Here is a 72,089-nt window from a genome sequence, read left to right as displayed (position 1 = left end):
TAGTAACAATGGAAATCTCCTGTGCTAAATGAATCTCACTGAAACCACTTGCTTCTGTTTGCTTGCCATACCCAGTAGAAAGAATCAATATGAAAAAACCTGGCATAACTGGCATGTATTATAAATAAAGCTGTCTTGGGGACTACATAATGATTTGTCAAAATAGACTTATAAGTGTTCACCATCATCAATCATTTCACTTAATCTTGGTTGAGCAAAAATATATTAACATATTAGCACACAGTATTATGGATGAAAAAGGAACTTCAATGCATCTTTGACTTGACTTAAACTTTGAAAAATGTAGAGGATCTCAGACTACAGAAAAATGATATGTGTAACTCAGAGCAATGCAGATTAATAATTTTGTAGCTTTATTTATAGCTGTTGTTCCTTTTGTTTTGGTGTTTAATTTGACCAAGTGAACTGCAGGTTTAGTTTTCTTTTTTGAGTTTTATTCAGTCTTAATATGCTGGTGGCATATTTATTTGACTATGTACTTAATATTTCATAGAATAGTTCAAGTTGGAAAAGACTTTTAAGATTGAGTCCAACTGCTGACCACACTACCAATCCAAACCCTAAGCATCCCATCTACACATCTTTTAAAAATCTCCAGGGATGGTGACTCAACCACTTCCTTGGACATCCTGTTCCTGTGCTTGATAGTGAAAGAATGTTTTCTAATATCCAGCCTGAACCTCCCCTGGCACAACTTGAGGATGTTTCTGCAGGTCCTATTGTCTGGGAGAAGAGCCTGACCCCCCCCCCCGGTTACAGCCTCCTTTCCAGGAGTTCTGGAGAGTGCTGCCATCCCCTTGAGCCTGTTTTAGTCCAGGATTTCCCCCAGCTGCTCCCCAGCAGGCTCAGCCCCAAGCTCTGTGTCCTGTCCAGGTCCATGCCCTGTGAACTGGGGGCTGCTGGGGGGCCCCGACCTCCTCTTGGGGTCCCCCTGCTTGGCAAAGCCCCCTGAGGGGTGTGCTTGAACTAGAAGGGAGACACTCTGCTAAATTAGACCCAGACTAGTGAAAAACAAAAGGATTGAAAAATAGCTGTAAGGACCCCTATGAACAGATGGTATGATTCTGTAAGGGTAATTATATCATGATCCTAATTAATCACAACAGGAATGACCTTTTACTGACTCACAAAATAATTTCATTTAGAGAATCTTCTGTCAAACTTTGATTTTTATTTTATTTTTGCCTCTTTTTTTTTTCCTTAGGTCAGATACCCATATGCTCTGTATGCAGTAGAGCAGATTTAAGAGATAAAATTGTAATCACGTGCTGCAAAGTTGACACCAGTTATTGCATCAGGTGAGATCACAGGACTTAGAGGTGAACTTTTGAACTGGTGAGTCCAACCCTTTGTCTTCTCAACATTTATCCAATATCTGTGTTGTATTATCCTCCTAATGTCAATGAGTTTTGTTTCCCAACAATATATTCTTTAATGCAGCAAGTTGGGGTTTTAGTAAGTTATTTATCTTCTGGTGTGCCATGAGGAAATTTGATCATTTTATCTGGAGTCTAGGTTAAGATATGTGCTTCTAATCATAAGTCCCAAATAATTTCTTTGACCATTTCTGCTAATAGTTTCTCTGGAGTTTTTCTGTTTAATACTTCTCAAGACTGTTTGTACCCTTGTGGTTAGGACTTTATTTCTTCAAATATCAATGCACAAATGCTATCTGGTTATTCACTTTAGTGCATTTTTTACTCTAATTATGCCTATTGGGAACTTCAACTGTTATATCTTAAATGTCAAAATACCACGTAAATTACTGCTTCCTATGGGAAAATGATTGTTTAGTACTCTGAAAAGTCATAAGATGTGATGATCAAACTATGAACAGAGAAAACACAACTAAAGCAAATATTTAATGTGCATTTTCATTTAAATAAAAAACACTTTATAGCTCTGAGGGGTTTTTGATTATTTTCCCCTGGTTTTTTTTCTGTTGTTTTTTTCCCTTTGTTCTTTTTACTTTGATCAAGTGTTCTCAAGGAAATGACATGAAGTGTATGTAGTTGTTGCTCTGACTATGTTTTTTTGTTATTTTTTTGTTGTCTATTGTCTGTTTTAGTCTGAAACTTCCCAAAACTTTTAAACAGTGCAGCATAATGACCTGGTCAAATGAAGTGCTTCAATTCTTGATCCCGTAACAACCAATAATGAGACATTAAATGCTTTAAAAAATCAAACCCCTTGGGGAGCCAAGCTGTTTTTGAAGAAAAGGGAGCACTGTGCCATTATGTGCTTCATAATGCCAATATAAAAGTGAAACAGAAGGAAATGTGCTGAAGTACATTTTGTGCATTCCAGGGTGTTTCACTGAGTGACAGAGGAAGGCATTCAGCTGTGTGTGTTCTTGCATTTTTACATGGGTAACATTAAAATATTCTGAGAATCACAGCAGCCTCCCAAACAATGGGAAAAGAAAGTGTTTTCTACATGAACCCATTATGCAGACACATAGCATAAATAATTTTATTTCTTTGATCTTCCTTTAATTTTGGCTCTAGTGCACATTCTCCTCTGTCAGAGCTGCAGAATTCTGCTTGCTACTCTTTATTATTTCTCTTGTCTCATGGTGGGGGTCATTAGGAAGCAAACTTGCCATTTCTGAATTAGAGAAAAGAGGCCACAACAGCTGCTCCTGTTTGCTAGCTTTTGTCTTTTAGGGAGGATTGAAATATTGTTCATTTTCTGTCACAGATTTCCCAAAACCTCTCCTTGGTTTGATCCTTCACTTGTCTAGCGTAGTAGAAATCTGATTTTTTTTATTTCTTTTTATTTGTAGGTGACATGACAATAGAATAAAGTTATTTGCTTTTGATTTCTCTTCCCTTTTTATTTTTTCACTTTTTTAAAAAAATAACTTTGTTTTTAATTCAGTGCTTTTTATTCTCTTTAGGGCTTTTATTGACTCAGAGCAGAATGCTTATACTTGAATAAATAGATGAAAAAAATTTAATTTTTGAACATTTCAAAAAGGGGGACTGATTTCCCATTTAAGGAAAAAAGAGCTTTTAAATTAGGTGTCAGTTTAAATAGCAGATTTTTTTTCAAAATTGAGAAACTTCTTTTTTGAGGAATGATAATTAACTATAGCTGGGAAATATAAAACTTGGGTCTTTGTATTGGTATTTATGCAAATTCCCTCCCTCAGATTAAGAACCTGGTAAAATCTCTTAAATGAAACTTGGAAATGTCCACGTATAATTTGTTAAAATCAAACAATGTTTCTATAATATGCATAGAAATTAAAGCTCTTTTTATCTTAGTGTTTTAAAATACTCTTGATTTTACTAAAGAGCTTGGTTAAAACTGTGGATTGATTTGAATAGCTTTCATCTCTCTGTAATCTTTCTTGCCTATTTCCCTGAAACTGAAGCAAAGTTTTGTTCTGAGATGCTGGAAGTATTTAAGGTTGCACAAGCCCTGTGAGTGGATGTAATGTGAGTGCACCTGCGCCTCATGGATGGTAATGGGGTTTGATTGTGCCTTTGCAGGATCAGTGGCTGCCCCCTGCAAATACTTATTTATTTGCTGCTTGTTTTTGCAGTGCAAGGTTGTTGCATCACTGCAGTGTCATATCATGTTCTCCGTGCTCTTTTCATACTCTCTGTCAAGGCAATAACATTAATTTGTGTCTATTTGAATAATACTCATTGTCACATGGAAAGAGATTTCGAGACAAGCAAGGGATTTGTTTAGCAAAAAACACTTTTAAGAAATGGCAATTTTGAGAGTCTTCATTTAACAGGAAGGGATCAGAGTGGCTAAGCAATTCAAATCCATGATTTTTTATCTCAGTGTGATCATTTGCTAACATGCTGGGCATAGGATAGATGAGATTCAGCTTCCATGGTGCAATCTAAATGCTCCATAAATACAAACTTTGTCTCAATTTCTGATTGCTGATTCCAGCTTTTTTATTTGTTGAGTGATCCCGAGTTCTTCAATGCCTCTTTGTGCTTGCTGCAGGAATGCTGTTTGTGCCTGGGGCTTTATCTTTGTGCTTGATGCCACTGGCACACAGAAATGAGCCTTTCAGTTACACCAAATACATCAACCCAAAGCTAGAGATTCCACTTGTGAAGCTATTGCTGCAGGAATGTGATTCACAGCAATGAGGAAGGTTGGAAGAGGAGGCAATGAGATTTGACTGCTATGACTGAGGCTGCAGCTGGAGCTGCCCAGGCTGGAATTAGTGATATAGAATTCAAAGCTATTCTTCTTAATTAGGCAAAAGATCAGAGTATGATGCAGGCAAAATTGGATCATTTTAAGAACTATTAGGGGAAAAAAACCCTTCTCTCCAAAATGAACCCCAGAAATCCATCACCAGACTAAAAAGCCTCGATGACCCTGCACTTAAAAATTCATGAATTAAGCTGAAGTGATTAGACAGGGGAAAAAAGAGATACTTTTAAATTATTCAAGATCAGCTACTTATGTACCCCTGAAAATGCAGATGCAGCACCAGGAGGTATCAGCCCTATAGGGTTTTTTTACGTAAGTGTTGTGACATAAGCACTGAGTAGCCATTTTAAGGGCACCCTTTAGAATGAAAAATGAGCATAAAGTAGAACTGAAAGGTGGGCAAGGAACATAACCAGTTTTATTTTACAGGGAGACCACTAGCTTTCCTTTCTAAAGTAGGAAAAACAAAGCATGAAAGTGGATTTGATTAGTTTTTATATGTATCCATATTTAAGTATGACATAAAAAATTCAGATCCTATTTATTTAACTAGGAACCAACACTGACACCAGTTTGTCATACAATATAAATATACTCAGAAGCTAACAGAAATTCTGCTAAATCAGAGTTCACAGTTAGGAGATCCATGCTACAGCTTGTTGGCAGTCTTCAAACTGTATTTATTTCAGAGTGGCAGTGAGGCCAAAGAGCCAAATATTAGCACATTATCAGGAAATATTACACGGATGTCAGTCTGGTACCTAAGTACCAAGGGATGTCAAGCAGGAGGAAACTGCATAGCCCTAAGCTCCATCCTTTTATATATAAAAGCAGTTCTAACTGGGAAGATGAAGAGTTTTGTGTACAGATTAAGGGCTATTCTGTTTTTTCTAAGCATATGAAAACATTTCTTGTGTTCTAGAACTGGAAGCCCCTGAGGAGAATTAGTCACTGTTGAATAAACCAGCCTGCAAAGTTTGATGAAAGTGTTTTGATCAAGACTATGACACTTCAGCTTTTCCTTTTCAATGGACAGTAATATGTTAGGAGTTGTCCTAGCATTTTTGCCATCTTATTTCTGCCAAGGTTTTGTAAATGTCAGCTACTCCAAACAGTGCACAAAACCCTGTCTTTTCATCACTGTCTTCAGTTCTGATGACAAACAGTTTCTGCTCCTTGCAAGGGGTCGTGCTAAAGGAATATTCAGTCTTGTATGTGGTGAGGTGACCTTTTAAAGGCTCAAGTGCTTCACATTTTCCTTGGTTGTTGTAGCTATCCTTCTTCAGAAATTTGAAGTCTTCAGTTTGAGGAGCTTTGATTTTTACAGAAACTACTCAGGAAGGCTTTAAAAGCATTCTGAGCTATCAGGATATATGATATTGTGTCTTTTTTGCTGTTGTTGTTCATTTAGGTCCACTGAAGACTTATGAGTGTCTTATAAATGGCTAAGGATAATCTGACTTTCCTGTAAAATAACTTTTATTATTTCTTACTGTAGTAAGCTTAGTAATTTGTCAGAGTGAGTTCTGTTTTTTAGCTGATGTTCTTTCTGTTCTGGCATCTTTATTGAGAATTTTTAGTTGACACTCAGAAGGATAAAAATGTTTATACATAGAATCAATTTCAGGATGCTTGAAGGAAATAGATGATGTATATTAATTAACTAGGGATGTCAGAAAATTTTGATAAGGATTTAGTGAATTCAGGCCTCCTTGATGAATTTAAATTTCAATGGAAGTTTGATCAAACCAGGAGTAATTATAAAGCAGCAATAATTCAGCTAATGTTGATAGCAATTCATTTGATTTTAAATCATTAGAGATCTCTGATTCTTTAAAACTGCAAAGATTTCACTGATAAATAGCAGTAATACAAAACAATTGCTATTTTAATTTGTTATTATATCTGGAGTAAGACAAACTTAGTGGCATATAAACTTGTAGGAATTGCCCTAGTGAAGAGGAGTTAGATTGGGATACATTTAATTTTTTATATGGTGGAAAGTGCGTCCAATGGCCAAATTCTCTCCTGCTTTATCTACTGTGAAAGAAAGAAATACTTGAGGTTTGGACAGTGAGTATTGACTCAGGATTCCAATTAGATTTGTGGATCAATTACAGACTTTCTGTACTGCTGCAGCAAGTAATTTAAGTGACACTTTCCTTCAGCTGCTCCTGTATATAATGCTTTGCTGAGGCATTGCAAAGATGAAATCCACTAATTTGTGAGCGGCATTGATTCTGCAGTGTGAGGGCATATTATCCCATAAAGGATTGTTAGAAATCAAATTATATAGAATTATTTAAATGTAATTATGTGTTATCTAATTATATTTTCCTGAAGAACTTCACAAAGACAAACTCTTAGTTTCAGAAATTAAACATGTGTGCTGGGTGAAGGAGAACTGAGACTGAGAGCCAGTAAGGTGTTGAGTTGGGATAAAGTAACTTTGAGTATTCCTTAGAGAAATGCAAGTTTCTTTTAATTCAAAAGAAATGTGAAACATAGCTTGCAAATTCAGTGTGTTTTATTCAGAAGTTCTTCTTTGAATATATGTTTTTATTTAAAAATTGAGAGATTAATATATGCTTTAATGAAATATGCTTTGAGATGTTCTCTTGGCTTTTATTTTCTCAGGCATGAGTATTGATGGGCTGTTCTCCACCATGGAAGGAAGTGCTCTGAGTTGTGTCTCAGCCACTGCATGTATAGAAATGGAGGAGAGAGCAGCCACATTTCTATAGATAAGGACAGGTGTTCAGGCCTTCCTAACACATTGCCAATATTAGTTTGTGCTTTCTGAGGGTGTAGCTCCATGAATTTCATGAACAAAAGGGTTGTAGTAAAACACAGAAAAATCTATAGCATTTTCCCTGTTATCATTTTTGTGTGAAAAATATTCTTTGCTCTTCTACTTTTTTCCTTCTTTTTCCATGTTGTGTTGTGTGGTCTTATGTTTTGGAGGCTTAGTATTTTCTCTGTTTTGCAGCTTGGTAGTTAAATGCTTAATCAAACTCTAAATCAAATTGTGATTTGTTTCTCAGTAAGAGTTACTGATAGTTTTAAGTTGCAAAGAAAATGTGGTGTAGGCTCATACGGAATGATTGTGATCAAATAATATCCTAATTAAGATGTTACAGAACATTTTGATAATTATCTGTTTATAGTCATAAAAAAATTTGAGTTGGACTGAGGAGCTGCCCTGAATTACTTTCAGCTCCAGTGTTATATTTTACCAGTGCAATCATGAATTCTGCCATAAGATGCATGGCTCTGTGCTGTAAATATTAAAAACAAAAATCTTCATTCATCCAGGGACACACTTAAAAAAGAATGGTTAGTTCTTGCCGTGCTTAGGAAGGGACTTGGGTATTACATTAGTTGGAGCTTTTTTCATTGCAAATAGCACCACTGGATGACATCTTTAAGCATAAGAATAATCTTTTGATTTGGGGACTCAGAGAAATATGTCCCATGTATGGAATACCCACTGCATTGAATAAATTCTGTAAAATCACCCTTTTTTTAACATGGTAAATGTTACAGAATGGCAGAGAACAGATTTTGAGGTCTGCTGTTTTCCTCTGCCATAAGGCAGAATAAATTGTCTTATTAATTTCTTCCTTTGTTATTTCTGATACATTTGTCAAAAGTTTCATTTTCTTATGCTCATATCAACAGTGTAGAATCCACGTTAATATTCTCCAGTACGTCACAGGTACTCTCTCTTTATAGGTGTTCAGTAGAGGTAGCATTAAACCCAAACCCCTCATTTAAGCATTTGCAGCCCAAAATGCCTAAAATGGCTTTAGAATAGAAGCACAACAAGATAATTTAAGAAGGATTGGGGCCAAGTAAAGGTGCAGAGCTCAGTGCACATCTCTGGTAACCCCTCCATGGCCGTTTTGCAGTGTTTCATTATAGGACATGTGGATGTGATAAGCTTGAATACAGATATTAAGCATAGAATCTGTATTCCTTATTTATGACTGCAATCTTGGCTTTAGGGGCAACAGCAGCTTCAGTGGCAAAGAAGGATAAAGAAAATTGGGAGGTGGTGTAATGAACATGATATTTCCCTATCAGGGTTGGAAGAACTGACTTAGAATGTGTAAAACTGTGCCCGTCCAGTCCAGAGCTGGGGGAATTGACAATTTCCAGGCAGAATCAGCTGAAGGTTGGTTTTTTAAATCCACCAGACTCTGTGCTAACCTCAAAACACTTCTATGGAAACCTGGTATGTGGTACCCTAATGGTGCTGACTCCAGTGAGATATTGATACCAGGGAGTCTTTTAGGGACAGACCTGTCAAAATATTTCATCTGTGCTTTACACATCTCTGCTTTCATCTTGAGCTGAGACTGACATCTGTCAGATTGTGTGCTATGAGAGAAATGTGATTTAAAGGTTGCAAGAGTGAATGGGATTCTAAATTTCAGATGTAAGTGAATGGGAAGGTCCTTAAACAAGTAAATGAATTAGGCTTTCTCTTCAGCCTTTTGAGAAATGTTTATGAGGATTAACAATTCTAAATGAAAAAGAAATAAATGGAGAAATATAGATTCATAATTTACAGCATCAAATGGCTGATTAAATTGATGAATGCCACAGTCAAGGTTGCTCTGTTCTACTGATTACACATATCTGCTTAGTACTTGGAACTTTATTATAATTTGGTATCAATAATATTAAGCATGGTTTCATAAAGGAGTAGTTGTACCAGTATCTAATGGGGCAGAGAAAAATCAGTATTAATATTGCAATCAGTAGTTTTCAATGTTGTAATTGGAAATTTAAAAAAAAAGTATTAGCTGGTATTATTTGTAAAATAAATATTATTTGTAAAAGAAACAGTTTCTGTGTGAGGTTTATCATATTTAGCACCAAACTGAATATCATCTTGCTTCACAAAACATAGGGATTGGATACTAAGACAGTAAATGCTTTTGGTTAAGTTAAAATTTAATTTGGTATTGTAGACATGAAAACCTTTGTTATAATACTAAGTTTACTGCTGATAATTGTTTATAGTAATGCATATTGAAAGATTGAAAATACAGTTACATTAGCAATGATGTATCTCTAAAATTAATGTCTCTGAACATTCATGGGCAAACCTGTATTACTCAGATTCAATGTAGGACCAGGTTATGATTATTATAGATCTGGGGAATAATCTTTCTTTTGCACTTTCTTATTGAAAATATGTGTGTATGCATACTATGTATATGTACCTCATATGCCTACAGTCCATATGTGCCTCCTGCAGATTAGGATTGCTCACATTCTTAAGATCCAAACTTTAAGAAACAAAAGCATTCACTACTTGTACACTTATACTTTATGGAAAACTTAGGATAAGTTCATTGTTGGGCAAGGCTTGAGCCTAACTGAGCATTGTATATGGGCTGCTGTGTTCAGCACTACATGAGCTGTCTGCCTGGCTGACCTGCCACTTGCTATCAGCTGTCTGTCCTCTTGTGCTCACAGAGGATGAGAATTTGAGTGGTGTGTGACAAGCAGAAATGTTCTTCTGGTGTGTCTGATTTTAAAAAAATATTTTTCTCCTAATGAGGTTAATGTTCTAAACTACTTCCACATGAAAACACACACACTGAGCCCAATAGTGTAGGAAAGTACAGAACAGTGAGACTGAGATTCTGAGAAGTTACCAATAAAGAGACAGAAAGTATGAGAATTTTTTGAGTGTTTGCAGTGTTTATTGAACTGCTAGAATTAAGGAAAGGTTGAGATGAAGAACTGTTACTGATATTAGTTCAGAAAGTTGCAGAGGAGTTGGTGGGGGAAGTGTGGCAGCATCTGAACTTTCTGAAATAGTGAGCAAAGTGCTGTTATAAAACCAATTCTGGATGGATTAACTGTGCTTATTGTATTGCAATCCATGAGCTCAGGTGGGAGTGCATTGCCACATATTTGGTTAAAACCACCTCTGCTGACATTTTGCAATGAAAAGAATCATCATAGCAATCTAAGCTGGCTCCTGTTCCCCAGCTCTGAACTTTGCAGCTGCCACCTCACTACTGTGGTTATTGAGCAGAAGACGTGTAACTTCAAGACTTTTCCAGGAGATTCTGTGGACTGGACACATTATTGCTTTCTTCTGTTGATGTTGTGTTGTGTTCCATGCTTGTAACCACATGCAGGCCTTGGGTATGGTCTGCTATATTGCTCTGGTTCTGCTTTTTGGGTTTTTTTCCTGTCTGCCTCTCTACTCTTTTTCTCTGAATTATTTTGTAATGTAAAGACAGACCAAAACTTCAACAAGAAACAGCAGAGCTGCCTAACCTGAAAACATAAGACCAAGTGTGGAACTACAGAAACTTCTCAAGCTATTTTTCAAGCAGTATAAAAGAAAATATGTTTGGTGACAGGGACTCTTTGTACACTTGGAAGAGGGTGTTTAATTTGGAAATACATAAAGAATGCCCGGTGAGGGATAAATCTATATCATGCAGATAATGAGTTCATGCAGATTCAGCAAAATCTGCCTTCCAAACAAAAACTGCAATATAAGCTTTTAGTTTTCCTTTTGCAGAGGTAGTTTTGCTGGAATCTCATTTCTAACAAATCTTATGTTGTTTACACCTACAGTTTTTGATCTTGTGTCCATATACCAGCTGTCAGGAAAGCACCAAGCCCACAAATTACTGATTAGACATGAGGCACAAAGAACACAAGCTGCTACTGTTTGGAAAGCTCAGCACTCTTTGCAAAGACTTTGCCCCATTTGAACTGTACCAGTTTTACTTTCACTAATGATATATTGTATAGCTTATTTGGCAGCGTGGGAGTTTATCATAAGTTTCTCTTTTGTTCAGTCCTGAAATCAGGCTAAAATATGTAATTACAGTTACTTGTCATCAGAGGTCGTGTTTTTCAATAGCGAAAGTGCTGCAATGCCTCTTAAATAGTTTCTTGATGATAATTTGTATCAGCTGCCCATAAGAAGCTACAGTGTGATCATGCTGCCTCAAAAAAGCTTTTTATCAAAGGTTAGAAATAATCTTTACCATTCAAGAGACAGTGAATTTTCAATGAAGATGATCAGATCTTTGCAGTCCGTTTGCCAGTTTGCTCAGGTGTTGGGTAGGATTTGGTGGCAGAGTTTTTTGCCATTACTAGCCTCAGCTTTCAGGCAGCAGCATCTGCTTCATGAAAGGGGAAACAGAGCCCTGTGTCAGGAAATCCTTTGTAAATATTGGAATATATGATGCATTTTTCATACCATGCGAGCTCAGTTTGGTCTCTGCCAGCCAAAGCCTCAAAATGGGGAGCCTGCAGCAGATGGCCTCCCAAACCTATCATTTGGCACCTGCATGTGTAAGAGATCCCTAAATTCATAAGTTTGCTCAAAACCTGGTACTCTTCCACCTTTTCTTAGAGCAGAAGGAAGTTTGGAAGGTTTTGTTCAGGTTAACAGTTGCAAGATTAGATCATGTTCGGTTAGATTTTTGTGAGTGACTGTTGTGTTTAATCATTTTATAGTTAAGTGAAAACCTGGGGAGGCAGGGGAGGACAATGCATTTATGCAATCCTGAATTTTTTCTTCACTTCTCTAAGTAAATAAAACAGTGATTAAACAGGAGAACACAGAGGGTTTGGGTATGTGGGTAAGCAGCAATTTCCATTACAAAAGTAATTAACTTCGTTATGGAATATGCTTTGTTAGAGACCTGAGAATTTCTAATAATTAATGCAACAATTTCGTTATGTAGGCAAAAATATAGACCCTTTCTAGGACAAGCATTTTTCTCTTTGTTAGCACGATTATTTTTTCCTATGGAACAAGAAATACTTTCCTATCTTGTTTCTGACAATAAAAATATGTTATTTGTATCTGAAATTTTTCCATAGACAGTAAACTTACTTTGAACCTATACTTACAATGTGTTGTTTTGTCCAATTTGCAGTACTCTTGAAATTTAAAAATCTATCCCTGCTCTTGAAGATTATTTATAGCAATTGATAAAACACTTAGTGCTGGCATTTAGATTAAAAGTACCTTGAGTTACATTTGTCTTAGCATTATTGTTTTGCAAAATTGCACTGGGAATGCAGGTGTTCAAGAGAAATTGTCTGGCTATATAGGGTCAGGAATTGAAAGGGAAAAATAGATGTTCTAGAATGATTTCTGCAGGTACCTGTCTGCAGTGGCAATGCATACAAACATAGTACAACAGCAGCACGGATACCAGTGGTGTGACTAATGAACCTTGATAGGTGTGAAGTAAATGAGGGATATACAAAAATCCTGCCTCTGTGGATTAAAAATTGGTTCTGATTTTGATTATATTTTTGCCAACGCTATTTTTTATCAAGATGTTTTATAAAAAAGGAAAACACCAAGGTTGTTGTTCTTTTTCCCTTCTGTTCTGTCAGTGCTTTAACATTAGGAGAAAGTAGCTGGTAATTGACTTTCCAAACAGGGAAGTTCAGCATGCTGAGAAGCACTTGCTTGAGAGCTGAAAGAGGGAAAATCAATAAGGAAATGAGGAAGTTGCCATTTCTAGTACTCCATTAGCTGCTGTGTAATAAGATCTCATCAAATAAATCTTATCAGTAGAATAAATGCATTTAAGAGCAGAAAATGTCACAAATTATGAGAGTTAAGACTGTGGTTTTCTGGTATCTCATGTACAAACAGTTTAACTACTGCTGAAGGAATTGGTCAATATGTGAAGCACCAGTGCATGTGACTGGACAGATTGCTATTGATTTTGGTAGGGTTTGGGTCAGGCTTTAGTAACCAAAAAGATCAGAATCACTCAGCTGAAAATGAATGATGATGTAGGCCATATTTTCTCATTCATTTTCCTATTGAATAGATGGAGAGAGAACAGAGAGAGAAGATTAAAAAAGTAGGCAGTGAAGCTTGGAATTTCTGGTATGCTGGTTTATTTTGATGTGACATCCAAATGAGGGTGATATTTTGTATTACTGTAGGATAAACAAAAGGATTGATTTATTTCACTCATTAATATAATCAATGTTTATTAGAAGAATGTATAGTAAAAACATCAACAAAGGAGTGAGTTTAGTGGGGAGAATCACAAATCTATATATTTGATATTAGTTCCATAGAGTTTATTGTAGGAGTGGCATTTAGATGATAGTTACCACCTCAATTCCTGCTGCTTTTCCCTACAGAGACACTTGTTTGTTGGTCAGCTGGAACTGGTGATTAAATAGTGGTTAAATGATGGTCAAATAGTGTTAATCTTTCCTAGATTGTAATTTTTATAAATTTTTTAATTCCTTCCTAGTGGTACAGAAGAATTCTTATGTTTTTGGCTGAGATTTTTTTAAATACTTGTTTATAAACCTTCATAACTAATGCAAGGTTGCTCTTATCTTCATCCTGCCTTTGTGATACTGGATGCACATTCCTTGCAGTAAAGATGATATAGTCAGCTGAGATTACTCTTGCTTCCACTGATCTCAGTGGGGTTTTTCTATAAATATGTGTGGAATTGCTTATGAATTACAAAACAATCTTCTTACACTGACAAATAATTTATTAGGTCAGTCTAAATCAAACTACTTGGGAGACTGACATTTGCCATGTTATGTCATTAACAAAATAATGGATATTAAATTGAGTACTGTTTTACTATAAGGATATTCCCACTGTTTTTCTGTGTTGTTTTCTTCAGTTCATGAAGTGCTTCATAATTGAGTTTCTACTAATTTTATATTCGTAAAATTTTAATTATATGGGCTTCCCTCCTGGCATGCATTAATGTGGTAGCACCTACAAAGCTAATGAAATATCTATTCTGATAATGAATTTCAGTCACTGTTGGAATAAAAGTATTCTAGATAACTCAGAATATCACTCAAACTCTCATGTTTTCTAGGCCATGGCAATCTCAGGCTTTAGATTTAGTGTAAAATTTAATGCAAATTGAGCTGGGAATCAGCTCTGGGAGTAGAAATGCTAACTTAAGACTTGTTCCTCCCAATTTTTTATGCCCAGTGTTCAGGCTTACAGAGCCTGCTGTTGGCTCCAGTGGGAAAGATGGGGAATAGTTGTTCCCAGTTTCTGTACAATTCATGGTTGGCACTGCCCTCAGTGGTACTGATGAAAGTTTGGAAAGTGCACATAAAGGAGATGCTGCAGGCAGGTCTGTCTATTCTTGTTGCCTTGGCAGGCTCCTTCCTGAGCCACTTGCAAGCACATTGTGGCTGAGCCTTTGCTTCCTTTGACAAGGGTGCTAAGTGTGAGTTTTTTTGCAGCCCTGTGAAGCACTCTGTCCCTGCCTCAGCCAGAGCTCTGTGTCTCAGAGATGTCCTTCCTGCTGAGGCCAGCTGCCTGAGGCCAGCCACAAACCCAGAGGGTGTGTGAACACCTTGGGGTGATGCAGGAGCTCAGTGTCAGCAAGGACAGGCCCCTGGGTCTGGCTGGGCCTCCTGGGAATGCACCAGCAGAGCTCAGGTTTGTCCTCTGAAAGGCTCCAGTTCTGAGGGAGGGCTGAGAACACACAATCTTAAACCCAGCTCAGTTTTTGGTGTGCTGGACCTGGTCATGTGGATGCTGTAGGCACCTGACTCTGAAGTGACCTTGTGTCCATCTCCTGCCTGGCCTGAACTCCCCTACCCCAGAAGCTTTCCAGGCAGGACCTGGCCCAGGGCTCTGCCACCCCTTTTGGGTGCCATGGGACTGAAATAGTAATTATTACAGAACTTAACTTCCAAGACCTTAAATTCTTTATTTGACCTAGCTTTTGCTTTCAATACAAGGAGGTGAAGAATATCAGGTACAATGGAGAAGGAAGAAAGGTGTTGGTGCAGGCAGAACCTGGATGTCTCCAGCCATTAGGCACTGTCAAGAAGCCTGTGAAGTATCTTGCTTCAGGCTGCCATAGTCAGAATTTCTTTCTCTTGTATTGACAATGTCTTTTTTTTAAACATATAATCAAATCTTGACATTTTATTTGAAGAAAGAATGTAGAGGAAAACTGGATCTATAAATTCACTTTGACTCTTTCTTGGTTTTGTCAGGGCATAACTTGCCATTCAGCTGAATGTTTAATGTGTCTTTCACTTGTAGGCTTATTGAACTGCTATTTCTGGATGACTGACAAAAATGTATTTTACTTGCATTCGATTTGAAAAGGACAATTCTTGTTTTCAAATTATATTGTCAGAATACTTTCACTCTCCATGCTCAGAGGAGAATGGGAAATGATTCTCCCACCCCCTCCCATTGTGGATGTAAATGTGTATATTTCTGTGTGTGTGCATATATATGCATACACAAAGAACGTAGAGAGCTGTTATGAGCCACTACTCTTCCAGCAGTATAGAGAAATGTCTTTTAGTACTCCTTTCATGGTGGTTGTTACCCAACACCAGCAGGTGAATATGTCCTTGAGGCTGAAGTCTGCCTTTTGCATCTCCTCTGCAGGAAACGTTTCTTTTATCTTCAGAAATGTAGATGGGTATATGACTGTAAGGGGACTTTGTACTGTGTTTGTGTGGTAAAATTTTGGCAGCAGGAGGCTGCAGGAGTGGTTTCCAGAGGCTTCCCCCATGTCTGACAGAGCCAATTGCACCTGGTTCCAGCACAGTGCCACTGGCCAAGGCTGAGCCCAGCAGTGATGCTGGGGGTGCCTCTGGGATTCTGTGTTCAGGAAGGGGCAAATTTACTGTGTACAAACACCTTCAGCCCAAGAGAGGAGTGAGAATTAGTGAGAGAAACACCCTGCAGACACTGGCCAGTGCAGAAAGAGGGGAAGGAGGTGCCTCAGGTGCCAGAGGAGAATCCCCTGGAGGGGAAACCATCTCTGCAGCCCATGGGGAACAGATAACAACCTGCAACCCCACCCTGGAGCACTCTGCTCCTGAGGGATTGTCTTCTGTGGGAGGGACCCACACTGGAGCAGGGGGAAGAGTTTGAGGAGTTCTCAGTGTGTGATGAACTGAGCACAGCTCCCATTCCCTGTCCTGCTGTGCCACTGCAGGGGAGGAGGTAGAGAAATTGGGAGTGAAGCTGAGCCAGGAAGAAGTGAGGAGGAGGGAGGGAACGTCTTTTTAGGATTTGATTGGCAAGAAATTAAACTAATTTCCCCAGAATGGGTCCATTTTATCTGTGATGGTAGTTGGTGATGGTTTCCCTGACTGCTTTTTGATCCACAAGCCTTTTCGTCTTTGTCTCCCCTGTGCAGCTGAGGGGAGGAGGGATAGAGCAGCTTTGGGTGGACATATGGAGTCCAGCCAGGATTCAACACACAACAATGTCAAAAGCTGTATGAAGAGTAATACATTTGTTTTGCATTCCAGAATTAATATGGTTTGACTTTGAATTAGTTGAATAGAAACTATTGTGTACACAGTAAGTTATATTTAAGTTAATTTTTAAAACCACTTCAGCCTCCGGAGTTGTGGGGTGTACTTCCAAATCTAGATTCATTGAAAACATTGTCAGGAATCTCAAGTAAATATGAGCAGTGTGATATGGGCTTGAGAAGCACATATTAAATAGTTATTCTTATTTTTCTAAATGGAAATATTTTCATGTGTGTGACCTATTTCTTTTAGACCTTTCAGTTACTAGTACAATTTTTCATGTGTTTCCATGACTGATGGACTGACATTAACACAACATTAATATCAATAAAAAATCAAGATGGTAAATTATGAAAAGGTGGAAACCTTTTTCCTGTTTTTGTCAAACTAAAGTTATATGAAATGTATTCTATCTTTACTACTCTTCTGAGACTTTATTTTATTTGGGGAATACAGTTTACTGAGAAACAGAAGAATAAAGTTTTAATTTGTTTCTTCTTATAAGCAAAACTGCAGTTTGCTGTGCTAATTAGAGCATCTGGATTACACAGCCTGCCTTAAATCCCAGAGGAAATCAGGAAAAGAGGCTGGATTTAAGTATTTTTTACTGTCTCCAAGGCTTTAAATTAAAACCTCTTTTGGTTAATGAGAAAAGTTCAGAGATTCAGTTTTCATTTGGGGAAGGAGTGATGGGGAATTCTTCCTTATTCATGTTTGTCTCAAAGTATGGCCTTTTGGTTTAGAAAACTACCACAGTCAAATAGTCGCCAACAGTACTTTTAATTTTATTGGAGCAGGCTGAAGTCTCTGATAGTTACCTGAGAAGGGAATAGAATATGGAGAAGCTCTTGGAGAAATAAAAGATATATTGGTGCTCTCAGGTCTTTTAACAGATGTATGACTTCCACCCAAGGTAATGAATATATTAAAAATCTCCACTTTGCGAGATGCATTTGGGTGTCCTATCACATGCTGGTTATACTAAGCCTGGTCTTTATTTGCATTATTTTTCACTCTAAGTTCAAATCATAACTGCTCTGATTTTTTTCCTCCCTATCTTTTTAAGTCTGATTGTATAAGCCTGGTTTAGTGATTAAAAAATACACTGTCCCAGCTTCTGAGGTTTGATTTGAAACTTTTTATTATGAATGGCTTGACTGCAATGTAAATGTCTGGATACTAATACTTGTCAACCTCAAACACTAGAAAACTTTAATGTGCTGGAAAAACATGGGCTAGCAACAGCCTTTGAAATACTGTGAAAAGAATTTACTGAAGTAATGAAGAGAAAAATGTCAGTTTGTCTTGAATCGTGAAAATGAAAATTAATAGACTTGCTACATATGTAAATGTATTGCTTCAGAGAATTGTGGCAGAGTTCTTCTCTCTCCATCTGCAGTGAGGAGAAAAAATCCATAGAATTTGTTTTAGTGAATCATTAGGGAAGCATATCTAACAGCAATTAATGGATAGAACAGGAAGAGCAGTTTTATGTTAGGGCAGCATTTTACCTTCATCAGCCAGGTTCTTCTAACTTGTGACCTTCTACTCAAAATACTAGGCTGAACTACATGAGTATAATAAACTTATCTAGCTGAAGTGTTATGAATAATCAGATTAGATGGGTGCATTAAGAATAAATAACTTTACAGTGTAAACCCCTGTATCCCTCTGCTTGGATATCAATACCCATTCCTAGTAAAGAGCATCGTAATACAATGTGTTAATCTTGTGTGAATCATAATTTTTTGTTGTAACTCACCTGATTTCTGATTGCTTGCAATCATATGGCTGTGATTATTGAGGCTTAGATCATTTTTAAGTCGCAACAAAATGCCAAATTAATGACAGATCACATGCAGCTTAAAAGTAGCTACAGAGCTGTGAAAAATCAAAATGTGCTAATTGCTTTAATCACCTACTGATTTTCTTAGAATTAATGAAGGCTTAAGTCAGATGTAGTGTTAGGAAATCAAAGTGATTTTATGATGAACCCACTTTGTGCAGGATTAAAACTGCTTGTAGCTGTGTGTTTATCAGGTTGCAGACACAGGGCTGGCTCTGAGTGAGGCTGCCCGGGATATCAGAGCAGGAGGGGAGAGGACAGAGCTGCTGCCTGGGTGGGTCACTCCAACCTTCACACACAGGATGATTACCAGGGCTGCATCATGCTATCACTGTTATCTCCACGCACAAGATGTATTCTGTTCTCTGTTTTATTAAATCTCCAGAGTGAGAATCCTTCTAAAAGCTAAAATAACAGATATGAACTCATGAGGGCTTTCAGAGACATGTGGGGTGTGTTGGATTATTTAGGTGGAAGGAGGACCTCACCCTCGTGCTGTCCTTACCATGGGCTCTCTGCTAAATGGTTCTCTTTAATTAAATAATTTCATTCTATTGAGAGCAAGGGAGGACAAGTTGCACTTTTGACATGCCAGGGAAGCTGAAGTAACAGAAAATTCCTTATGTCCTTTCTGGGATCTCATTATGCAGTCTACCTGGTAATACATCTAGAAATTTTACTTTTAAATACTTAGGTATTTGCAATGTTATTAAAGGCTGCTGCAGCAAATTCTACACATTGACATTTTACTCTAACTTCTGTAACTACTTGCTGTATTTGCCTTTCTTTAAATTAATATGTGGTTTCATTTTCTGCAAATGATTTTGTTTGGCAAAATGGGATAACTTTTTGCACATTAATTGTCAATATCCAATATCCATTTGGAGAGAAGTTTTTCTCAAAGAATTTTACTCAACTTTATCTGAAATTTATTTTATACTGTATTCTTTCTTTCAGTGTTCAGGCAGAAAGCAGGGTTACCCAGAGCAGGTTGCACAGGATTGCATGCAGGCAGGATTTGAATGTCTCCAGAGAAGGAGACTCCACATCTGGAATTTAAATTTGAAGTGGAAATTCCTTGTCTTAAAAAAAAGTCTTTATGACCAATAGTTATAAACTGATGAATCGACAGAACTCAATATGCAGAGAAGAGCATCTGAAATTAAAAACCACCATGGATCACTTCACCAGCAACGTAGCATTAAATGAAGGATACCTTCAAAATTTAATACAAAGTTAAGTTTTGCAATTCATTGATACCAAGTATTCTTAGCATTAAAAAGTCATTACAATTAAGGGTATAGATCTATATAAAAATAAAGTTAACATTTATACTCATGTGTCTAGAATTCAGTGAAGTATTAAGTATTCATCTTATCTACAAACCAGCTAAGGTCCAGAGAAATTTTTTTCATGTTATAGAATCCTAGTGATTTTATAGCCTCATTATATTAGAAATATTCAGTATAATTTTGTGTTAATGATGGAATTGTAACTAGAGAAGACATTGGGATAATGTGCAATTAAGGTTCTTAATGTGCTAAAGATCCACACATGCACCAAAGGGATTAAAGAACACCAACCTTAGTTTGTCACAAATATCAAATTAAGGATCTTCATTACCCCAAACACGCAGAACTGTAGAGTTTAACAACCATTGAGCCTCCATAAACCCGGTGTGTGATGTGCAGGCCAGTGATGAATCAAATAGAAAATGCATTTATGGCTGTTTCAGTCCCTGAATTGAGCCTGGTGTGGTTAATGCTCATCAGTCTCTAGCACGGGTTTAAGCCTTGCAAGGAATCAAAGACAAAACTTTATACAAATTAGCTGTATAATTCTTGGCCTAGTTCAGAAACTTGTTTCACAGTTTTGTTAGTCATAAAAAGAAACAAAATTTTACCAGTACTTGTAAAGAAACTTATTATTGGCTGCCTGCCAGAGACAGGCTGGTGATCAGACAGAACAGCAGCTTTGCCTTTCTGTCAAACAAAGCCAGAAGATTTTTAAATCATTAGAAAGTGATTACAGAAAAGCAATGAAAATAGGTAAAAATAACCATTATTCCAGCAGCTGAGGTTTCTGAAATTTGATAGTTCTTATTCCCAGAATATCTTGTACGTAGGGAAACCACTGCTGGTGGAACATGAGATTCTAAAGTGGAAGATACCATGGGAGTGCTTTGATTTATAATTAATACAGTGCAAGTGCAGTAGCATGCCAATTCTTTCAGACTGCTTTTACAGAGCTAGGGAACTACAGAGGATACTGAATTTCATCTTGGAAAAGGTGAATTCTTGTGCAAATTTACAGAAGTGCAACTTTTCATAGCACTGCAGACTAAAGCGTGTAGGTCACAATTTTTTATTTTTTAAATTTATCCTGTAATACAGAACTCTGCTTATATCAGCTGATGAGAGGAATCTCACATTGAAAAACAATTTTACTAAAGGTTTGGTATAGAGAGTGTAGATGTTTTATAGCTGTAGAAGGAAGCATGCAGGCAATGTCACTTCCAGGAGGGTTTCTGATTTGAAGTATTTTGAAATTTCTCCTGGTGTAGCACTACTGTGCTCATGTCTATCCCCAGATAGACAGTGACAAAATAGAAATCTTGCAACTTTAAATGTTGGCACTTTCATGTTAAAATCAGAAATTACCAAGAAAATTTAGGAGTAAAAGTTCAAAAGGTTTAGGACTTGAACTGCAGAAGTTGCCAGCCTGCAGCAATCTCACCAAAGTTGGTGCAAAATACAATATTGCAAAACTGCATCATGTAAGATTCATATCAGTTATTGAATTTGCCAGTATCTTACCAGAGAATAATAATTTAATCAAGAGTAGAACTTAAGGGTACTGTGAAACTTTTCTTTTTGTATCATTATAATGCTTAGAGTCAGTCATGAATTCCCAATTATTAATTGCAATGCTGAAGACAGGTGACCTGTCTCAAAATAGGTGCACATGAATACTGGCTTCAAGCTTTGGCTAGTGACAGCTGATTCAGGTGTTGCAAATTCAGAGAAAGCAAGACTGAAGACAATTTGGAAAAATTCTGAATGTTCCTCATCATTGTGTTGTTTCTTAGGCTTTAAGAAAGCTACCAAAATTTCCTGTGTGCATTTCTCACTAGAGCCATATAAAAAAGACTCCAATGTCCAGGAAACTTGTGCAACATTTCATGTGTTTCCAAAAGCTGGCATTCTACAGTTATAAAAAGTAAATTTAGCATGCTACCCACATTTCCCTATTTTGTGATGCTGTTCCATTTGATTCCACTCCCAGCCATGGATATCCCAGTGCTATTAAACACATATTAATTGGTTCAATTTGCATCCTTAGTCCTGCTGAGTCGCCAGTCAATGTCTTTAAGGTAGAGGCCATCATATTAATGAAAATTATATCCAGGATCCTTTCAATATACTCAAGCTGAAAATTTGTTCCTTTAAGGGCTGGAGTACAAAATACCTGAAGCTTGTGCAATGAGACACAATGGCTACCTTTTATACATTCCCTGTTTTCATTTTTCTCATGCCATTTGTACTGGCTCCAGGCTGCACAAAATGTGCACAGGCCTATATGAGTATTGTCTAGTGGAAAGTTGACTTGGGTTCTGGCCTACTTTAAAGTGTAAAAAGGCAGGAGATAACCTACCTACTGAAAAAACTTGGAAAGGAATATTAAAAGGGCTGGTTTTAGAAATCTCACAGCATTCTGCTCAGAATTTCCTATGAGATGCCATTTACTTCTGTAACAAAGTCATTGAAGTGGATCAAGAGAGTAAACACACTATTTCTACTGATAATACTTAGTCTAGGATTATATTGAAAATGAGATACATGCTGCATGTTTAATATAGAAGATAAGATTTATCAATACTCACTTGTTGTAGAGCTTCAGAGTTCCCAGGAAGGTTTTCTTACTTTCTTATCCGTGGTAATAACAAGAAGTTGTGTTTTGGGGTGGGTAAAACAGACTTCTGGTGCTTGGTGAAGTGTAGCATTTTTTCACTATGGAACAATGGAGAACAATTTGTCTAAGTGGAGTAATGTCACCTATAATAGCATAGTATAGACATGTCCTTCTCTGGATAATAAATTGTGTTATGATGGACTACAGGCTAATTTTGGTAGGAGTTATCAGGTAGTGAAAGGGTTGGAGGCACTGCACTTGTGCTGATTTACAAGGGTCAAGATTTTCCTAATCTCTATAATCAGTTTCTGAGGCTGTATTAAAGTAGTCCAGTACTACCACAGTATACCAATGAAAAATAAGCAGGGAATTTATTATCCATGTGGGAAAAGGAAGGTGTATTGAGTTTGTGTGGGAAGTTTTGGCACTGAGTGGTGCTTCATGGCTGGCTTCTGTGAGAAGCTGCCAGAAGCTTCCCCCAGGTCTGACAAAGCCAATGAGAGCTCCAGGATAGACCTGCCCCTGGTGCCAAGGTCAAGCCCATCAGGAATGATGATAATGCTTCTGTGGTAACACAGGTAAGAGGGAAAAAAAAAAAAAACCTGAGTGGGAGTAGTTGTGGCCAGAGAAGAGAGAAGTGAGAATGTGTGAGAGGAGCAGCCCTGCAGACAGGCAGGGCAGTGCCCAAGGAGAGGCAGGAGGTGCTGCAGGTGCTGGAGCAGAGGTTCCCCTGCAGCCCCTGGTGCTGCCATGGAGAGGCAGCTGTGCCCTGCAGCACAGGGGGGCCTGGCAGCAGGGATCCAGCTGCAGCCCGGGGAGGAGCCCAGGCCAGAGCAGGGGGATGCCCAAAGGAGGCTGTGAGCCATGGGAAGGCTGTGCTGGTGTCCTGGTAGAGAGAGAAGCCCACCCCAGAGCAGGGATGTGCCCAAAGGAGGCTGTGAGCCATGGGAAGGCTGTGCTGGTGTCCTGGTAGAGAGAGAAGCCCACCCCAGATCAGGGGGATGCCCAAAGGAGGCTGTGAGCCATGGGAACCCGTGCTGGGACAGGTCTTTTGTCAGGACACATGACCCCAGGGAGAGAGGAGAGCAAGCTAGATCAGGGGAAGAGTGAAAAACAGAGAGCTTTGAGTCTTTTGGCTTTTCTCATTACTGAGTCTTTACTAAAAGGGAACTGTTTGCCCTTTTAAATAGGCAGAAATATTGAGGTGCTCTGCAGTGGTGGGACTTGTTTGGTGTGTGGCAAAAGCATGATGTTACAGTCCTCTGTGTGCATCAAATCAGAATTATATCAAAGATATCAAAGTCTAAACTTTTACCAGGATTGCACATGTTTATCCAGACCTACTGTGATAATTTTAAACATTAAAAATGTTTGCTTATTCTGAGGTGAAAAAGTGTATTTCAGAGAAATTTTAGTTTTATTTACCTTCATTCAGTATTACATGCACACACACAAATATACTCATGAGGAAGTGTATTCAAAGTAATTATCCCTCACAAAAATGCAACTGGTACTGGATGTATTACTTGAAAGTCTGTTTGTGCTTTCAATTTTCAGTGCTTTGAAAATCAGGTGCTTTTCAAAGTATTATCTGTCAAATATAAATTGTGTAATTAGCACTTGCTGGTTACTGATTAGGCCTTCAAGTTTTGTATTCTAAAAAGAAACTCTTTATATATATGTCAATTATACAGATGTATAAAATCCTGTATAGAATTACATTTGATTATACTCTTGAGTGTTTAAAATATGGAATTAAAAGATGGTAAATATTTAAAAATATAATGCTAGATTTTAAACATGGCATCCCTAATCTCCTACTATTAAATGTAATCTTATACAATATTCTTAAACATGTAGTGCCATCCTCACACCCAAAAATGTCAAATTTCTCAGCCTCCCCAATGACCTATTTTAAACCAATTGTCCATTCCTCACATCTTACAGCAGTACAAGGTCAGGTAGTCCAGAAGCACCCTTGGAATTGAATGAGAGGAGACAGGAAGGACTGAGTCAGATGCACTTTTAGATAATTTCCTTCTTTTATTTTTGCTTGCTATGTTGATTTTGAAATTTTGAATTTTTAATGGTCAGTGTTGCCTCTGCAACAATAAATTGCCATGATTCTTGATACAGTCTTTCACACTTTTAGACCTAAAAATGTAAAGCAGCCATGGGAAACTGAAGGGGTTTGTCAGAGGTATTTAACTCTTTGTGTATTTCTAATATGCTTTTGTAACATTGAACATAAAAAAGATAATTTGTAATCTAAAACATCATTACTATAGTGTGCAACCTCTGATTTATGACTTTTGTAAAGTTTTACCTCCAACATTTTTATTCTGCAGTAGAATATTTATCAAGAAATAAATTTCAATATATTTTTGGTGAGGGAATTATAGAACCTTGTAGTTGTTAAAGATATTTCTGTTGCACAGTGAATATGTTGAATTGTCTATGCAGCCTTTTGTATAATCCTACAAAATTGATATCCTTTTTCAATACCAAGTAAAAGTTTTTCTTTATATATATTCACATACTCTTTGGTTGGAGTGGTTGAATTTTGTATGAGCAAAAACTGAGAAGACTCATGCAGAAGTGGCATAAATAATCTCTGGATAACTGAACTCACTTTATTACTCATTGATTCAAAAGCAGTTTACAAATTTTAAAAGCAAAATTATGTTGTGCTCAATGCAGTGTAAGTAGTACAAATATAAAAATTCATGTAACATCCTATGTGCCCAGAGCGACTATCAGAAATATAATCAAAGACATAAACAGAGTTGGAATAGCCCCGATAGTGATAGGAAATGGGAGAGATGAATGGTTGTATCTGAAATGGACAAAGAACACCAGGTTCCTGATTGCAGAATAATAATGAGGTGGTCACATAGAGACTGGAGAGAAAATTGAATTTCATTTGAATCCTTACAGTGCTGCATTAGAAATTCTTCAGTGAGAATGGCAGCTTATGAAAGGAATTAAAAAAGGAAAAATAATGAGGAATCTGACCTGGGAAATGTTCCTTGAACTTCTCAACTGTGCCTAAATATTTTTTAACACAGTGATTCATTCTGAAATTCAGAAAGAAATCTGAATGCAGGAATATCACACCAAAGGTTCCAGTATGAGAGAGGTTCCTCAGTGCAGACACTTCTGTCTGTAAGGCACTGAGGAAGGGCATTTTGTGTATTTAAGCCTTGTTCTTGCTGTGCCATTTTTCTGTCTGCCTCATCTGGCTTGCATCCCACGGCACAGGCAATGTTCCTAATGTACAAAAGTAATTATAAAGTCAAAAGCAAGTGTTTGACATTTTGTTTTATTTATTGTTCAGGTGGTTTAGCTGATTTGTTAATCAATTTTTATGTATGAATAGAAGGTTAATGAAGAACCTTTCATGGAAACCCATGATAGCTGGCCTCAAAGACTTTATTTGTACTTTTGGAAAGCAAGGTAATTTCTGAACTTCTTAAAGGATCACATTTTCTTCTTTTAATAGTGTTTTTTTTCTTCAGTTATAGCTTGGGGGTTTGTATAAAAGGGTGTTTGGAGAGTCTTTCCATTCAGACTAACTATTACCAGCAATGTAAAAGTGCATTGCTTTGACATCTTTGTCACTTCTGAATGGATTCAGTAACTCTGTGCAATGTAGTGACCCTACAAGGCATGTTCAAGATTTTCTTAGTTTGGATAAACTGGTTACCCTTCACACATATGCTGCCTTCATTTTGACTGTTTTGGATTTTCCACTGTGCTTTGACAAATATTTCTAATTTCATGTTAATTTTATTTTCATAGGTGCACCTTAGAATCTCATTCTTTAGCACAACTTTTTTGTTTTATGGTATATCATTTTTAAATAACTATTCACTATCTCTCTGGACCAGATAATCATGATGATGGTCTAAATTGGTGGTGATCTCTTGGAAATACATTGGCTGTGCCAGAGCAAAATTACTGAGAGTGGGAGGAGAGTCAGAGTATGGGATTCTAAAACATTTAAATTAGCTATTCTTCAGGACAGAGGGCTTGCATTCATTTCCCCACTAAGTATTGCAATACATTAATTTGGGCTATTTCACTTGTAAGAATTCCTGCTTCATTGTGAGTGATAAACTACCAGCTGTAATTTACAAAGCAGAGTGATTTAAATGCTTCATCTTTATGGAATTCTGAATCTTATCATCTGCGGGCAAAGCATCTCTGATTAAAGTATTTTGTAGCATCATGTGACAGTAGAATTAGTGCTGAGGTCTTGCTCTGAGTTTTATTGATTGGGAAAGATGAGTGCTTCAGTAGTGAAAATATTGGAGGTTGGCTAAAAGCATACGTGAAACAGTTCTGTTACCCAGAAAAAGGAAAGTGTAGAAGCGAAGGGAGACGACCCATCCTTTGATCAGCATCGAACTCTGATTTATTGATCCAACATGCACATTTTATAACCGTGTTAATTAAGTTCATACATATTGCAAAACCCGAGCTCGTCATTGGTTACAGATTACACACCAACCCCTCCTTTTGTTTTCAATACCTGTGGTTTCTTATTGAGACCAAGACTTGTTTTTCTCATCCTGTTATGAATGGTTCTCAAGGCCTCCATGTTTGTCACTTTGCTTTCCCACACTTATCCAAGGAGAAGATATTTACTTGTTATTAAAAAACAACCTGAGAACTTCTGCTGTTTACAGAAACGTGCCTGAGAATTTTGTTGTTTACAGGAACAGGCTTTGAGAATTTGCTGCTTACAGCTGCCTTTTACTTTTCAATCAGCTGTATATGATTATGGCATGTCTGAACAAAACTCTATAAGCCATGTCTGAGCAAAATTCTCCAACAGGGAAGAATTCAGCCTTTAGGACTGCTACAAAAGGGACAGTACATTCACACATTCAGAGTGTGTTGGAATCACTGTCGTTGTCATTAAGCCAGCATGTTTTGTACTTTAGGCTTTGCTTTGAAGTCTAAAGAACTCACTGACAACAGCAATGATTATCTTTTCCACTTAGGCCACCGGTTTTGTCAGTCTTCAGATCTTGGATTAAGTAATAGAATGTTGAAACCTTCCCACTTGACCAAATTGTTGTCATTTTCAAAGAACACAGATGGGAAGGTAAAAGTAAATAGGAACCTCCCTGCTTTGGCCTTGTGATCAAACTTTCCCAGCTAATAAGAGAAAAAGTAACTACAGCAGAAGAATGCTACCATAATCCCTCCAATTAACATAGTTTTGATTGATTATGGTATAATTATCCCTCTCATATCTGTCTGATAACTGTTCTATTCTTGTCTGATAGACACTGGCATAATCTGACTGAGCAAAGGATGCCAGAGACAACTAAGAAAGTAAACTGTACTAGAGAAGGTTTTAGAACCACATCTGACCGCTAACTCAAGTGTCCTTTCATAGTGCTGTGCTTGGTTTCTCTCCCTGCAGATCCACATCTCTATCCTGTGTCCATTCTATCCATGTTTTGTGTCAGCAGCAAGACCTTATTTACCTCAAGAAGCAAAATGCTACTGCTTTTACTTCTAGTGACAGAGTGGAAGGAAACTTGCAAAGCAATCTTCCTTATGTCCTTGAGATCTGAGTCCTGTACTAACTTGGAAATGCATATTTATGACTTCTGAGAAATTCTCTATGACTCAAGCTCAAGGGTAGAAACAAAATAGAAAAACAGATGCACTCAAATTATTACAAGATTGATTGAATGTCAATAAAAATCTAATAGAATAACATGGGGCTTTTGAAGAGAAAATGGGGAAAAGTATGAATTACTGTAATAGTCCAAGGTGACATCTAATTTTTAATCTTTGAAATTATTTTCTTCAAAAAGAGTAATATTTAATTTCTTTCATTTTGATACTCGCACTTTTCTGACTGCAAGGCATCAATGAAAACAGATCTGTGTGACTTTTCCTTAAGGTGCTGTCAGTAAAGCTGGCTATTGTGGAGTTATTAAATGTCTTCAGTAGTTGTCACCATGCAAGAAGTTTTATTGAAGTATTCTGAACTAGAATACTTCTGATAACAATCCTGAGAAAGACTAACACGAGTTCTTCAGTAATCCTTGTTATTTTCTGCTCAAATAGAATCTATTTCCTTTCTCACTGCATAGAAAAGGTGCCTCTCTTTAAGGGTTAAGGATGGGTGAAACGCCAGGGCATCTTTGAAGAGATTTTTCTTCCACATCTTTCTTATGTGACTTCAGGACAAAATGATGTCCTACAATCTTTCTAATTTCAGAATCAAAATGAATGGCAGATTATACTAATCTCTCACTAACCATGCAGAGTAGAAGAGTCAATATTAGCCATACCACATCTGTCCTTTAAAAGGCAGTGGTTGTGTTTAACTTCTTGGTCTTACGTGGTCCTGCAATGAATAACCTTGCATTATTTTAAACTATGTCCTTAAGCAGAATGCACTGAAGCCAAGCACAACACTTTTTATGATTTTAGAGTGCATTGGATTTATCCATTATCTAAATATGGCCTTTTTATTGTTCTAAATCAATAAATCTATTGCTCTGGCACATTTCCAAGTGCTACCCTTGAAATAGTTGCTTATTCACTGCATGGCCTCTTTTATAGCAAACCACAAAGTTGACAAATTGCTTTGGATTTACTTTGCATTGATAAGTCCCAATTTTGTGAGTATAATGGGTCTTTAAAATGAACCATGTTTTGCTGGCTGGCTGGTCCCACTCAGGGATGCAGTCAGTGGCTGGATGTCTGAGTGGGGAGCAGTGACAGGAGGTGATCTCAGAAGTCAGTGCTGGGCTGGCACTGTTTAACACTGACAGGGACATTGAGGGCCCCCCCAGCAAGTTTGACAGCACTGAGGTGTGTGGAGTGACATTCTGGAGGGACAAGATTCCATCCCAGAGGGACCTTGATGGGCTTTGAGGTGTGGGATCATGGAAGCTTCATAAAGTTCCACAAGGCAAAGTGCCAAGTCCTGCAGCTGGGTCAGGACAAGCCCAAGCACAAACACAGGCTGGGCAGAGAATGGATTGAGGGCAGCCCTGAGGAGGAGGACTTGGGGATGATGAGGGATTAAAAGCTCACCTTGACCTGGCAATGTGCCATTGCAGCACAGAAAGCCCAGAGGTGCCCTGGGCTGCACCAAAAAGCAGCGTTGGCAGCAGGTCCAAGGAAGTGATTCTGCTTCTCTTGTCACCAGGAAACCTCAGAGCTGTGAAAGTGATGAAGATAATTACATGCTTCTCCCTGCTTCAGCTCTCAAAAGTAATTGCTGAAGAGCAGTGGTACTTTTGAGTTGGTTTTGAGCTTTTCAAATTATCTTGTTTGGATTTTTAATGCCTTGTGTATAGTTACAATGGCCTAAAGACTTGAAAAAAGAAAATATCTACTTTTCCACTAGACAGCGTATGACTTGTTCAGATAAGTGACATTCTCTCTGGATTTTAAACCATACAAAAGAACATTAATATGCTTTATGAGGAGTACTTGTTCTTGTTAGAAACAATATCTTGCTATATTTGAATTGAATGCTTACCAGGACTTTTCTTTTGCCTTAGCTGGAACTGGAACATCAGCTTAACTGAGAAAAATTGTGCCTCCATGAGCAAATAATGGGAAACTCAATAGTGCCTGTGAATGACCAGCTGGGGATTTCTACTTTCCAGGAACATGTTTCTGAGTATTTCTAGATCAGTAGTAGTTTATACCTGAATGGAAAGTTTGTTTCCTGGAAAGCATCTGGCAGGTACAGTGATTGCAGCCCTTAATATTTAGGAAAGATATTTTTTGTAAGTTCTGAAGTGTTCAACTTATTAAAACAGATTTTCTTACCCTTGTATTTAAAATGTTTTGGACTGCATTCATATTTATGGTAGTATTTTATTCTGTGAGTAGATTTTGGGTTTGAGGAAAAGCTGCCTGTTCAGACAGTGAGCTGCTGTTCTGAACTGTGGGCAGGTAAACAGAGACACATCTATCTGTGAAACTGTGCAGAACAGACCAGAAGTGAGGACTCGAACAGGAGGAACAAAAACATCTCCTTTGGATATAACTTCTGTAGTATCAGATCTTGTCCAGTCCAGCATTGCTCAGGCACTCTGTTTCTAAAACAATCACTTCATAAATAAAATTGTAAGTTTATTAGTGGTTGATTTGAAGTGAGTTAGTTTACTTCAGAATGTTTATGAATGTTGCACTTCATTATGGGTTTGATCTTCTTTTTTCCTTGTATTTTTCTAGATGCACACATTAGACTAGAGGAAGTGACCTCATGAAAAACTGGGTTGGAGTTTGGGTCAATGTGTGAGGCTCTACTCTTGCCAAGGTTTTTTGTGATTCCTCTCAAATGTAAAACATAACTAGAGGATAGCAAACCAGAGGTGACAGTCATGAGCCATACAATTTCCTACTGCTGAAACTCCTGCTACTTACTACTATTTTACTGTCTTAGTGACATGATTTTATATGGAAAGCCCTTATATTTCTAACATAGCTTTTATTCATCCAGCAGTTGTTTTTTTCCTTCTGTGCCAGATGGATTTGTGATGTAAACAACATAATATGCTTTTTTTTTAAATTTAATCTATGAAGCTGAGCTTATTCTAGCAATTTTTTAAAATGTGAACCCCAAATACAAGTTCACCTGCAAAATGGTAATATATGGATTACTTCTGTGTAATTAATGTACATGTGATTTTACTAAAATTAATGGGAACTTCTGCCATGTGCTGCAAGCAAAATGTTATACTCTTGGAGTTTAAGTAAATGAGAGTTGCTGGCTGTTGTACTATAAACTGTGATTTGTGTTTTTGTGACTTCATCTTAAGCGCCAATTTCTCCATTTAAAGCAAAACAGCAAAAGTTACACAAACAAACATCCAGCCCTTGGTCTGAAAACAGAGGTGACTTCCCTTGGACTGTTTACCTGAGAGAACATGGGGTGACAGTATTTCCAAACACTGATGGATGGGTTTAGGAGCAGATTTTGCAGGATTATCTGAAAGTGTATTTTGGCATTTCACTTGCTGCAGCATATTTCCTTGTCTCTGGCAATTTCACTACAGAGGAGAAAGAATATTTGTGGTTAGAAAATCCAATCTTTACCTTATTTTCCCCTTTGTTGGTACAGTAGTTTGTTAAAGCTAATCCAACCTGACACTACCTTGTGTCATATTTAATTAGTCTCAAGCTTAGCATCAATTTTGAGCAAAGTCCTCAGGTTAAAATCCAGAACAATTCATTTATTTTATGTTGAAAATAAATGTTGAGAGATTCTACAAAAGACCCAAATGTTTGTTGTTGAGCACAACATGAGTTTGTGCACCTCCATGTACCTAGATTTTAGCTATGCCTTAGATGTGAATGTGGGGTGGGCTGGAAGGAGAGGGAGCTGCATCCAAAGCAGCTGCCTGTGGAATATCAGACCTGGTGTCCTGCAGGAGACTGTGGCTCCAACTTGCTGTTCCATCACTGACATATCCTCAAGGAAATGTTAGCTCCAAAGCACTTTTCCCCATCTTTTTAACTGGCAGGATGAAAAAGGTTTTGTTTTAGAGTACGTTTGGGCAATCTAGACCCACTTGTTGAAATTGTAGATCCACACACTTGATTTTTGTGGATCAGTTTCTGGGGAAGTCTCTGTTGACAGAGGTTCACCAGCCTTGGCTGTGGTGATTTTAGTAAAAACTGAGCTTAGGCTTTCTTCATGTGGTTGTTTCCCTTTCGAAAGCTGACCTGAGAAGTGTGGCTATGCAAGGTGATTATTTTGGGGCAATCAAGAGGTTGTTTTGCATTACTTCCAAGTAGTTCAGATTCTGACTTTTCAATATTTTCAATTATGAGATGAAAAGCAGTTTTAATAACATCCAGCCCCTTCCAGGGCTACAGCTTAAACAGAACATGTAAACAGAGGCCAGAACTGCTGTTGCTTATGTAGAAAATGTGCTTTGACATCCATTAGATTAAAAAAGGGAGAAGAAAGGCAGGGAGCTGTTACATATGAAATTAGGATGAATCCAATATAAGTAGCCAAATTAACTCTAGCATTAGAAATGTTAATGTGTTTTTGTTGGTTTTTACATTTTTCTTTAAGGGGAGATTTATGCCTTGATTGAAAAAGAACCCTAAGAACTGTGGAAACAAGTTTAATGGGGAAAAAGTAGTTTTGAATTTCCACAGGAATACCCAGAAATTTCCTGCTAGATGCCTCCTGATTCCTCTCTCTACATTGCTCTGTTTTTGCATTCATTTAGTGGTGGTTTCTACAGAAAATACTGGCAGTAATGACAGAATGTGAAGTTTACAGCACATAGGAAGATAAAACAGTGGTCTCACAGAAGGCAGCCTAATTAGAGTGGATCTTCTCAAGACAGGAAACCTTTTCACTACAACCAAATTTTATTTAGCTTGGATTCTTTTTACAAGTTGCTTGAGGCATCTTCACTCACGAATACAATAAATTTATACTATTGTTCAACCACATCAGGTTTTGAGACCTCTGCTACAGTTGAGTATAATAATATTAATATGTGTTGTCAATACACTAAAACATAGAACTAAAAATATTTTAATTTACATTCTATTCTATTTAGTTTTTTGGTTCAATATTTCTCCTCATAGGTTTCCATATGAATACAGTAAAGGGATAGAACACCTGCTGCAGTAAGTGCATGAGGGAAATCTTTGGTGATGAATCATACAAGAGAAAAAGGAGGATAATGGGAGTCCCATCTGGACATGAAAAGGAAAGAACACTAGACACAAGACTAGAACATACTGTGAACTGTTCTTAAATCTCTCTTTTAACAGTGAACAATATGTTGTGTTCAAACTGCTATTGAGCAACTGTTCATGAATTCTGTACTATTTCCCAGAAATGCAAAGTATCCTTTGAAAGGATGTAAAGGAATAAGAAGACAATGGAGACAATACTGTAGAACAGTCTTGGAGCTGTGGACTATGTCAGAACTAGCAGTAATGTGAAGTTAGCACAAGATTCAGACACTTCTAGTTCTTTTGTACTCATGGTCCTGTGGCTAGACAGGGAAGAAGCTAATTCTAGAAAACATTATTTTGCTTTGTTTTAGTGATTTTTAATTTTTTTTGTATCACTGCTTAGTTTAAAACACAACAGCCTTACAAAATCAAGATAAGATTTTGGCCTTTTTACTTTAAAGCATTTGGAAAATAATAAACTAAATATTTCTTCCTCCTCATCAGAAATATTTAGTACTAAGAAAACCCATTTCTGAGATGCATTGAAGTATACAGAAGAAATCATTTCTGTAGTAGGCCAAACTAGCTTTGCTTTGATGTAATATTTTCCTTTAAGGAAAATAATAAAAGACTAATGTATACATATTCATTAAAAACTCTCTGAATACGTAATTCCTTGGTGGATTGCCCATACTTTAAGATAATGTAAAGCTCACAGCTTTGCATCAGAAAAGCAGAAATTTTTCTCTGATTAACCCACACAATTTTCTTAAACTGCAGGTGAATATATCCTGGCAGGTACTTTGCTGGATTGGTGATACTGTGTTGAACAGCATTTAAAAAAATAACATCTCAAAGCTGATTGCTGGTGTTGAGCAGGACTGGTAGGGATGAACTATCAGACCAAGTTGATCCTGGAGAGCAAGCAAACCAGTCCCATTTTATTTGCTTTTCCATTTTGGTATTGGTACAGTGAAAGTTAATGATTAAAGCATGAAGAAAATTCAGCTCTTTTATTTTAAAGTTTGTATATGTTGGAATATTTAGAATTTTATGTAATCCTAGGCAGAAGTGACTTGAAGTATTTCTTTGGCAAACTTTGAATATCTAGATGTGTGTAACAAAGAGATGCTGTAGTCATCATATTTCAACAAGTATGTGTGCTTGAAATTGGTGGGTTTTCTTTGCTTTGGGCTTTTTTGTGGTGTTTTTTTTTTTTTTCTATTTTTTTAGTTAAACCTCATCAAAGGCAGAAAAAAGAGACAGGCAGCAGTAATAGTTCACTATAGTTCATGGCTACTGCTCCTGATTGAGATCATTTTTGTCACAGATTATGTTTCTCAGTGACTTAGCCATTATAACACATATGCTCAGATTTTTAACAGTAATCAGGCACTCAGTGCTTATAGGATCTGAGTACTTAATATGTTTTATAAGTTCAATATTCATCCTGTGTTTCAGATTCACTTTGTAAAGCTGAGATAATGTTATTCCTCTTCTTTACAAGGATACTGTGAGATAAACGCATTAAATGCTGCAATGTACTTGGGACTTATGCTAATTTTAGGTGTCTAACACAATCTAGTAAACTAAGTACCTAACGTGTCTAGACGGTCTCATCTTGCAGAAATTGCTTGGGTAAAACAGCATAATAGAAATTATCTTTGTAAATAAGATGAAGGTTTAGGTGCTGATGAAAATACCAACACCAAGGACTCCAAATGACTTGAATGAACTTTGGTTTTGGTCCATTAAAATTTGTCATGAACAATTTTCAACACTCAGGTTCTGAAAGATTAATTTTTGTTCTGGTTGTGTCTTGTGTTATGAATAGTCTTGTGATTTTTTCATAGGACTGTTATGTGCTCAAGAAGATTTGAGTGCTGTATTTATGTAGCTCTAATGACTGTGACCATTTCTGTTCAGGTCAAAGGAATTAGGTTTCTGAGGCAGTAAATATCACCACTATTAAAGGCAGTCATTCATCCATTTACAGGCTGTCAAGTGGCATAACAGATAACTTGCCTTTTCTGATAGAAGAATCAGCAAATGTTTATTCCCTCCAATATTTATTCCTTCCAGTGCTGCTCTGTTAACCCCTTTCACCTGTTCCCTCTGTCCACTGCACCTTGCCCTGAGTGGAGTGATGCACTTCACTGGAGAGAGAAGCAGCAGTAAACCTTGTTAACATAAAATAGTGAGTTAACAAAATCAAATGGGGAATGTGACAGTGCTTTAACAAGGTACACTTGACAATTTACTGCCTAAAGGACAAGGTCAGAAAAAACTGTCAGGGAGACTTTCCCACTGAGTCATGAGGTTCAGGAAGGACCCCTTGCATTCTAGACTCCTTCTCAGGCTGCAGCTGGATCCAGTCCTCGTCTCAGACTTGGCCAGTGGTTTATGTCCAGAGGAGTTTATGTGCACAGTCAGTCCTTGGTATCACTTGGCTAAGATTTCAAAGGTTGGGGCTCTATTGATCACTCCCTGAGGATCTGTTGTGTCAAGGAACCTTTCAGCCTTGAGGGTAACCTTGAGAGTTGTCCCTGCTCAACAGGAGCTCCTGGAGTGCAGCCACTGCCAGTGAGAGAGCTCAGTGGGCCCTGGGCTGTCCAGTATTTATAATAAAATGATTGACTGATAGTGGTATTTGCATAGTGCCAAGATGTCTGGGTCACCGTTCCAGACAGCCCTTGGCTGCCCTGGAGCCATCTGTCCCCAGAGTCCCCAGGAAGCTGGATGGAGGCACCAGAGCCCTGCTGGTTGGCAGGGCAGGGAGGGGGCAGCACACGCAACACAGCCGGCCAAGTAAACATACAGCCTCTGGGGAAAATGTAATGATACTCCAGGAGATGGGAGTGCTGTCCTGGACACTCAGCCAAACTGGTGTGTGCTGCGTGCAAATTCTGCACAATTCCACCAAATCGCCCCCTTTTGTACCACCAACAAAGTTATCCACTGGAATTTTTCTTTTTGTGCTTTGCAGTATTTCTACTGGCTATACAGAGACCATCATGGTCATGTTTATAGGTTTTATTTTGGAAACAGTATCTGTGTGAGCAAAATTATTAATTCTCATTGAACTGAAAACCCTTGCAGGAATTGGAAAGAAATCTTACAAAATTTCATTGTGAAGTTGAGTGTTGAAATATACTTCAATAAATATTATGCATGGTATTTCAAGGGACTTTTTGACAAATTGTAACTTTCTGAACCTTATTTTTTGATGGCACGTCCACGATGGTTCATATGGCTCTGAGTGCCATAGCAAGGAGCATAAATTGAGGCAGGTTCTCCTTTAAGAATCCAACCCCTTCAAATGAGTTCGAGTGATTTTTAGATGGAGACAAAAATATTAATTCAATAGTTCATTATCAGCATTCCAGTAAGTACTAGAAATAATTTTATTTTCAAACTAAATTTATGGAAATGAACAAAGCTCATAAAATGAGGACATATTTTTAATATTTAAAGTGAATTTCTTTAGTTATTCTAAGGGCAAGCAAGATAAAATGTCTGAGTGAGTTTAATCTTTGATTTATCGAGGCAAATAAAATTAAGATTCTTTACATTATAATGTTAATACAGCCAAAATTTAAATAGTTATCTTAAATATTTATTATGACAGCTGTATTTGTTAGATAAAAGCCAATGATTTAAGATAAGAAAGTGTGGACACTTCTGGCTAAGGAAAAGATGATTCTAAAACTCACTTAATCACTTGTAATGTGTAGAGGAAAGTGCAAATTAAATTTTGATCTGAAACATTAGTGATTACAACAACCTCCATTTTCATTCCCCAGTGCTATGTGTGTGGTATTGATTCCTCTTGAAATCTGAGGAGATAGAAGCTGAGGGAACTCAGGAGCAGCTGAGTTAACTGTGGTTGTTTAGGCTGGAGGAAAGGAGGCTTGGGGACCTCGCCACTCTCTGCAAGTGCCTGCAAGGAGGCTGCAGGCAGGGGGTTGGTGTTTTCCTTCATGTAACAAACAATGGGACCAAGAGGAAGGTGGTGCCAGTGTAGATTTAGGCTGGATGTCAGGAAAAAGTTCTTCACTGAAAGGGGGCTCCAGCACTGGCTGCCCAGGGCCATGGTGGAATCACCATCCCTGGAAGTTTTCAAAAAATATTCATGATGTCCTTGGAGACATGGTTAGTGGTGGACCTGGCAGACTTGATTTAATGGGTGGGCTTGAGACCTTAGAGGTCTTTTCCAGCCTTAGTAAATATATGATTCTAGGATCTTTAGTTAAGGTAAACCCAGTGCCATTTGAACAGATTTATAGCAGGACACATTTTACCCCATTTACTGCATTCAACTGAATTATATTTTTAGTAAGCTTAGTTTGTTTTGTTGTGGCATTCACCAGTACAGTTCATAGGTCCTCTTTCTCTAGAAGCTTTTTAGGACTTATAGATGTTTGTTTTCAATGGCATGTCCTGTCTTACTTAAAAGGACTGGAATAAAACTGAATTCCCAAGGAGACCAGAATTGCAAAATCCACCCTCTTTAGATGCATGTCAGGCTCTCTGTTATACAATTTACAAAACAGAGCAGCCCGCATCTGTAATAAAATCACCTGGAAAGGTCTCTGGTAAGAGAGCTGTCCTGCCTTTTGATTTTGGCTGTGCACTCAGACGTATCTTGGCCACAGAACTGGAAATAAGAATGTGCCTGTACTGCCCAAGGAGCTGCTAGTACAGCAGGAAGAGGTGTCACACCTCTTAGTGGCACATCCCATGTGATTATTTCCAGTCATGTTTCCTCTTGTATCTGGTATCTGATAATGCAATAGTAAGTGGCAAAATTAAAATAGAATAAGAAAAATTTTTCCATGGCTTCCTTTTTTTTTAGTAGCTTTTTTTTTAGTACTGTATTCTGGTCCCAGATTAAATCAATGAAAGCAAAATAACAATAAGCTATATTTTTAAGTTTTCTACTGAACTGCTATCTCAAAGGATTCATAAGCTCCACTTTGTTTGTCCAAGTGTCCTTTTCAATGGCTGTGACTTCTAAACATGTGCCAGTGGAAATGTACCATGTTAATGTTCTCCTGCCATGAGCAATGAGTGTTAATTAGAGCTGGATCTGACTTTGTCTCTCCTTGGATTATTTAGGATAGTAAGAGCTCTGCTGAATGGCTGTTTGTACAATCCATCTTTTAATCCACTCTCTGAGGCAGAAGACTACTCAGAGTAAGGTTTGTAATTATTCCAGAGTGCATTCGAGTTCTTAGCATCAAAAATAATCTCACATTATTAAGCAAAAAGGTTTCTTTCCCCGGGATAGATTTGGTTCTCCACACTTACTAAATGGAAATAATAGTTTTAATTATCGTCAGTTTTTTTGATATTTGATGGCTTTGCCAATAGCTGTATTTTATATTTGATATTTTAGCATAATATTTTAATGGGAACAGCAGATTTTCTGTAAAGAGTAATGGGTGAAATAATGGATAAACATAATTTTTGTCTTGTCAAATTGTATGTTAAAGTACTTTTTGACATTTTGCTGCTTTTCAGTAGCACTTCGACTTTCTCTCTATTTTATAGAGAGTTAAACATAGTAGCCTGACCCTTTCTAAGCAATAGTAAATGATGAGTAGGTCATCATTTGTGTGCACAACATCCTCAGGTGTTGGATGAATACCTTTGTAGATCAATAACTGGTCAAATATATCTAGCCAAGCAGACCCATGAAATTATATTTGCTTTGCTTTACTTTTAGTGACAGGCAATTATTTGAGTACCAAAGAATTGAGTAATAAACCTCCCAAAGTCCCCACTGGGATTGGATTTTACCCACATGACATTTTTTGATGCTTTTCTGCAGGAAGTGGCTGGCCTGTAAATGTGTGCTTGCATAACTTAACCAGTTGAATCAATCCTGTGGGACCTAGAAGTAAATGTATTACACCAATGGGACAGGAGACTTGTCATTTTGCAGGCTTTTACCTTGCAGAGCTGTAATGCAAGTAAAATATTTAACATTATTTTTTGAGTTTTAGGCTAAACAACCATAGCATTGAAGGTATATGTTTTATTTCTTAATGTCTAAAATAATATTTCTTGTTATAGAAAAAGAAATTCATGTATGTCTTTGGCTGAGCCAATAAGTTTCAGTTAAAAGGCAGCTGATATTTGGGTGTGTGTTTTTTTTTTAATTTTCCTTCCTAATTAATGAAAAACCTTTCCCTCATTCCTTTTGACTTAAAACTTGTGTTATGGTACAACTGATTTGTAATCTCTGTTAATTTTTAGCAATAGGGAAATGGTTTCCATTGCACATTTTTTTGTTGAAAGACTCAAATTTAAAAAAGAAAATCAGATAAATTTTGATTCATAAGCAGTATGTCTAGGCAGATCCTAGAGTCTGAGTATTGAAATAGTTATAAATTGTTATAAAGTGCACCAGGTCTGATATTTAGATATATTAAAAAAATTGCATTGTTAAATTTGAAATACATTCCTCCTTCAAATATTATATCCAAAGTCCTCCTCTGCAGTTTGTTTACACGTTCTAAAACTTCCCTCCCTCATTATTTCCCCCGTGTTTCACAGTCTTGACTTTGGCAGTGTTAAAGCTCCTCCTTCAAGAGCACTGTGCAGGAGCAGGGACATGACTGCCACATGGAATTTCAGACAAGATCTCTTTAATGTGAGTTTAAACTAATGCAGTTCACAGGGGAGGCCAACATTGTGGCCCTGTTAAAGGAAAGCATCCTTAAGAGGATCTGATTTCTTCCTCCACTCCTTACACTTACGCACAATGGGATTTTCCATCTTGGTTTTTTTGGGGCTTTTCTTGACATTGGCTTTGGGGTCGTTTGGGAATCGCGGGCTGCGCGTGGGTTTTGGGTTCTGCAGCCAGGGATGTCTCAAAACTTCATCTATGCACAGCCTCTGGGACACATCAGGGTGGAGCAAGTGGACGATGAGGTTCTTGCAGTCTGTAGAGAGATTTTTTCCCTTCGTGAAGGGAATCTTCTGTTGTTTCTGAACCTGGAGCATTTCCCTGACGTTGGAACTGTCAAATGGCTGTGAAGCAAAAAGCATTGCATACAGGATAATGCCCAGGCTCCACATGTCCGAAATCCTGGGGTCACAAGGAATATGCTCAAGCAGCTCGGGGGCTGAGTACGCAAGAGACCCACAGAAGGTGCTGCTGAGAATGGTTTTTCCATTTCCATCTCGACACAGGGGTTTTGAAAAGCCAAAATCTGAGAGCTTGAAGTTAAGACCATCATCAAGAAGGATATTGTCACATTTCAGGTCCCTGTGGGCAAAGTCCAAGTCATGGCAATGCTGGATGGCAGAAGCCAGCTGCTGGAACTTGGAGCGAGCGGCGCTCTCTTCCATCGCCCCCTCGTTACTCAGGTAGTTCAGGAGGCTGCCCTTCTCCCCCAGCTCCATCACAATGTACACTTTCCCTGTGGAAGTCTCAAAAATCTCATAGGTTTCGATGATTGCTGGGTGGTGCAGTTTCATCAAAGCCTCCATTTCCCTGGGGAGAAACTTTTCCAGGACATTCTGAGAAATTTTCTTCTTGTCAATGATCTTGATGGCCACTTTGCATTTCAGGCGGTGGCTGTAGGCAGCTTTCACTTTGCCATAGGAGCCTTCTCCAAGAGTAGCACCGAGGCTGTAGCCCTTCTTTTTAAGCACCACAGCATCCATCGTGGGAGAGCTGCAGGGACCTGCCCCAGCGGGAGCTGCTCTGCATCCTGTGCTGCTGGGCTGTGCTCCACGCCTGATGGTGCTGCAGGAGAACTCTGCGCCAGGTGTGTGGGCGGTTACAGGGTGATCTCATGAACAGTCACCCTGGAAGGAGCTTTCTGTCATTTCATGGAACTGCTCTGTGACATCACGGAGGCAAAACCCTGCATGGAGGCGCTGGCTGCTCTGTGCTGTCACTGATGGTCACTCCTGTGCACAGCGATCAGAAAACGGAGATAATTTCTCCAAGATGTGTTTCTCCTTTTAACATGGTCAAAGTAGGAGGACTGTTTTTGTATATTAGTTTTGTAATGTTGTTTTTCAGTTGTGCTGTTGCTGTACATCATTAATACAACATACTCTGCATTTTTGGTGGATTTTAGGAAAATAACAAAAACTACCTGAGGACTGAGACTTTGAGGAGCAGTGCACAGTGTATCCAGACCCCTTTCTTTTATGTTCTCCAGTTGTATGATAGATCCTGGTTTGTTAATAAATCCTGTTTGTTGACTTTGATTACATTAACAGCAGACCAACCTAAGTCTTCCAGGGAGTACTGGGAGTTCCACCAGTTCAGTGTTTTATGTCAATATTGTTATGAGAGTTCTAGAAGTCTCCTTATTTCAGAAGAAAATAATTCTATGGAAATTCAAAATTGTCACTGCAAATAATTTCCCTCTGTATGCACATTACTTTCCTTGCTTTTAGCACTTAGTACTACTAAACTCCCCAAGAAATTGTAGAGAAAAGTTAATTTTTATTAACCATGATGACATTGCAGGGTACATCCACATAACCAGATTAAAGAATTGAAAATCACAGAAAACTGCAATCACTTTCAATAATATTAATAATAATTTTGTAGTTCTGTTCTTTGATATTAGGTAAAATACTCCGAGTTTCTTTCAAACTGATGGCATTCTTTTAAACTGAAGATTTTATTCTAGACTCTCTAAGATTACTATAAATGTGAACAAACCAAAAAGTTCAACTGTAAGTCTGGAATGATAGTAGCTCCCAAGGGATTAAACCTGTGGTTTTTTCCATGTTAAATGATGCATGTTCTTATTGCATCAAGTCTTTTGTTTTGAGTTTAAGGAGGATTTGCAGTGGATATTTAGCACACACTGCTCGGCATGTTTTTGTTTTAGTCTTTATCAGGCACATGAAAGGGAAAATTTTTGGGTAAGGGGAAATGAGCAATTCCCTGCTGTTATTCCAGAGCAAATGTTCTTAAGGGCATGGACAATTTCAAAGTATAGGTCTTAATATTCAGCATCATGCCTTTGCTATCCTGAAAGTGCAGCCAATTTCTGAACTGTGAGAGGGAAGGCAATAACCATTGTGCTGACATGGGAAAGAACTAAGAGGAGGAAAAGTCTTTAAAATACATGCAAGAATGCATAAAGATTTATGGTGGACTATTACATGTGGTTGTTTCCAGGACATTAATTTAATTGGTTCTTTTCAGGTGTAAATAAAAATGTGGCCTTGTATTAAATGTTGAATAGCCTCATATCACCTACTCATGCTTAAAACCACTCCAGCTTATCTTCATGTCAGCCTGTTAATTCTTTAGGAAATCTGTTTTGCATCTAGACATTTTTATATTTGGTGCAAGGTACCCAAAATGTATCAGGCATGCTCTGCTTGTTGTTTTTGTGTCTTCTTATAGTCATTATTATGAAATTTATGTAAAGAGATACAGAAAAGTATTAGTTATGGTGGAATGGTTAAGCAGTGATTTCCACCAGGGCTGTGTGGCAGTATTATCAGAACACTACTACAATCTTTTCTTCTCACAGTCATTTAAGGAAATGATCATGTTTTTCTGGGAATGCTCATATTTTTACTATTAATATAAATGAAGACAAAATTGAATGTCAAACCGAGTGTATCAACTTACGCATAATTTTTTGAGTAATAGACTGCTGGTGTTGTCACAGGTAATGGATCTGGAGACCAGTAGATATTTGTTCCCTGCTCTGTAAGATCAGTCATCATGTCACCATGGAACCAATAGATTAAGAAAAAGGATCTATATTCAGGAAAGCAGTTAATTCCTTTGATGTTAATGTGGGTAAACTTAATCAAAATCTAAGTGAGAAGTCAGATCTATTATCAGTGAAATACATTTTTGTCTCTGTTGGGGTTAATGTAAGATTTTCTTTAGCTAAAGCAGCTTATTGGTGTTTAATTAGAATTTTGAATAATACTTAGAATCATCAATATTAACAAATTTACCAAATTTATACAGTTTTTTTTTTTCTGGTGCCCATCTGTGTCAGTTGTAATAGACTCAGGGCTTTAATGATGCAAATTAAATTTTCCAGTGAGAGAAATGCCAGTATAGGCCAAGAATTAATTCTGAATCCAGAGGGGGAAGAGCAAACTATTAATTCATTACATCTGGCAGAAGCAATTCAGTAGCTTCCTCTCTAGTTACTTTAGTTGTGCTTGTTCTGAAAAAACAAAGAAAGCCACCCCTTACTGTACATGTTGTGCACATGGAGTTGCTGGACTCATCTTCTCTCAGATGGACCTGGTTGTCTATTGCTTTCTTTATTTTTCTTGCTCTGCTGTCATCCCCTTTCACAAACCTCTAAGGTCAGGTGATGGAGAGAGCACTGAAATCCCCTTTGCATCACCGCAGCCCCAAGTGCACCAGCAGTGTCTCAAAAATCAGGTGCTTAACCCTGGATCAGGGATCAATACAACAGGAACTGTGGCACACTGATAGTGGGGAGAATAGCTGGAAGCTAGAAACATTTTAAGCCCTGGATGAGTATTTCCTTGCATGCAAAATCTTCCAGCAAATGATTTTTCTTATAGTTGTACAGCATCATTTTATAAAAATGGGGTACCTGGAGTATATTTTCTTCCAGGAATAGAATTCATGATGGAAGGCAAGGGTCTAAACTGCTAGGACTCACCTCCACACAACCTTAAGCCCCCTTTTTTTAAAAATGCTTCTATTTTCTTTTCCTTTTTTTTCTGAATCAGAAAACTCTCTTTGAAGTTTATTGATTATGCTGATAATGCATTTTTAAATAATATTTGTGCTGATTTTAGCTGGGATAGAGTAAATTTTCTTCATAGTAGCTGGTATGGGCCTATGTTTTGGATGTCTGTTGATAAATCAGGGCTGTTTTTGTTATCATGAGCAGCACTAACACAGAGCCAAGGGCTTTCCTGCTCCTCACCCACCAGCAAGAGGCTCCCAAGGAGCTGGGGGGGGACACAGCCAGGACAGCTGCCCCCAGCTGAGCCAGGGATATCCCATAATATGGCACCAGCTCAGCATGGAAACCTGGGCAGGAGGAGGAAGGGGGGACGTTTGCAGTGATGGTGTTTGCCTTCCCCAGTCACTGTCACAGGTGATGGAGCCCTGCTGGGCTGGGCATGGCTGAGCCCCTGCCTGCCGTGGGGAGTGGGCACTGAGGCCCCTGGTTTGCCTCACCTGTTAAACTGCATTTATCCCAACCCAGGAGTTTTTGCTACTTTTATTCACTCCCCAACCAGAGTAAACCCACCAGAGTAAAGTTGACTGAGAGCTGTGTGGAGCTCAGTTACCATCTGGGGTTTAACCATGAGAGTGTTGAAAGCATTTTCCAGCCTTACCAGAATTAGGTATTGATTTTTTTAGTATTTATGGTTTCTTTTCACAGAGATTTCACAACACATTTGTCCTGGTTTTCTAATATGAAAGAATTATCACACAATAAATGTAATGGATTTTTTAGAGTATTGTCATGGGAAGTACTCTGCTGGCATCAAATTCTTTCTTGGCGATTTCCTGGAATATTTTTCAATGTCTGAAGGAAATTTAAAATATGATTTATTTGTAGAAAATGTCTCTGGAGATAAAATTTCAGATTGACTTTCAATTTCAACCTTGCACATGTGGGTTTTTGTTCCTAAAGTGCAAGATCTCATGTGCAAGACCTAATGTGGAATTGTAATTTGTGGTGTGACTTCTTCATGGCTTTCTGTTCCCCTCTGTGGCTCTGTGTTGTAGCAGAGCTGGAGCTGCTGATATTCATGTGGAAATGTTAACATCCTGCTGATGGCAGCTCTGCCAAAGCCATTCATCATATCTTGCCTAAATCTGTCAAGAATGGGGAAACTGACAAGCAAATTGCCAATCTTAGAGTGGGAATGGGTTTTTTTGGTGACGTAAAGTTGAGTCTTGGGTCAGAATTAGGGATGAGTTGAAATCCTTATATTTCATGTCCTTTTCCACTGTGCAGACGTGGATGTTGTGGATGTTTTTCTCTGGATTGACAAGAGTTTATATTCTAAGACCTATCAAAATAATTTTCCACAATAAAAGTTCAGTGCATTAAGATCTCAAAAACAAGCAAAAAGAAAAAAAAAAGAAAATTTTCAAGCAATTATTAAACCTATTTGTGTTTTAGTTTTGTAATTTATAATTGTATGAACATTAGAAAAGGCCTTTTTAAAATTTTCTTAATAATTTGCTTATGAATACAGTTCTTTGAATAAGTACATGCTGTGAATATCAAGTGTGAAAATAGTCCAGGTTTCAAAAGAACGTTGCATGAAAACAAAATGAGAACAGAATGTTTCTGAAAATAGTCACAGGTATTGACCACTACTTGGGGAACATTTCCTTCAAAGTATGTAAGGGCATTTTTAGGCATTTAAATTGAAAATAAACAGTTTAATTAAAAATAAATCCCACATGCTGGATGAAGTACATGGCTGTTTGGGTGGTAACACTTTTAGGCTTATATTCTATACAGAATTTTAGAAATCCCACCTTACCTGTCATGAAATCCTTTTGTGTCAGAGTCAACCTACATGAGGAGATAAACAGATGGTATAACTGAGAGCACACAAAATGCTAGCTTAGGTAAAATGCATGCTGCTGATAACCCACTAAGCCTTCCTGGGTATGCTAATCCTAATTTATGTTAAATCGTAATTAAGACAGTTTTGTTTATTGCTTGTAGCCATGAGCACCTGGAAGACTGACTAATCCCATCCATGTGTTGGGGACAATCCAGCTGCTATTGTTAACTCAGAATGCAGAAAAATTTGTATTTGTGAGTTGTTTTCCTTGGTGTTTTTCAGGCATTTATAGCGGCCCTTTTCCCCATTGTATCAGGAACTGGAGCAGAAGAAGCATCCTGAACAAAATGGATGAAGGGATTTTTGGAGTAAGAGGCCAAAATCTAAATAGGCTCACTGTGTTTGCAGCCAAACTTTAAATCAGAATATCTCTGATATACCCATACAAAAATAGATTCACAATTTCTGTTGTAGCTGTGCCTGTTTAGTGTTGCACATGTAATTTGGCATAACTGTCAGATTTTCAGGATTCTGGAGGGTTTTATTCAGGAGGCCATGGGTGGTACCATTAAAGTGAAATGATAAGTGATGGGCAGAAAAAAAGGGGCAGAATAAACTGAATCTCAGGAGAATAATGCCATAGGAATGGGGAACACCTAAGCCCACTTTGTGCAAAATTACATGTTTTCAGTTGCATCGTTTTTCTTATGCTGTGTATGTATCAGGTACAGGTTTTTGACCTGATACATGTATTCACACAATTACATCTGTTATGGATTGCGCCATCAGTTGGCAAGAATTATTTTCTGCTTCTTGTATAGCATTTCTTCTTAAACTGTAGGTAGGAGAACCTAGGTCAACATAAATTATTACTGTGAAAGATTTTTCCCTTTAGAAGAATTCCTGTCCTGGAAGTGTATTCATTCTAATGACTTGAAATCATCTAATTTAAAAATCATGCAAGAGAGGTAATATTTTTCATCTTCTATTAAAACTTTGAGCTGTTTCAACTTTCTTGTTCTTAAAAGTTTCATTTCTGTCTTGTCACGATGGAAAATATGCAAACTGCTATTAAGTGACAACTATATTCTCTGTGCTGTTTTGAAGTCAGCCCATGCAGAGACCACTTGCAGTGTGCAAATTTGAATCTAATTATCCATTCAGTACATACTGAAAAGTATCCATTGAATGAATTTTTCATCAGGTGGTGGTAAAACAGAAATAAAGAATTAAGGACTAAAGGTGAGCATGTATCTCATAGTTTGTATAAAATTCAAGTATGAGTGCAACTGCTTTGCAAAACGCTGTGATTCTTCTCATGTTTAACTCATGGTATTTGCAATTATTTGAATTTTCTTTGTTTTTGTTTCTTGCCAGTTACAATTAGATTTGATTTTCATAAGAAAGCAAAATTAGAATTTAAAAATTTCCAGTGTACATACATTTGTTATAGAGCCTAAAATGAATGCCTTATCTGTAATAATTTCATGTAGAATCTTCTTATGGACAGCAGAGAGCAGCAGTGTGATGACCTGAATCAGAAGCAATGATGTTAAGGAATACTGAAAATAACTAACAAGTTAAATGCTTCCAAAATACCCAATTATTGCCTTGATACATGTGCAATTCCTTTTTGAGAAACTTTTGCAGAAGAAATTAGGAGATTGTGGGGGAAGAAACGACATTTCCAATAAAATATCTATTATGAAAATAATTGCCAAAAGAGACGTTTACATAGAATAAACAAAGTGACAGCAGAGGGTAATGTAGGGAAATGATTCGTGTCTGAGCTGTGTTTGGAACTGTCCAAAATGATGACGTAGAGCAACAGAGAAACATTAGCTCACGGACTAGAGTTTAAAGAAAAAATTTACTTGAATGTGTAATTAATAGTGTGAAAGTTGGTAAACTCAATAACATGAATTTTTGAAAATCATTAATATTATCTGCAAGTAATTTGCAAGTCAGTATTTTTGTTTGTCTTAGGAGTTCACGGCTGCAGATCAAACCACATTAAATCGTTCAGGGTAGAATTCATCATGTTCAATAGGAAATATTGTTTCTAAGGACTTGAAAATACTTTTTTCATGTATCCCACTTCATCCAATACCTTAGCTCAAACCCCAAATTTGCAACATTGGATTTTTTACCAATGACTGTGTTTTACCCTCCATTATTTTCTGTAGTAAAAACAGGATGCAGACTCTGGTGGGTAATGAGCAGATATAAATACCTATGAGTCAGATAAATTATGCTGGGTCCCTTCATTCCAGGGCTGCTGCTCCCCTGAAGGATGCAGGCAGCTGCTGTTGCCCTGGTGATTGCTCTTTGGAGCCTGGCTTGCACAGGGCTGAATTCCTCACCTCTCCTTAGGCCTTTGCATTTCTGTACACAGCTCCTGTGGACAAAGGCCACAAATTAAATGCAAAGAAATGAAGCAGCAAGCACAGAGCATGAATGTGATGTGTTGAAAATGGCATATGGTGTATAAGGAGTAGCACAGTGTTGATCATCTTAATATAGAACTAAGCATAGATGCACGAAATCTCTGCCAAGCTGATCTGAGGGCCTGAGTTTGTGTGTCCCATCTGAGTCAGAGGAGGCAGCAAGTGGAGTTTTCTGATGGTTGAATTATTGAGGCGGCTATGTGCAAACTTTTTTATCCATTTATATTTTTTTCCTGTCTCTCTTTGCTGCTTTAGGCCCCAAGATCTGGTCTGAACAGCACTGAAATAAAAATAAAAGCTGCTACATTTCACAAGTAGCAGAGTATTTCTTTTCAGAGCTCTGTTCTGTTAATCATGAAATTTTTATTCTTTGGTTTCTTTCAGTCTTTTTCCCTCATAATGAGACAGGCTTAATTTTGGAAACTGGTGGTTCTTTAGCAATTCAGAGATATTTATTTTCTTGAATTTTTTGTTTTACAAATGTTTCAATATTGCAGACTATCCTTAATGTGTTTGTGATCCTCCTTTTTTGAGCTTTGTGTACTCCTCATAGGGTGTTTCTAAGATTCTCCCCTTCTTCAGAGAGCCTTAACATTTCTTGAGCCTGAAATCATGAGTGAAATTCTAGACTAAGCTGTTGCAGCAAGTTGCTTTTCAAACAGATCTGATCCTGAAACTTTTTACTTTACTATTATGTAATTTCATGCTCTCATGCCAATTGTTTGAGCTTCTCTCTCCCTCAAATTAGCTGATAATACAGAAAATTTAAACCATGTGTAGAAAATCAATAATTAAATAATTTTGGCTCTGTCTTTTTCGCTCTCAATTCCTGCAATCACTGCATCAGCAGAGAATGTTTGGCATAATCCTTTTAATGCATTGACCACATATGTCAACACCTGCTGCTGTCAGCTGTCAGAAGTCAGAATGGCTTTTCTGATAGAGCTTTTTATAAAATAAGAACTATTTACCCTTTTTATCTATTTTATTTATCTATAAAATATGACATTTTATCTATTTTATCTATTTGTAGTCTGATTTGACTGGTTGACTTCAGTGATTTAAGGTCAATAGCGTAATTTCTGTGCAGTTTGGTGTATGACACCTTTTTTTGTTCAAATTGTTCTTGACTGTATTAAGTGGAGAAAAAATTGCTAATTGGCTTTCAGTGATATAAATAACTCAATATGCAAAAAACCACAATAGAATTTTATTGCAAAGTGAGGTTTGGAGGATATTGAACTTCCAAATAACATTAAAATAATGTGGATAATGGACATTTTCTTATTTGTACTTTTATTTTGTCCTTTCTCTGATTGCTTCTTGGACTTCTGTGCAGTTTAGTTAATTGATATATTATGTTTGTATGGAATAAAGGCCTATAGCTGCCAGTTTATTTCTAGAAAGTCACTGTTATAATTACTTATAATTGCTAGTGTTATCATGTATATTTTCTCAGTGTCTTTTCCTATGTTGTAGTCAAATGATTCCTGACAGTGCTACCACTCACAACTTTGACCTGTTTTGATTTTAGTTTCCAGAACTGCCATTTTTAACATTAAATCATAACCTTCCTTTTAAATCATGAGCTTCCAAATACCCAGAAGGAAGGAAGTATGACTAAATGTCACTTAAGAAAGTAATGAGAAAAAACCCAGAACTTTCATTGTAACTGTGGTTTATTACCTGTATTTCTGTGTATCTTCTGTCTTTCAGGAGAGGGAAAAGCAAGGTGTTGGTAAAATCCCATAATGTTTGCAATGGAGCTTGTACATTCTTAAGTTCTTTTGCCATGTTTTGAAGATCAGTGGAAAAGTACCCAAAAAGCAAAACCCCCAAATTAAATTTGCTAAATGGAAAACAAAATCCACACCAAGGCAAAAGCCTTTCTTCCAAGGTATCCATCAGGTTTCTTGTTATATGGGGGGATGTAGGGATGCTGTGGATGTTGGGTAACTTTGGGGATGACCATGTTACCTCACTGGCTGTTGGGAAGGCAACTGTCATCTCTTTGGGCAGGATTCAGCTGTGTCTCAGTTTATCTAAAATCAGGGGAGAGCACAGAATTAGTTATACCTAATTTGTCACAACTGTTGTTTCAGGGATTCTGCTACAGTAATTATTGCCTAATATCAGCATTCTTTCTCTAATACACATTTTCTGTCAATTAACTCAAGATTGCAGGATAATTACTTCAATGGAACCGTCACTTGTGCAGTCTTGGGTACAGCATTATAGTAATAAAAAATCAAAACAGACTTTTAAAGTACTCTTAATTCCCTTTGAATCATAGTAAATGCTTAAAGCATAGATGAATTTTTGGTGTGTATTTGTAATTGTAATTTTTCTTCCTAAATCAGAAGCACGTAAAGAATCTAAGAAATGAGGGACAAAAAGGACCAAAAAAATTATTGGACATTGTGTAGTAAAATTATCTTTTCTGTTTTGTCACTAGTGATTTCTTTCTGATCAATGGCATATTCCTGGACATCAAGTTCCCAAATTTTGTTTTATATTTTAACATGCTGATTGATTTTTCTTCAAACTCATCTTTGTGGTAGGTGTTTGCTAATTGGTTTTTAGGTTTAGAAAGAGCAAAGCTCCTTTTAAGGAGACAGCTATTAATGTAGTTCTCTTTTTTTTCCATTTCAAAGCTGTGTGCTGGAATTAAAAGTGTGGCAGGGAGCTGAGGCTGGGTCTGGTGTGACAGTGACCTTATTCTGACATTTTCCTTGCAAGACTGAACCAGACTTTATGATAAATTTTGGTACCAGGTTTTTGACACAGCAGTATAAGTACCCCAAAATCACGTTGACATTTCCTAAAGATCAAACAGTCTAGTTTGTGAATAAGTGATGCTGTGGTTCCTTGGAGATATTCACAATGTTGCATATAAATGATATAACAATTTTGTCAAAGACTGGATTAGTAGAAAAGCCTCTGTATTGTGCCTGAAATGCAAGAGCTTCCTCATTCCTGTTGAAGTCTCACAGTGGAACTGCAATTTTGAGTAACCCAGAGAATACAGGGGAAGAACAATGACTTAAGACAGGAATTGTGAAAATAACATAATAGAAGCCAAGCCAAGCTAATGAGGTTTTTATTAAGAGGTAAAGCTTATTGAACTTCTCCTGCCAGTTGGCTTTTGGATGATGATATTAATTATTGTGTGGCCATTGAAGGACTGGTTTTCCTGGTGGACCCAGAAATAGCTCTGTTCCTTCAGAACTGACACTTTACATTAAGTATTCTGCTTTTACCCTCTACCTGCCTGCATGAGACTGCTTTGTCAATGGAAAAGCTTATTAAGGACAATGGGAGCCTTGGCACCAGCATGGTTATTCCAACATTTATTGGTGCCATGCATTAGGAGCAGTAAGACATGCAGAATTCACAGAGCTAATTTAGGATCTATTCTTCCTTTTCTAATTGTGTCTGCATTTATGCACTTCTGAAAATCACTACATTGAGAGATTTTAATCTAAATTCAGTGTGGTGTGAACCCTTTTCCCTATTTGTGCTAAGGCAGTCAAGTCTTACCATCACTTTATGATGTTTATTCTACTTTACTGCTAATGTGCTGCTGAACTGTAAACAAATATAAACAGGGTTATCAGGCAAAATACATTAACATAAACATCTTATTTTCATGCTCTTTCTACATCTTCAAATGGACTGAGTGTTTAAATGAAACATTAACTCTTACAAGTAAAACAGTTTTACTGTATTCTTTCAGTAGTACTATCCCACTATTAGACTTTACAGTGTGTATTTTGCTATGTTCAACCTTTGAAAAGTGAAAAGCCCCAGTGTTCATTAAAAGTTTTTGTGTTAAGCTAAGAATTTAAAAAGCAAGTTAAAAATTTTGGCTTGACCCACATGACTTGAAAACTAAAGCATCTTGTATAAATGAATTGGCAACTTTGATTCTGTTGGGAGAGGGACCGAGATCAGTGGACATCTTGAATTTTTTGTGACAGTAATAACAAAAGGATCTGAGTTTCATTCTAGTTCACATGAAATTACACTAAGATGGAAAAATATTTATTAAGATTAGAAATTGGAATAAACAATCTACCTTAGGGGGGTTGTACATACAGGAAAAGGATTCTGGTGCTCAGAAATGACACGGATGCAATTTATTAATAATTTAAGTGTATGTTCAGGTTATGCAAAAAATAATCGTTTGCACTTACTCCCAGAGAGTATCTCAGGGTGTTTTTAGTGTATTTCATTTATCTTTTAGACAATGGGAATGCATGCAGTAGTGGTTGTATTGCTGCAGTAGTAGTTTTATTGCTGCTGTAGTGGTTGTATTACAGAATTTTTTTTCCCTTATTTGATCTAAACAGTGTGTATCGTGTCTCAGGTTACTGGAGTCTTTCTTTCTACAAGTAAATTAACAGGATTGTCCATTAGAAAGGAAATCTGTTCCCTGGCAGCAGAGAGGGTTCCTTGATAGCAGTAGAGCCTTGACCTTGCTCAGTCATCAGATTGGCTTAACCTGCATAACTGCTTATAACATCTGTCATTTTATAACAGCTCTGAAATGCAGAGTTCTGGGGATATTCTGGCCAGATATGTCAAACCTTAACCAAAAATTAGTAATTTCAGTTGGTAGAAGTTTGTCGGTTTGACTTTTAGACTTGCAGCTATTTAGTCTTGAAGTTACAAGATCAGATGCAAAGTCTTGACAATTTGTTCATCCTCAACATATTTGCAAAACTCACTTTTATCAGAAGTTGGAGCTAGGTTGCTGTAACCCACTAAATAGAATTGAATAAAATAGGAAAATCTCTCTGTTTTAGGGAGGACTGTTTTAGATTACAGGAATACTGTTGCCTGGAAGAAAAAGAACATTTTCAGTTGGACATTCTTCTGTCATACATGAGGATGACTTTGCTTTTTTTTTTGCAACTGATTTACTTCACATTTTTTATACCTCCTGAATTTTGGATATGAGTAAATAAACAAGCTTTGTTTTACAAATTATTACAGGGTTCTGAAGGTGCGCTATGGATTCCATACTGCAAGCCATGTTCATCAATATAATATTTTTTTCAAATTTGTAGATTAGCTGTTGGATTACAATGGGCTTCTGCACCCACCTGTGTGCCTAACACCCTGTAATCACTGGGCTGTCTCAAGTCAGCTCTGATGAAAAGTTTCTGTGGAAAAAAGTGCACATAAGGAAACCTAACCATTAGGAGTTAGCATAAGCATAATAACAATTAACAGAGGAACAGATGGACAGTTTTCAAAAGCTGAACCCTTGGCCACGGAGAGATCCAGAAAACCCAAGCACAGACAAAGCAGATTAAAAGCTAGGAACAGTGGAGAGTTTTTTCTAGTTTTTGAAGCAGATTTCTAGAGCAAAAAAAATGTGTCTGAGATATGGTTATTGTTGTTGTCTTTTTAACTCTTGAGTTTTTAATTGGAGAAATGGTTATTTTTTTTCATTTTTCTCGATTTCCAGCAAAGTAGGTGAGGTGATTGGATGTGAGTATGGCAATGTGTTTTTGAGTGAGTAGAAGGACTAAGCCTATAAAAAACTTCCCTGGGATCCAGCCTCTTGAGGAACCCTAAAAAGTTTATATCAGGACCCTGCTTACACATTCAGAGCATCTCCAGAAGTATCCAAAGAGGCATTCCATTTTCTTTGTAGTTTCTACTCAAAACTATTCTGAAGCAGGCCAACAAAGTAGTGTAGAAGGGAGACAGTAAATGCAGTTAAAGCCAACTGTTGTTACCTGAAAGGTCTTGTCAGCTCCAATTAATTACTAATTAATTACTATAATAATATGGGTTATTCTACCAATAGATGTTTCCTGATGAGCAAGAGCAGATAAGAGGAGATTGGGCTATGAGAGAGTGTCACAAACTGCTGGGGCTCAGTCAGGCTGGATGGGAGCTGCTCCTCTAGGTGAAGGGAAAGGTAGGAACAGGAGCCCAAAAGGTGAATAATCCTACAGGGTACAGCTCAGCCCGAGCTGGGGAAGGCACTGATGGAGGGAATCTCTCCCTGCCCTTGCCACTCACGTGCTTTTCAGAAACCCCAGAGCTGTATCTACTTCATACAACACTCACTGATTTTCTTAGGTACATGTGGAGTGGATTTTTCTGTAAATATATTTTAGAAAGGCCCAAAAATTTTAATTGCCTTCTGGATTTTTTTTTTGGTGTGTGTGTCAGAAATTATGCTGATTAATAGTGTTCATAAAGGGGCAAGATCAGAGGCACAGCTGTCTCTGAACATTACCAAAGTTATAAAGCTAATAATTTCTCAGTGGTACCATTAAAAGAAAAATATTTTCTGCAAATGTATTTAACTTTACAGATAATTATTCAAATTGTGGGAGTTACATTAGTGTCTTTTTAAGGACATTTTCCCTTTCTATCATTCTGGACATTTTCATTTGACTCTATTAGAATTGCTAGCTCTGTTCCATGTTAAAAACTAGCATCTAGCTTGTTAGCATGTTAGCATCTAGCTTTAAATTTTAGTTTCCTTAGTTGATTATATGACAAACCATGACCAGCAACTAAATTTTAAACAGACATTAAGATAAAATTAGCACAACACAGAAGGTTTCAAGTGTTGATGCTTATTTTCAGCTCACAAAGCTGTGCTCTATTCAAATAAAAATAGAAAACAGGTAACAAAAAACACCGTGAGCAAAACTATTGTCTTTTTCTGCCCATTGAGTTCCTATTGTCTTTTGTTCCATTGAGTAACCAATAACCAGTGTGATGTACTTCTGACCTTTGAGTAACTCAAGGACAGTTGAGTTCTGTGTGGTTGTGTGCAATCCGAGTGATGTAACATTTCAAATCAGTAAATCTCTTCAATACAAGTATGTTAATCCAAATTTGGTAAGACCAGTAAAATTAGCCCCCTCTGTTATTCTTTTGGATAAAATGAATTGTATTGCAAACCAGATTTGGCTGAGTGTATGGAAACAGAGCCTGATAGACCCTATGGAATTATTTGACATCAATTAAAGTCTTTTGAGATTAAGAATATCTTCCTGTTCAATAGCATTTGTTATCTTAGTTTTCAAAGCTTAGGATACTTTCCTATTTCTAAAAATAATAAGGATATTCCTAGTGAAGCATGCTCACATAGCCTAAAACCCAATTTGTTTCAACAATTTTTCTTTGCCTTTTAACAACTTCTTAGTCATGTATTTGGCATATTTCATGGTAGTACAAAAAGCCATCTTTTGCTTCTTGCTGTCATCTATGTGCTCTTCATCTTAGAAGTATTAAAAGAGCCCTCTAGCTGGAACATTAGGTGATCTTTATCCCCATTTCATTATATCAGTGAAAGAAAACAAACAGTATTTTTAAAATGTAATTGAACTCTAAAAAAAAAAAAATCTAATTACCCCAGGCAGTAAATGAGAATGGGCCACTTAAGTTTTAGTTTGAATACATTAATTTTTTTAGTAGAAGTCTATTTCAGCTACAGTAGGCTACAAAACAGATGAAGTTTTCAAGGCATAATTTTTTATCTATTGTAATAAGTTTTCACAGTGTTGCAGGTCAAAATGAGTTCTGTAGTTTTAAATTAGTTTTTTGGATATTAACAGCTTAATGGCTGTGGAATTTATATCAGGATCATGATAATTTTTTAAACTTTAAGCATGCTATATGGGCAATATAAAAAGCTGCTCAAATTATTAAAAATTAGTCTCTTTGCACTAACAGAGAAGCAACAGAATTAATGAGAAATCAGAACATTTGCACAAGGTACAAAAGATTCCAGAAAGCAGGTTGCATTCATTATGTTTTTCATCAGTAAGCACTGTTGGTTCTCTTCTGCATCTCAGTGCCAGCTGAAGTTCAATGCCAACACAAGGTCATAGGGGAATGAATGGATTCCAACAGTACTTTTACTTTATGAGCTATTGCTCATTTCACCACTTCAACACTGGGAGAGATAAATTTTCTAATCCTGAAGTTATTTGAATTAGCTGCTTAGAACCTTTTTGTAAATTATAATACTCAGAAGCACCTAATTTTTACATTTTTGTACTAAGAACTTATTGAACAAAAACACTGTGTACTGTACATGTGCCAAAGCAGCCCATAGGAGGTTTGAATATCTCTGAGTGGCTTGGTGCCAATGACATCTTGAGCTGACTGTGCTGTCTTAAAGTAAAAATCTAGAATCAGTTTTAAGCTTAAAAAAATAAAATCTCTACTGGATAAAGGTCTTGCTACTTAAAAGCAGAATAAAGGGAGGATAATTGGGTTCAGTGGGCCCATAGGTTCGAGATGATGGGATTGCCTGCTTAACTTTTCTGAGCTAACACAGTGAAAGGATGAAATGGTTTGACAAAGATCCAATTGCATACACTTAGAACCTGCCTTCTCTGGGGTTAGTTCCATCTTCCCTAGGTGACTTTGTTTTGAAATAGGATTAATAGTCTTGCCCAGCAGGGAAGGCACATGGGGATTGCTGCTTATGGGGTATTATGTAGCTGAGAGTTATAAACAAAATTTATTTACTGAAAGTGAAGTTGGTACCATTGTAACTATGCCCATTTGCAGCCATTGTTTGTTTATAAGGTATCAATTAGGCTCAGTGGCACTGGTAATGGGTGAATACTGAAAGCTATAAGTGCAGGATTAGCATTTCCAAGCAAAGAAAGAGAAAGTTTTTAAACCTGCAGCATTTAGACTTCAAGCGCAAAGTTGTGGACGGCACCAAACTTTGTGAAAAATTTCTGTGGAAAATAAATGAGGCTTTGAGCTCTACTGGTTTCTCTCCAGTAAGTCAACCAGTGGTGATGCAAAAATCAAAGAAGAATTTATAAGGCATTTTTCTCTTACGAATTCAAACCCTATCTTATGTATTTCTGGGGTGTTTTTGTTTTTATTCTAAAGCTGTAGAACTGTCCCAAAGGGGCATGTACAGCTTAGCTTTGCTTTTCAGGCTTGGAGTTCCATGGGCTTTGTTTGCAGTGTCACAGGCTGATCCTCATGGAAATGTCACTGCATGCAGGGCAGGGTGTCCACTCAATGACAGAGGCAAAGGGTGTGACAGATCCAGGTTAGGCACTGATTACCTGGGTTGCTAATTACCTGGGTTGCTAATTACCAGGACTGCTATTGATCCCAGACAAAGCTGCTCCTGGCAGATGGATGCAGCTCTCAGAGCCATCTCCCAGGTCTCTGTGATGAGCACCTGTCCAGGGCACACATTGGCCTCTTGTTGCATTTCAGAGGGAGAGGAGCCCTCTTTAGGGAGCTCAATGATTTATCTAAAGGCAAATATGCACATGCTAAAACCAAGCTGCCCTGTTAAGGCGCTGCAAGAAAAACAGCACGGTCTCTGTGAAGGACAGTGCTGCTGATGGTAAATGCAAGGCACACTTTTGTTTGGCAATGTCAAATTGAGGCATTCAGAAGGAATCAGGCGCAAAAAAATCCAACAAACTAATGAAATTAAAAACATTACATTGGTAGAAATTTATCCTTGATTTTGGGTGTTGGATCATTGGTGTCTTTCAAGCTTTTCTCTGTACCTTAAGAGTAGGGATGGGAATTTTTTTTTCTTAATAAAAGCTTAAAACCAAAGGGCATAAATTCATTGTAGCTACCAGCACTTTCAAATGTGAAGGGAATAACTAAATTCTTTATGGTAAAGTAGGATGGCCAGTCAGCACCAGACAGCTAAAAGAAATTCTAGTGTGACACAGACAACTAAACTGTGATAAGCATGTGGATATTTTAATATTACAAGAACAGATTTAACACCTACTCCAACTCACAGGAGTCATAAAATGTAACTAAGACTAAAACTTTGTTTTTGGAGAATGGCAGCCTTCAGTTTTCTTTCAGCAGCTTCACTAGAGTATTGAAACAAAGAGATTATATTCTGTAGTATAATTAAGAAGGGAGATTTGCATGAAAAAAGATGAAAAATAAGCATGTTAAATAGTAGTAAATAGTTTATTTATTCAGTGCTTAGAATAATATTGATTACTTGTACATCCTCTACATAATAAAATATGGAAAGCAACATCATGATTTTAAGGAAAGAAATGGCCATCAAATATGAAAAGAAAGATACTTCTGGCCCTACACTGTCAGATTTTTGATTTCAGAACACATGAAAAGAGACAAAACAAACTGAGGGATGTGAAGAGACATTTGCTAGTTTAATCTAACCAAAAAAACCTCTATTTGTTTATTCCCAAAGTAAAGCCAAAGTAAGATTACTCTGGCAAAGATTTTCCATATCTTTCTGTAGAATTATCATTGCTAGATTTTTCTTTAAATTCAATGGCATCATGAAACACTTGCATTGGAATTGTGCATTCTGAATCTCAAAAAGGGCATTACATCTCCTTGAAACTTTAAGTACTTTCCCTCATCTCAGCACATCCTGGTTTAGAAACTTTTCATTCAGTTTTTTTTTTCTCCACAGTCCACTTATTTTTGTTTTATTTTGCTCATGGTTCATGCATTTATAAGAATCTGTAAATACCTGTTGGTAGCACAATACCTGAATACCTTCTGCATTTTCTGCATCTAGCCTTAAATACCTTACTGCATACTTTAGTTCTTTCCAAGGTAAAACCCATCAGTGTCAAATTAAAACAGATTGCAGAATTTTGCTCTTTATTCTCTGTCAGGTATTTCTTGACAGCCTGGAATTTGCACTAACCTCTATTTGATCCTTGACACTCTTGACAACCTCAAACTGGAAGTTTGTTAAAGGGTGCCAACATATCTTGCACATTAACATCTGTATTAAACTGAGGTTTTAAAAAGAATTTTAATAGCATTTGGCACCAGATAACCTTTAAATGGTGATAATTGTATGCTATTGTCTTTGGATATATAGTTCCTGATCATATCAATTGGCACATCATTTGGCAATGGTTCTTGATTTCTCTCTGGAAAAAGCTGCTGGTTCAGTCATACTTGCACATTCTATTTCAGGAATAGTTAATGAAATTATTTCTCAGGAGGAATTTTTTGGCATATTCAGGTTGCATATCCATTTTATTGGGCTATAGCTGAACACTATGAAATGTGATGGACAGAATGATACCATTTCTGCAGTATATATTTCAGTGTGAGAAAGAACTCTTGGCTAACTTAGCCTGTCTGCTGTGAACTGTCATGTACTACACAGGAAAGAAAAATTTCCTCTTGTTTATGAGCTAGTTTGATCTTGGTCAGCACAGGCTGGGTACGAAGGCCCCCTGCTCCACCTATTTAATCCTAGATGTGTGTTTTTGTCTCACTTCCTGGGTGCAAGGACAGTACAAATAAATAAATACAAAAGGTAGTTTTTTGTGAACAGACTATCACCTACATCAGCCTCAGCAGCTGTTAGCAACAGCTCCATCCTGCCTTGGCAAAACACTCAGGCAGAGCCCTGGACTCTCTGGGAGTCTGTTATCATGTTTGGAATGATAACAGTTTAACTGTGGCCACTTGGAAGGTTCAAGAATCACTTCAGATAAAAGACCATCCTATGGTGCTGTTTTCTCTGGAGGGGTCGTCCTAGTCCTCAGATTCTTGCAAAATTTGAACTTGCTGTCTTTTTCTCAGACAAATTACCACTGATTACAACTGAGGAAAGACTGCAAGCCATGACATGGTAATTATTCTAACAGATAATTAGGAAGGAGAAGAGAAAAATATTACTGAAGAATGAGGACAGCTGCATTGTAACTTAAAGCAAAATTGCTGAAATTCACAGTGATAAAGGAATGGTATTTTGTGTGTTAGATGTAGAAAATGTAGTCAGCTCACCAAATATTCACCATTTGTTTTTTCCCCAGGCGGTGACAGGCATGAGAATTTGAGTCAGGAGTGGTGCTATTCCAACCATTCCATTATCTTTTCCTGACTCAGAAGGGACTGTATCTAAAGCTTTCTCTCTAAAGTTCTCCAAGGTGTTGTTGAAAATATACAATGATGGGTATCATAGTGTCCCTGGTGACTCCTATCAACTGCCCTAATTAGAAAATGTGGCAAAATCCAGTATAAATTCTCCTAGCTGTACTTTAATTTCCTTATGACTATTATGAATATAATGGACACAGAGAAGAGCTTAGAGACTTTTTCTTTGCAGTAGCAAATATGAAAAATCTTTCTTGTTTTCCTTCTATCTGCTCCTTTATGAATTTAGTCCTTAAAAGAAGTGACCAACTCAAAGAGAAGTTAATTCAAAATGATGGGTGTTGTTAAGCCAGTTACCTTCAGGGCTTGATCTGATGCTGATTGAAGGGATAGGAAAGTGATCCTGAATCACAGGAACTGCATTTTGGCCAGAGAAAGTGCCAGTGCCCTCATTCCTGCTGCAGCCAGACACGAAGATTTCTGGGCAGCCCCGAGCTGGCTGAGCCTCTCAGCTCCATTAGCAGCGAGAGCTGCACCATGTCCCAGCCCCTGCCAGCTGGACCGAGGGGAGGGAACCGTCACACCATCCAGGATACCCAGATGGTGTTCTTTACTTTTAATTCCCTGTGCTTTTGCTCTCTGCTAATGCGCTTTCATGGCTATGTTTGCCATCTATTTATCCGTGTATGTAAAATGAAATTTCCTGGTTTTCTCCTCCCCTTTTATTTCCTCTGGTTGTTTTACATGATGGCATCTGTGGAATGCTGTAACTTAATTACATGTTTAACCTGCAAATTGAGGACTAGGCAAACTTAAAAGTTCTACAGATTTTTAAAAAGTTCCTACAGTTTACTTTGGAGGTTGAAAATGTCCATTAATGTCTTCAGTATCTCTGCAAACACCTCTGCTTACACATAAAAACAAGAAAACAGTTTGAATACATGGAAAAATACAAGGCAGTTAGTACTTGCCCCTCATTAATTTGTGAGGTATATAATGCTACCTCAGAAGCTTTATGTTGTAATATTGAAAGTAGTCATTCCAGATCAAAGTAGTGAAGCTGAAGTTATTTTGAAAATATTTAATACTTATTTTTAATTTTTAATAAAAATCTTATTTTGCAGTTGGAGTGACATTTTATCACATGCCCTTCTTTGTCCTTTTTACTCTGGATTTGCCTGACTCTGGAATATCTTGTTTTAGCTTCCTTTTTCATGGTCTGCAAACTTCAGAGTTAAATTTTATGTTCACTGCAGGAAGCAGAAAGACAACAGCCTCTGAAGTTACCAGAAAGAAATTGCATCCTGCAAATGCACTTTGGGATAATTCTGCTAGTCTTTATCTCCAGATAATCGTGGGTATTGAGGAAGCATGCACATCTATAAATACTCCATTTCTGATTTTCTGCTATTTATATTTGCATTCACAATTACTGGGCAACTTCAGATTTTTCCATGCTGGCACAGCCTAGATTGACTCGGGTACCTCCATCCAAAAGGAACAGAAATCCTCTATGCTGGCACACAGATAATGAAATGGTATGGCAGCAACATCACTTGCATAATTATGCTTCAGTTTATGCTGAAGAAAAAGCAGGCATTTCCAGCTTAATTGTTGCCCTTGTCTCTGAGAGGTCTGTTCCTTCCAAATTCTTTTTCTCTTAAGAAATTTATCTACAGTGTAATTAAGAACACAAAAAAACCCCAAGCAATGAAAATGTGTGAATATGCAGGCAGCAAAAATACCTCATGAAGTGTGCAGCATGCAGACATTATATTTCTCCTTCCCCTCAAGTGATCCAAATTCATGACTTTACTAGTGGTTTAAATAAGTCTTTCTTGTATGTGATTAGAAGCTGAAATTTAGAGCATAAGGGAATGACTGGATTACAGGTTTCTATTAAACTGTGTTTAATATCTACATCTTCCCAGAAGTAGATTTTAAATACAGTGTGCTTCAGTACTAATAGAAAATGCCACTTTTACTGTTTTTTTTCAGACATGAGACTTTGTCCAAGCTTATGGCCTTCAAAAGAACATTAAATCCTGTATAAGGCTAGAAATAAAATATAGTAAATATTTATTATTTGTTATTAAACAATTGGTAAATAATTTTAAATGCAGTCCTTTATTCAGGCTGCTAGAGTGGTGTTGAAATCCTTAAAGCATTCAGATGGTGCAGTAATTGCACACATCTGATGCCAAGACTGCAAAACTTTGATGAAAGCTGTGTCTTTGTTTTTGCTGTAGATAGATCATGTTCTCTGCTGCAGTGAATTAAAACCAAAAACTTCAGTAATGTCTTCCCATGTTATATCAAAATGTAGCACTCAGAGTCCAATGAGTCATGTCAGCCGCAGAGCTAGTAAGTGAATTTATATTTATGTCTGAATAACCATCCCTTTAAGTTTATAAATGGTTCTCCTTTTCAAGAGCTGCTAAGTATGCAGCAGTTGCCTGAGCTATATGGACTTCCTCATTAGGCTGATGAGCTTCAAAGCAATTGGGGTTCCTTCCAAGTATGAAGGGAGGACACACAATGCATTCCAACTGAAGTTAAAGATAAAATGTACATTTTTTTAAACAAAGTGTTCCAAATTATTTTCTTTTTCAACTAAAATAATGTATAATATTTTCTCCAGTAAGTCATTCTTTCCCCTTGCCATTTCTGATCTGTAAAATTAAATTTTGCTTGAGTGAAGTCCTTTATTGACCTCATGTGTATCAGATTTTCCTCTGTGGAGTTCAGAATAGGTATATAACCTACAAATGAATTCTGGCCACATTTTACTGCAGACAAATATTTAACAGTATTTCCTCAGTCCTTTAATTTTCAGGCTTCTAGATTTTATTTTGCTGTAGCTTAACCATAGTCTGCCCAAGTCCTACTGGTGTAATTTAGATTGGATATCTGTTTAGTTTTATTAGATTTAACATGTAAAAGGTTTTCAGTAAAGAGCCTCTTATTTTCCATTTCAACAAATCTCATTCTGGAGACAGATTATTTCATTGATTTTAGCATTAGGCAAAGAAAACGCAAATTCTAATTTGAGTCTGGAGTCTAGGAATGAAGCCTAATTCTTTGGCACAAGGTGAAATTCAATGTGCTGTAGTGCAGTTGTCTCAAAGTTATTTCAGGTTTCAGTCCAAATAAAGTGCAGGACCCAGCAGAGTTATTTCCACATTGTAAAATATCTGCACTGTGGTGAGCATAATCTAGTATTTTTTTAATGACTAATAAGCTGTGAGAGTAAGACTTTAAGACAAAGATGGGAACAGTTCCATTTTTGAAGTTTAGCGCTCCTTTTCTCATGTATTAGGTCATGGAAAATATTGCAAAACAAGAAGAGGAGGGAACCACAGTACAGTGGGTTCTTCTGAGAAGGAACCTTGTAGAAGGTTCATAAAATAACAGAGACTTCTAGCATGTGTGTGTGATTTTTCCTTCCATTTCTCTGTCTTCAATGTGAGATTTGTATTAATAAAGACTAAAGGGTTGGACAGTAACCTGCTCTGTGGGGGCAGCTGCAGTTCTGCCTTGAAACAAGGAATGCCTGTGGGTGAGGATGGGTTCCCCAGGCCAGCTGCACACACCTGTACCTGTGCAGGGCCCTGGGGATGCTCTGTGTCCCTCAGGGTCCAAGGCAAGGCATGACCTCTTTACCAGGTCCAGTGCTTTCCCAAGAGCTGGGGCACGTGGAGAGGCAGGAGGAGGCCTGCAAATAAATGTCACTGCATGGGGTTTGTTGTGTATTACAGAGAAAACTGTTTTCTTAGAGGGATTGTATTCTTATGGGATTTTTCAGATGCTAAAGATATTAAACATTCCTCTGTGTTTATGAATTAGACTGTTAAATTCCTTATCTGGATTTACCACCAGAAAAAAAAATCCTACATCTTTTGTAGGGGTGTGAGATGACATTTACTTTTCATTTCTGGGGTTACGTTCTGCTGTGCGATGTGATGCACTCAGACAGGACTTACCCTGCATGAGAGGGGATCCTTATTCCAGGAACTGCAAAGATAACAAGAATTGAAGTTTAAAAAAGCAATTTTTGCAGGCTGCAGAAGCTGGCATTTTTTGTTAATTTACTTTTTTGCCCCCAAGAAGGGAGAAATGGGAAAAAATCTATTTCATAAGTGTCCGTGACTGCTTACATTTTTGGCATTGGAGCACAGAGCCTACCGCCCCTCAGGTAACGTAATTTGCTTTCTTACTGCCTATGGACATACTAAAAATGTAGCATTTTGCAAGAAGGCAGTGCAGCACACAATAGATGATCATTTTGTGATAGAAAATGCCATAGAAATCACCTGGTGTTGTATGATGTGACTTTACAGAGCTTAATGGAGTATCAGCATTATATATATATATGTATATTTTATATATGCACAATAGTATATCAGAGGCTTTAAGATGACTGAGAAGTCATCCTCCATTGAAGTTGTAGCTATTTTAATCAAAACACCATGATTTTTGTAGAAGTCAAGACTTAGGTGTGCTTTTCTGGCATTTGGGAAGGCCAAAAGAAATGGCGTTTAGATGAAGTACATGGGAGGACCAGCATTGTACAAGAAACTAATTTTGTTACTACTTCTTCTTTTCCTCACTTGTAATTTTTCTTTTCTGTTGCTTGTGTTCCAGTTTTTGTGAGTTGCCCCAGACTGAACTTGATGTTTATCACCGATGTATTTGCTGTAACCCTGAAGAGCAGGAGCACTATGCCTTTCATGGGTACAGAGCCAAGAAACAATCATTTCACAAAGTCTGCTAGAAAGAAGTAGATAGTGAAGAGAAGATGTGCATTGCCCAAATGTGCAATGTGGGCACTGGTGGAGATGTTGTTACTCAGATTTTCTGTGACTGTTATTACTCAGATTTTCTGTGGGATTTTCATAGGCTTAGGCTGAATAGGTGATTCATTATCACTTAAACAGTTATTGCTGCTGTACAGCATATAGGAAATTACTGACAATTTGTCTCTTGTGCTGATCAAATTAATTGTCATTCCAAAGGAAGGATATATATTTTCTGCAGTTCCACAGTATGTGCTCTGCTCAAAAAAGAAAGCTGAGTTGAGGTATTTGCATCATCATCTTCCAGCTATTCATAATTCTCTCAAATCAAGTCTTTTATTGTTTTTATCTGATTTAATCTAGCAGATAAAAGCAATAAAAGAATCAATGTCTGGACAAATTCAAGTAGGAAATAGGGACCAAATTTTAACAACAGCTGCATGAACAATTCTCCAAACTTTTTTATCACCTAAAATCTTTAGTTCAAGGTGACATTTCTAAAGCAGACTTTACACTTCATCTATAAATCTCTTTTGTTGTATTATGTTGTTGATTCAATAATACAATTACGGAGGATCTCTTTGGTCTCAGAGAATCCTTTTTCCTTGTACTTTTTCCATTTGTGAGCAGAAACTAAAATAGTGTGGGTCTTAATGATTTTGACTAACCTGTGGTGACTGGAACTCTCTTTAACCCTTCTGTATTGAGAAGTCTGATTTGCTAATTTTAGCCCATCTTTCCCACATTCTCTCATTCTATCTCAAACAATATTGCGTTATGAAACATTGCAGAACTTAATTACAGAAGTGTTTTTATGATGTTAACACAAGCTAGACTGAAATAATTTGCATGTAACAATGCTTTTACCCTGTTAATAATGGTTTTGAGTTACTACTGTAGGAGATATTCAAGCCTGAGGGATATGCCAAATACTCAGACTGACTGAAGAGAAACACTAGAAGTATCTGAAACCCCCCAGCTCTGCTAGTCCTGGCAATGGGAAGCCAGATTTTTCATAGAGGAAACAAAGCTGAGTGTTTCCTTTATTAATTCCTTACAGTTTAAGGTGTAGAAAAATATGTGAAAGTCAGCACAGAAGGTCGGTGATTGAAATCCTCCCATGAATGTATTACCACTTGGAAAATTCCTCCCTTCCATCTATTCTGATTCTGGTATGCACGTGGTGGGAATCTTGAGTGTGTCTGTAGACACCAGGAAAGTGGCAGTACTGCAAGACTGGTGATGGGGGAAATTGGAATGAAGTACCAGGACCAGTACAGGGTCCTATTTTATTCATTAAACACTACAATGTTCAATTTTTACTTTTTTTTACTTTTTTTTTTTGTTAAGGTCTGAGTTTAATTAACAAATTTGGCAATTACATAAACTGAAATGATGCATAGAAATGAGAGAGCACCAATATTCTCAGTTCATGGGAGCATTCTCTGTATTACTTGCAGAGTTAGAGCTCATTATGTTGTTTACCTCTGGAAATTATCCTTTCTGTATTTCTTTTTCTCAAGCGGCAGCTTCTCTATGACTGTGTTGACTGGAGTATTAAGATATGAAAAGGTAATCCTGTAACAGTTGGGATTCAGTGGCTGTAGAGTAAAAGGAGAAAAAAACCATCCTACTATGCTCAGAGAAAAGCCTAGACCCTATAATTAAGATAACATTTCATTTGACAACTGAACAGGAGCCAGACCTTCAGTCATTTTGGAGCTGGTATATTGCCACCAATTATTTTAAATCTCTCTAGTTGCCAGATATTGTTGCTCTTCTGCTGCCTGGCAGGGCACCAATGATGCTGATCTATGATCCAACCAAACAGGAAGAATAAATTAACAGCAGTGTAACTGGAACATTCTCAATCCACCAGAATAACCACAAGTGCAAAAGAGACAGTCATAAGATAATGACTGCCTGCAGGGTAGACCATGTTTAAGATACTCTTTACTGAATAAGAGTGTGGAAAGGCTCCATGACAATGAGACTTAACTAATTGCCTCTCATATTTTAAGAAAACATTTTAAAAAGTTATAAATTCTATATTTTATTCATACTAAGTGCACACCTTGAGTTTTCCAATTCAGAGAGCAAGGTTCTTCTGACCAAATTCTCTATTTATGCTGAATTTTTACACATTACTGCCATTTATTATTGAACATGCAAGACCACGTGTATCCCGCTTGGAAAACTGTTTGGAGTACAATTCTCCATATTTCTCTGCAACTGAAGTAGTATTCTTGTAACCTGGATTTGTGCTTGACAACTGGTGGTTCTTCTGTAAGCTTCTATACCAGGGTATCAGTTTCTCTCTAGCAGCTCTTAGATTTGCTGATAATGCTCAACCCTCTTAAAAATAATAAAAAAACAACAACAAGAAAAAAACAACAACAACAACAAAAAGCAAACTACAAAACAAACCTTAATTTCTTCCCTCTTAATTGTAAGTAAATCTCCCAGGAACTAAACCTCTGCTTGACACCAAGGTGGCACTGGTGTGAGAGAGTCAAAGGGAGACTGAGAACGCTTCAAGTGATTTGGTGAATTTGTGTTGTATAGAACTTTCACTTCTATATACTCACACAATTTGTTTTCGCTGTTTGCAATTTAATTTAAAATTGATTGTTTCGATACTTTTTTTTTAATTGATAAAGGGTTGTAATACATAATCATAGAATCATAGGCTTGAGTTGGAAGTGACCTTAAAGGTCACCCTGTTGCAACCCCCTGCCATGGGCAGGGGCACCTCCCACTGTCCCTGGTTGCTCTGAGCCCCAATGTCCAGCCTGGCCATGGACATTTCCACAGATGAGGCAGCCACAGCTGCTCTGTGTCAAACGTTTCCTGTAATGCTTTGCAAACTGAGTTCCTTGTCCACTGCTCTTTCTTTGCTCATAACTAATGTGTCCCATAAGCAGTGAGTTCCTTATTATTTTCTTTACTGTGAATCATAAATACAAAATCCTTACCATAAGCCCATTTCATTCTAATTTGTAATGCTGTTTTCTAATGAAAAATGAAATGCAGATTTCTAAGTAACATAACAGTAAGAGCAGATAGAAATCTTATCTTCAGAGTTCTAAAGGGAGCCCTATGGAGGAGCCTAATTGAATTTCATGTAAAAGGACAATGTTGTGGTTCTTTTATTTAAATGGAAGGCTTTGGTATTCCCAGAAGAAAACATTTCCTTTTTTGGGTTTTTTCTTTGCTGTTAAATAGCTCATCTCATCTAGATTTTGTATATTTAGATATTTTTTTCCTATTGGTTTTGGACTCAGTGATTATTTTTGAGAAGAAACATTCTTAAAAAGAAAAAAATGAAAGTAGTTTATCTGAAAACTTTATTTTTATGTATATGAATCATAATCTTTTTACTGGTGGATGATGAGAAAGTTGAGACTAAACAGAGAGTTAAATCATGTGCAGAAAGACTTGTTGCTTCCGTGTACGATCATGTTGTCCTTCCCTGCATCCTTATTTAGAATGGCACTGCCTTTCAAGCTAAATACATAAAGTAGCACTAACAAGTTTTCACAGCTCTGCTTTAGGGTACTTCAAGGTTTATTTATATGTTATATCTCAAAATCTTGCATCTGAAGCTGGAGTCCTGCCATCTGTGGTTAACTGTGCATTAAGGGGATTGCTGCCAATACAAGTGTACAGGATGACAAGGATGATCAGTTGGAAATTATCTGCTAGGAATAAGATAGAAGCACATCTAGGATATAGCTAGAGCCTTGGATTAATGGAGGGTGTTAATTTTCTGTGACACAAATGGTTGTCCTTCAGTACTTCCCTACTTTTAACCCTCTGTAGCTCTCAAAGGATGTATTCCCACATCCCCTTTCCCCAGCTACATAGCTGCCAAATAAATAGAGCTCTGTCTATTTTGGAGAGTTAGTTCACTGATTAGGCAGTGAAAAAAAAACAACCTTCTAACACTGGACATATTCTGGCATGCAGAGAAGGTAAAGAATATGGTTTTACATAATCCTGAAGGTCAGAAGCACTTACATTTAAATCAAGGAGGTTGTGGCTGAAAGACACTATGAAGACTGGAGCTGACAAAGGTGCCAACATGTTAGCAGTCTGTGGGCATCTTTGCCAACAGACAACTGTCTAATACAATTTTGTGTGAAAGCACATTTTTGGCTTTTTTTTTTTTTTTTTTTTAATGAAAGAGTTTGGTATGCCCAGAAGAAAGTATTTCATATGACTTTGTCCCTTGTAGTCAAATAATTAATCTCCTCTAGGTTTTGTGTGTTTAGATAGTGTACTCTGATATTTTTAACTCTACAAGAACATACAGGCCTCTCCTTTCAATGAGACTTTTCAGGGCATGGTGCCACTTTAGCATCTGCCTGGAACTTGGATCATGATTTGTGTCTGAGCACTGTTTGCTGTGAAATTCTGATGTGACACTGATGGCTGATGAACTTTGCAAAGGCAGTGGGGTTGGACGTTTGCCAGTGGAGGTCACAGCACTTCACTGGCTGCAGATTTGCTGCACCTTGGTGTGTCTATATGGACCAGGATGGAATATGTTTGTTTGATATTCTTGTTCAAAATGTGAGATGCAGAAATGCTTTAAGATATTTAAATCCCTTCTGCATATTCTCCACAAATGGTAACTATTTTCATGGCTTTTTATTTTTGGTTGTTGGGTTGGTTTTTTTTTGGTTTTTTTTTTTGGATTTTTTTTTTTTTTGGTATTTTGTAATATTTTCAGCAAAATCTCTTTGGTTGCTGGTGGAAATATCCTAAATTAATTACATTAATATAGGAAACAGAAAACAAAAAAGCCACTAGCTTGATCTGATCAAAGTTGTTTAAACATTACAAGTAGTTACCCATCTTAGCCATATGAATTTTGTGCTTAAATAAAATCTCAGTATACGTGTATGGCACTTAATTCCATGTAGTCATAAAATAAGATGACCAGAGAAATCAAACAAAAACATGATTTATAGTTTCCTCCAGCGTTGGTGGTATTTTTAGTGTACTTTCACTGTTTCTTGATTTCTTCCTCACAAGTGATAGAAATTGGCTGGTGGAAAACAATAAGGTGGAAGTACTCTAATAACTGTAAAGAAAAATAAATCTCTGTTGAACAATGGAAACTGTAGCATAGAAGAATGAACAGTTCAAAAAATCTCTACACATTGAAGTTAACTATAGCAACACATCAAACATCTAACAGTGGCATTGATGAAGAACTGTAAATGCACATACTGGGCAAGGAAAAAATGTTTTGAGCTTAAAGGATCCCTTTGTATTTGAACCAAAATTACCAACATTTTCTGTGTGGGAGGGATATGGGAAAAGATGTCTTAATTGTGCTTGCAGATTAATTTTTCAATTGAGGAAGGGCAAGTTTCATTAGAAATTATCTCCCTGTGTTTACAAAGATGAGGTGAAGGAAAAGGCAATATCTGGTTGACATTCATTTGGGTTTGCTTTTCTTATATGTGCAGCAGTCATTTAAGCAGAGTTCTGGGAACGTGTATGGAAAATATATTCGTTTGTGACTCCCTTGCTTTGAATTTCTGCATGACCTCGCCTTTACTTTTCCTGCTCTGCTGCAAAAGATATTGAACTTCTGAGGATTTCTGCCCCCACACCCCCAAATTTACATGTCAATAAACCAGTATTATACACAGAGGAAGAATGAAGGAACACAGAAGTTAATTAATCTTAAGATTACACAGGACTGAAATGTAATTTTAGAAAGTGCTCTGAATTTCCTGGGTAATTCTATTATCCCGGGAAGAACAAAGAAACCCTAGCACTTTTCTGCTTGAACATCTCATATTGGTGAGGAATAAGTTGTTTCCTGTCTTTGAGCAGCCAAATCCCAGCCATGCACTTGAGCTGGCTCCTGGCAAAGGGCTCTGCTGCCTCTCTCCCCTCCTGCCTGCTCTTAGGGACAAGGCACAGAGCAGCAGGACTTATTTTCCCTTCTGCAAGGGGCACACCAGGGGTGAATATTTCTGTGCTAAGCTAGAAGAGAGGCTGACATGCTCTGGGGTGTCTTCTCTGGCCCCTGATGTGTTCCTGATGTGCCATGTGTGGTTTGTCCCCAAAGACAAGGACCATGGTGAGCTCTGCAAATGCCTCCTCTTCCCCATTTCAGACAGTGGAAGTTATTTTCATACCACTGTGAACAAATAATTACTGCATTACCTGCTTAATCAAAGTGCACTCTACCATTGCTGAGTAGAGGAGCTTCTCTAGGGGATGATTCAGAACAGAATTTTAATTTGTGCTGTCTCTCAGGTGTCTGAAGGAGGGACTGGACTCTAGGATTCAGTTCCTTAAACCTGCATGGTAGAAAATCCAAAGTTGCATATTTCCTCCCTAGGAACAGAATGTGGGAATCACCAAATATAGTTGCTTGCTCTAAGAGGCACAGTCCTATCATGTCCATGGCAGTGGTTTAATTGGTAGTGAATTTTAAGTGTGCAATTTATATAAAAGGAATGCAAGGAATACAAAAGCTCAGCAAGATTGGTGGAAAAAAAGGTCTACATTTTGTGTGTAGTAAGAGATGCCCCCTATGAAAAACAGTGGCCTGTGAAGAGCCTTCTGTTCATGATGGTAAACAGGGGAAGAAATGAAGAATTTTTACCAGCTTGTTAGAAGCAAGCACACTAACGATAAACTATGACATTTTCTTTTTTGGAACTACATATTTTAAAGGAAGAAATATAACTAAAAGCACAGGATTGTCATAGGGGAGGAGGTGTTTGCTTTTAGCTGAGAACTCCTATTTCCAAGTCTGTACATCAAGGGAGTTTTCACTTCAAAGCTGTCTACACCAAGGAATAGGAACTTCTAATGAAACTGATAGTTAAACCCTCAGCCACCACATCATAAGTGAGTTGCTATAATAGTGCCTGCAACTATTGCACATCCTCTTTGATTTATTTCATTTTTGATCTTTACCACCTGCTGGACCAGCACAGCTTTGTTCACCCTGGATGAGATTTTTTTTTTAAAATTAACCAATATACCAACAAAAATACATTAACAATCCCTCATTATCTTTACATGATCATTATTTGGGCTCAATAAGAAAGGACATGAATAATAACTGATCATCTACTCAGGAAACTCAAGTCTCACATAAGAGAAAGAGATCAAGGCTACATTTTTAGATAAAACAATTTCCTGTCTTTTAAATATTGCAACTAATTATGTGATATGCTGCTGCTTGTGCTGCAAATTTCCTTGTACTGTACTTTAATTGCATAAAAAATTGAAATGCTATTGTTTTTAGATTTAAAAACAGATTTTAAAAGTTATTATATGTTCTGAACTTGCTGAAGATTGGGTCTGAATATACAAATTTTTGAAGATCTATCATATTGGTACTTGTATTTCTTTAATGAAATGTTATATTGGTTCAGTTCATTGTATCCAATAATATCTGGGAGTGGGAAGAAACCTATGGATTTCCTA

General features: G+C 37.4%; 1 protein-coding gene across 1 annotated transcript; it reads right to left on the bottom strand.

Moving 5' to 3' along the window:
- Nucleotides 1–39,688: 39,688 nt before the first annotated feature.
- Nucleotides 39,689–40,657, bottom strand: LOC134425924 (testis-specific serine/threonine-protein kinase 2-like). The gene has a single exon (XM_063170947.1). It carries the CDS (start codon nucleotides 40,655–40,657, stop codon nucleotides 39,689–39,691), a length of 969 nt encoding a protein of 322 aa, XP_063027017.1.
- Nucleotides 40,658–72,089: the final 31,432 nt, after the last annotated feature.

Source organism: Melospiza melodia, chromosome 16, assembly GCF_035770615.1.
Source record: "Melospiza melodia melodia isolate bMelMel2 chromosome 16, bMelMel2.pri, whole genome shotgun sequence".
Lineage (NCBI taxonomy): Eukaryota > Metazoa > Chordata > Aves > Passeriformes > Passerellidae > Melospiza > Melospiza melodia.
The sequence above is the reverse complement of the archived record's forward strand: the minus strand, read 5'-3'. Positions and strand labels throughout refer to the sequence as shown.

What these genes read in the sequence shown, in the direction of transcription:
- LOC134425924 (XM_063170947.1), bottom strand. Translation starts at nt 40,657, where the DNA reads ATGGATGCTGTGGTGCTTAAAAAGAAGGGCTACAGCCTCGGTGCTACT.